Source organism: Artibeus jamaicensis, unplaced genomic scaffold (assembly GCF_021234435.1).
Source record: "Artibeus jamaicensis isolate MK-2021 breed Jamaican fruit bat unplaced genomic scaffold, CSHL_Jam_final contig_233, whole genome shotgun sequence".
In the NCBI taxonomy this organism is placed as follows: domain Eukaryota; kingdom Metazoa; phylum Chordata; class Mammalia; order Chiroptera; family Phyllostomidae; genus Artibeus; species Artibeus jamaicensis.
The window spans coordinates 29,708,333-29,780,421 of NW_026521486.1; positions in this window are offsets into that span (position 1 = coordinate 29,708,333).

Genomic DNA, 72,089 nt, shown 5'->3' on the forward strand with positions numbered 1-72,089 from the left:
TCAGCTTGGCTTCATTAGTAACCTAGCCAACTGAGCTAACTAGGTATAAGCAAAAACTTTTTTAAGGACAAACTTATTATGTTGCAGAGGACAAGGCAAGCCGTCAGCAGCACCTTCACAGATTCTGATGGCTCTCTAGAGAAAGGCAATTCTGTCTGCATTATCCATAGTGTAAAACACTAGAGGGTTGATATGTGAGCCTGCTTCATGAAAGGGAAATGTTTAGGGATGGAAACACAGGAGGCAATAAAACAAAGAACACAACCCACCAAGAGTATTTGGGGACACTTGTATGTTTTTTAGCATAGATTTTTTACATCAGAATTACCAGTGTTGTTCATCATTACAAATGTTTTCTTAGAAACTTCCAGGAGAGAAAAAAAGGATAGGCATTTCCTATACCTGAGACATACATGAGAATGAAGAGCAAAGTTGAATCAGAAACATGTCCTCTTGTAACATGGATCAGTCTTTATGTCAAGTTTGACTTCTAATAAAAGAGCCAAAATAAAGACTTAGTATATATAGCAGAGTTGATACCAAATTTAAATTTTCTTATTTTCCAAAAATAAATTTTCTTATTTTCTTATACGATCTCTTTCCAATATTAGCAGGGGTATTTAAAGAATTCTTTGGTTAATCATTAGAATGATAGTCCATTGCTTTCTAAATTATCTGAGAATTTATTGTGGAACTATATAATAACTAACTTCCTACATAAGTTTTTCTTTCATGTCATACATGTTCTTTGGCTGAAAAAATAATGAATTAAAGGAATTAAAGAGTGGACAAAATTTAGTAATGGTTGTCTTTCTGATAACTTTCTTTAATGGAATGCTATAAAACCATAACAAGGACCATTATTGCTGTAATTAGGCCCGCAATGGCTATAAAACCTTGGCTAGTATGTGGCTGTTACATCCATTACATTTCCTATTCAGGTAGCTTCATATTAAGTGATGCAGTGAACTGTGTTAGGACATAATGATTTATTTGCACCAACCCTCAACTTGAGGATAATTTATTACTCATCCCACCATTTTAAAACACATTTTTATTTTCTTTATTTTCTTTCTATTGGTACTTTAGATTACCTCCTATAAGTGTATTGAGCTCTGCCCCTTACTACATAACCCAAGATGAAAAAAATGGCCCAAATGTAAGAACAGATAAAAGCACCAGAAAAAAAATAGAACTAAGCAATGAAGATATAGCCAACCTATCATGTGCAGAGTTCAAAACAGTGGCAACCAGGATGCTCACAGAAATGATTGAGTATGATTGCAAAATAGAGTGAAAAGTGAAGGCTATGAAAAGTGAAATAAAGGAAAATGTACAGGGAACCAACAGTGATGAAAGGAAACTGGGACTCAAATCAATGGTTTGGAGCAGGAGGAAGAAATAAACATTAATCAGCACAGAATCGAGAAACAAGAATTGAAAACTATTAGGAGAGGCTTAGGAACCTCCAGAACAACTGTAAACATTCCAACATCTGAATCATAGGGGTGCCAGAAGGAGAGGAAGAGCAAGAAATTGAAAACTTATTTGAAAACATAATGAAGGAGAACGTCCCCGATCTGGCAAAGAAAATAGATTTCCAGGAAGTCCAGGAAGCTCAGAGAATCTCAAAGAAATTGGACCCACAAAAGCACACAACAAGGCACATCATAATTACATTACCCAAGGTTGAAGATAAGGAAAGAATCTTAAAAGCACCAAGAGAAAAGGAGACAGTTACCTACAAAGGAGTTCCCAGAAGACTATCAGCTGAGTTCTTAAAAGAAATCTTGCAGGCAGGAAGGGGCTGGAGAGAATTATTTGAAGCCATAAAAGGCAAGGACTTACATCCAAGATTACTCTATCCAGTAAAGCTATCATTTAGAATGGAAGGACAGATAAAGTGCTTCCCAGATAAGATTAAGTTAAAGGAGGCCATCATCACCAAGCCCATATTATAAGAAATGTTAAAAGGACTTACCTAAGAAAAAGAAGATAAAAAAGATGAAAAGTGAAAGGACAGCAAACTCACAGTTATTAACAACCACACCTAAAACAAAAGCAAACTAAGAGGACAGCTAGATCAGGAGCAGAACCATAGAAATGAAGATCACAAGGAGGGTTAGCAACAGGGGAGTGGGAGAAGGAGAAGGGGGAGAAGGTACAGAAAATAAGTAGCATAGATGGTAGGTAGAAAATAGATAGCGGAGAGGGCAAGAATAGTAGGCGAAATATAGGATCTAAAGAACTTCAGACATGTGGTCATAAACTAAAGGGAGGGAAGGGTGGGGGAAGGGGTGTGCCAGGTGGAGGGGAATGAAGGGAGAAATAGAACAACTGTAATGGCCAATTAATAAAATATATTTTAAAAAAATTTTAAAGAGTGTTTTAGAGCCCTGGCTGGTATAGCTCAGTGGACTGAGCATGGGCCTGTGAACCACACAATTGTGGTTCGATTCCCAGTCAGGGCACATGCCTGGGTTGCAGGCCAGTTCCCAGCAGGGGACTCATGAGAGGCAACCATACATTGATATTTCTCTCCTTCCCTTCCCCTCTAAAGATAAATAAATAAAATCTTAAAAAAAAGAATATAATTTAGGGTAAGTTAAGTCACCCAGTATCTTCTTCCTTCAATTAGTCAATAGTTAACTTCTCCTGTACCTGTGTTCATTGACCACTAATTAAAATTAATCATATCAGACAATAAGACTTAGTAAATAGTAAGGCTCCAAATAGCTAAATTAGATGAAATATGTATGCTGTTAAAAGGGGACCATACATATATTAGATGAAATATGTATGCTCTTAAAAGGAGAGCTCTGGATGATAGATGGTGAAGAGGTTAAAGGAAGAACATTACTCATGACACATTGACGGGGCAGCAATTTGGGGACTGACTGAGAGAGGATAGTGAGTGGGGATGGGTGGAGGTGGGCAAAGAGATAAAGAACAAGGACAACTATAATAGCAAAAACAGTAAAAAAAGGAAAAAATAACCTTTAATATTTTATAGTTGTATTTTATTCATTCATTAACAAATTTCTTTAAGCTTCTATTGCACTAAGCATTGGGAGATCACAACGAAGAACACAAAGCTCTTTACGCAATGGTACTTAAGGTTTAGAACTGTGCATTGATGGACACCTTTCTCTTTAGATCTCAAACCGAACCAAAAACACAAAGTTTTGCTGGTTCTGATGCTTTCCCTTTCTAAATATTCCACACACCCTTTCTAACACACATCACCACCATGACTGGCCTTGTATAATGATATGTCTAAGAATTTCATAAACATAGCCTAGCCACCATCCTGTGTATTTAAAAGTCAGTAGAAATAGGCTAATAATATTTATATTTACATGCTGTTTTACAATTCAAAAAGTTCTTCATGCACAATATCCCATTTGATGTACTACTGTGGTTACCCACATAGAGCTATAATTATAAAGTGACAAAATGCTTATGAAAATACACAAAATAAGAATTTCTAAGTAAGAGACACATGAATAGCAGGCATACATACATCCAACGCAATTCAAAACTCAGGAAAGTTGGGCAAAGCCTCAGGAGCACATGGTTCTACAGTATGATCCATACTGACAGGCTCTGAAAGGGAGACGAGATTTCAGGATGTATTTAACAGAAAGGGTCCACTTAAAACATTAAGATAAAGAAATCACAAAAGATTTTCTAAGAGCAAAGTGCTACTTTGGGAAAAGCACAGAATTTTATAATATAACTTTATGCTAAGGTTTACAACCATGTGACTTTTCCATATTACCTAACAAACTGCTGTTGGGATCAATACCAGATTCTATAAATGGATGAGATATAATTCATTTAATATTTCCATCTCACCTCTTTTATTTCAGGTTCTAAATAGTTTAAGTATAGTTTTTAAAAGTTAACCATGAAGCCATCTAAACATACCTAAAACTAACCTTGTTTTCCAACATATGATCTATGAACCACAGTAACTATCCAGAATAAGTGACTCAGCATCATTCTGATTATGAGACCAAGCCATCTGTTCATTGTCCTCGACAGCTAAACACTGCTCTTGCTTAATATTTTTACAACATTGATTGTTCACTTTTGCAAGCATTGCATGTATCGTTTCATCACTCTAAAGGTTCTATTTTGACACCCAAATGCTGTATATTTTCTTCTTCAGCATCACACAAGCATTCATTCTTTTTCATAATATGGGAAATGTATTCAGTGCCAATTAGAAGGAAAAGATAGCAAGATGGCAATAGTGGTGTTACATCAGAAACCATACACACATTAGTCTCTTCCTGCTATCAACCAGTAACAGAGAAACTGCTTTAATAAATTTATTTCTTGGATTTCAAATAATTATTAAGTTAAACCATATGAAATTGTCAATATTCAATTGTTTGACTTTGAAAAGGGGCAGTTTCATATGGTTGCACATAATGTAATGAACCAGTGATTCCTCATACTTTTACACCTTAATAAAAGTTAGACAGATATCTGTACCTCCATATTCATTGCAGCATTACTCACAATAGCTAAGGCAAGAAAAAAACCTAATTGTCCACTGAGGGATGAATGGATAAAGAAAACGTGGCATATATATATACATATATGTTATATATAAGGCTATACATGATTCAGCCATAAAAAAGAGGGAAATTCTGCCACTTGTGACTACATGGATGAACCTTGAGGATGTTATGCTAAGTGAGATAACTAAATAAAGAAAGACACATATTGTACGATCTCACTTGTACATGAAATCTAAAAAAGCTGAGCTTATGAAAACAGAAGAATGGTGGGTGCCAGGAACCAGAGCGTGGAGAGAGGAGGAGACGCTGGCCAGAGGAAGCAAACTTCCAGTTATAAGGGATATAAATCCTGCTACCCTGTTGTACAGCATGGTAACCACAGTTAACAATACTTATTGTATACTTGAAATCTGCTAAGAGGGTCGATTTTAAATATTCTCACCACAACGACAACAAAAATGATAATTATTTGAGGTGAAGGATGTGTTAACTAACCTTATTGTGGCAATTATTTTGTCATACACGCACACACTAGTAGATGTATCCTGTTATCTCACTGCACACCTTAAACTTACACAATGTTTTGTGTCAACTGTATCTCAACAAAGCCATCCCGAAGTCTACACACAACAGTGGGGATCGGTCACAGGATCTAGACTGGCCTGTTGCACGAGCACAGCTTCAGAGCCAGGGGCTGACTGCCAGTGTGGATCCCAGGCACTGGTGAGGTAGAGAGGAGGAAGGGACTCCAGCAGCTGGCACCTGCAAACACAAAATCTGAAGGACAAAAGCCAGTAAAATCCCCAGAGACCCTGCAGTGGGTGCTGGTGATTGGTTTCCTCAGTGGAGAAAGCTACTGAAGTCCTCTGCAAGAAAGAGCAGGTCACTGGTAGCTACAATAACGCCACTGAACGGTGGACACTGGTAGCCCCTGACCTTCTGCCTCCTTAGTCACCTCTCTACATCTCAGCTTTACTGGTCTGGGGCCTGGGTGAAACTGAAGCAGGTCTTTCAAGGAGCGCTCCAAAAGCCTGAGGATGCTGGTTGCTCACCCTGCTCTCTTTCTCCAGGCCAAGGGAACTTTTTCTAGTGAGGGTATTCTGCCTCTGTGCTGAGCAGTGTCCATCTGGGGAGATGGGATGATGCAATCCAATGAAGCTGTTCTTTCTCTTATGTGGTTCTCAGTGTTGTTGCTGCTGTTGTTGCCCCCCGGAGTTACTGAGATTTGGTAAGCGTGCACGCTGAGCTCTCCCAGAGCTGTTTTTGTTGGTGGATAGCTGTCTAACTGATAGCTGTCTAACTGTCTAGCTGTCTAACAGGGTCTGCTACTCTGCCATCTTGGTGATGTTGCACCCTCATACGCCTACCTCAAGGCAAATACAATCATATAGATTTTAGGTTTAATATATTCTTCATTGAAGTAAATTAAATTTTAAGTCAGTTTTTTATGTAGAATTTTGTGATTGTTGTCAATATCCTGGAACTGGTCCTCAAATTCCTCAATTTTCCTCAGGGAAAATTAGGAACTTTAAGCATACTCCCATGAGAATTGTGAATTATAAAAATTAACATGCCTAAGAGGATGAGCTCTGCATCTGTGGTATTTAGGAGAGGCGTAAGTGAGAACATTTGTACCAGAACAGCTATAATCAGGAGCTCTATTATCTGTGGATTTAAGTTTTATTTTAACTAGGTAGCTGTACATAAAAATATTGAGCGAGACTTGAACCTTTCTTGAAAGGAAATATTTCAGAAAACAACATGGAACACATATGGTTTGGTTGAAGACTGAAGAGGCCCCTTTTTGACAGAGAGATGGACATCAAGGAGATGCAGCAGGCATCTGGGATCTAGACTTCATCACGGCTGATAGGCTTGACAAAGTTTTTTTAATACCCTTGTAAAAGAGAGAGAAAGACATCAAATGCTAATACAATTGGATGGATTTGAAATGAATTGAAAAGCCATTTCTTGAAGATACCAATTAATGAAATGATGTCACAGTCGGTGGACTTTGCCTTCAGCTTGTCTTGTTCAACAATTTTATCAATGACTTGAATGAAGAGAGAAAATATATGTGTATTACATTTGTAGATGTTACAAATCTTGGAAGGATAAGGAATATGTTGGATGACAGTATGCCTGTATCGGGAGCCAAAAAAATCTTAACAGGCTTGAGAGATGGGCCAAACCTGACAAGAAGAAGTTTAATAAGGATAAATGTAAGATCAGTACAACAACAAGAAAAGGAGAAGAAAAGAATCCTGCAGGGGGAGCTGTGGCTGAAGGGCAGCAGGTGAATTTGGTTGAGTTCACAGCAAGCTCACTATTAGTCTATAGTCTATAGTGTTAATTGGGATTAGGGACTTACTCTTCAGAGTCAGAAAATGGGAGGCTAAAGTCCTGGATCTCACCTTTATTAGGGATTTAGCTTGACAAATTACTTAATCTCCCCAAACCTTAACTTCTCTGTATGTATAACAAAAGTAATAATAGTAAAACCTTCAATGTGGTATCTACTTATGTTACTCTTATAAAAAATCCAATTCTTAATTCTTAAATTTTAATGATTACTGAGATTTCCTGAAATATTCTTTTCCCATCTTTCAATGGAAGAAGTAGTGGAAAGGAAGATATAAGGAGATAAAGGAGGGATTGAAAAGAAAGCAAGAGAAGTGAGAAAATAACCAATATTGATTGAGAAAGTGTTTTGGTCCAGGTACTATGTAAGACAGCCTGGGTACGTGAACACATTGAACTTGCATAACTAAAGTAACAAAGGTACCATCACTTTCATTGTAAATATGAGAAAACTTGAGCTTAGACTAGTTTTCCCAAAGTCAAAACAAAAAATTTAGCATAAGTGTATTTTGAACCCAGGTTTCACTCTAAGGCACAGACTCTCCCCACCACCCCATTCACCTCAAAACAGAGTCCTCTTAAACAACCTGCTTAATGACAAGCAGCCTCAACACTTCTTTGTTCTAACTACATGATGTGAAATTCAACTTAAAGTGTTATGTTATTACCACATTTATATGAATGCTACCTGGTTTGGTTAAATCTGCAAGAATTTATCTTAACGCATTAAATTATGTCTATAATTCAGTTTGTATATAGAAAATAATTCAGCAGGCACGGTGACATTCCTAACAGTCATCCCATTTCTTTATTTTTCTATTGTTGTTCAATTTCAGTTGTCTCCATTACTCTCCCCTGCCCTACTTCCCACATTCAGCTGGCCCCTGCCCCTCCCCTTGTCTGCCTCTGGGTTCTTTATACATGTTCCTCGACAACCCTTTCCCTTCTTCCCCCCGTTATCCCCTCCCTCCCCTGTGGTTGGTGTCAGTTTGTTCTTTAGTTCCATGTCCTTGGTTCTATTTTGCTTTGGTGTTCATTTTGTTGATTATCATCCCATTTCTTCCTTAGTAGCCTTTCCCATAACTGATTCCTGGAAAGCTTTCTTCCCTGAGTCTTTTAAGGGGAAAAACAGGGGAGGGATTTGGAGGAACAAGTATGAAGGACACAGGGACAAGAACTAAGGGGGGTGGAAATTGGAGGGAGGTGGGGAGCATGGGGCGGGGTGGGCTGGGATGGGAGAAATAGAAAACTGTACTTGAAAAATAACTAAATAAAATTTTTAAAAAATAATAATGTTCAATTAAAAATGAAAAAAGAAAGAAAGAAAAAAATTGATTATGCTTCCTTTGTGCTTTAAGTTTTTTCTTCCGTCTTTTTCTTTTCTACCAAACTGCTTATGAGCAAATCTTAAAGCAAGCCAGCGGCAGCAGCAGTACTAGTTTTTATATAAACTGAAAGAAAAAATAGAAAAAATTTATCTCAACTAATAAAACACTGCAATGCTATGCACTTGTAGTTTACCACCTGTACTAAAGGAATTTGGAGAGAGGGGAGTAAAGGAAAGACATAGCTGCAGGAACAGCGTTACCGTCGAAGCCCCGTGCCACCCACATACTCTGCCGTCTTTCAAAACCCAAGCCAAATGTCTCATTTCCTGTGAAGTCCTGTCTGCCCACATCCCCATCCCCACCCCAGGTGACACTTGATTACCCTTTCCTTTGCTCCATGCCTTTCCATACCTCTTATATAACACACCTTACACTGTGTTATAATCACTGTTATATTCCAAAGGAGGTGCTAGGCCACTTATGGAATTTTTAAAATAGTTCATTAGAAATAATGCCTGACTTTTTCATCCACACAGGGAAAAAATTAATGAAGAGGGAGATAGGGAAAGGGTTTTCTGAGTGAGTTTCTTTCTAAGACTGTGACTGGAATCGCTTTCCCCTTGGGGGTGGGGGAGCTCTGAGGTGGAGCAGCAGTGAGCCAGTTGGTGACGCTTAACATGTGAGCCCTGAAGTTGGGAGGAGCACAATGGACTGGGATCTGACCCACAATAGAAATAGACTGATAGGCTGCAACCATCTCTGCATGTTGGAGTGTTGTTGCTGCTATGTACAGGGACCAGTGTACAACCCTGGCATTTTCTGGGGCGAGGCATTTTCCAACCTATTACATTCTGACTCCTAAGTCTACTCTATGGAAAATGCTCATTTAAAAGTTGCCAATAACTACCTTCCACACTGAACAATTCAGTGCACTCTTCTAAAGGAACATCTCTGAATGTTTTCGTGCATGCCTTCTTATTCAAATTTTCACCTTGCTTTTTTTTCTGTCATCATTCAATGAGATGTTGTGCAGACTGCGAGCTGTGCAGCCAAAGGGACCTAAGTTTAAATTAAGACAATCAATAAGCGTTTACAGAATGCACAATGAGCGCCAAGGACTGAAGTAGGCTCTGGGGATCAATGGTAGTGCAGACATGAAACAGTACGACCTCCCCATATTTAATCTGAAGCCAGCTACGTGACTTCTGATTCATAAGAAAGTCTTACCACCATATGAAAATTTATTTAATTGTCTGAGTATAAGCTTTCTCACTGGTAAAAGAAGAATAATATTACCTGTTTTGTGGGAGATATTATAAAGATTAAATGAGGCAAATTAATACAAATTGCCAATTAATTTCTATCAGACACATAATAATCATCCAATAAATGTGCAAGCCTTTTACCAGCCTCTCTCCCTCTCTCCAATACTTTGTCCACTCCCTGCATATTCTCATACCTCCTACTGCTTTTTCCGCTCATTCTTTAATTATCTTAGTCCTATTCTAACAAACAGATATAAAATGTGTGCATTCCCCAAAGCGTTTCCAGTGCTGTTTTTTCTCGTTCTTTACTTTCTCCCTGAGGGAACTTTTTCACTCTCCTGACATCAACTACCACAGCCATATAATTGCTGCTTCGAGCTATGTCTTTAAGAGTGATCTCTCTTTAGTTCCCCTCTTACATCATGCAAAGCCTCTATTCCAATGTGTCTAAAAATAAACTCACCATACTTACCTGAACACTACTCCAAGGTTCATGGCATTGATATCCATTACATTTATTTAAGCATGCACTTATTAAGTGACCATTATATACAGGAGAATTGTCTGGGGCTAGAAACACTCCTGTCACCATCCGAGCTCCAAAAGACACAATTTTTTTTAAAATAGAACCAGTATCTCTCATTGGCTGGACTCTCATTATTTGCTCTCAGAAACTCAGAAACCAGTAAGATTTGATCAGCAAGGGATAATTAAACCTACAAAGTATTATAACTTACACATGGTAGATAATCAATGAATGTTTACTTAGCTAAATTCCACTTAATGGTATAAGCAGAAGAAGAAAGTATGAAAGTGTAAATCATGCTGAAAATGGTAAATAATTCAGGAGCATAAAATGAGTAATGGGTGAGTAATATACTTGAAAAGGTATATTGAGATCAATCTGGGAAACCTTTAATGCAATAGCAAATGGTTTGACATTTATCTAATAAATAAAGTCACCCTAATAAATGACATTTGCCTAATAAGTCTAATGGAATGGAAAACCACTGAAAGTTTTGTGTGACTGAAAATCGCTATTATGACTGTTAAATGTTTTTCTGTTGGCACCATGAACTTGGAGCACTGAAATGGTCTTTCCCCTTCCCTCAAGTCTTCACTCAACTACCAAGTCCTCATGAGGCCTCACCTAACTCAAAACTGTACTCTTCAGCCCAACAGGCCCTCCCTGTCCCCACCTCAGTTTGACTGTTAAAGTGCTTATTGAAGAGCAGATAAAGAGCTTGTCAGAGTAGAAAGACTAAAGGCATTCATCATCACCAAACTATTATTACATGAAATGTTAAAGGGACTTATTTTTTTAAAAGAAGATCAAAATGATGAACAATAAAATGGCACTACCTGTCTATCACGTCTATCAACAATTGAATCTAAAAAAGAAACTAAGCAAAGAAGAAGAACAGAGACAGAATCATGGATGCGGAGAACATTTTGATGGGTGCCAGATGGGAGCGGGAATGAGTGAAGAGGTGACGAGATTAAGAAGTACAAATAGGACACTTTTTATTAAAAATTGTGTATTTGCCCCGGCTGGTATAGCTCAGTGGATTGAGCGGGGCCTGCGAACCAGAGGATCGCGGTTGATTCCCAGTCAGGGCACACGCCTGGGTTGCAGGCCAGTTCCCAGCAGGGAACCCATGAGAGACAACCATACACTGATATTTCTCTCCCATTCTCTTTCCCTTCCCCTCTAAAGGTAAATAAATAAAATCTTTTTAAAAATTGTGTATTTATTTGTATATGTTTAAACTTCAGTCACCTTCAAAGTACTCTTCATTTGATGTAATACTTCTATTGAGACTTTTTTCCCTTCTAAATCCAAGTTTTATTTAACTAATATCTAACTTAAACTAAGGGACATGCAATTTAACTAATTATATCCTTTTTTGTGTTCTGAAGTTTTGGTGGAATGAAGGTCTATGTGGCTTCTGTTATAGCCGACCAGAGGAAAAGTGCTCAGGAGACAGTTTGGCCTTAGATAATGCAGCTGTGAGCGTGGATTCTGGAGTAGCCAGTGACTAGTGGAGATGATTCAGATTTGTCAGTCTGCCAAGAAAGGCCTTTGGTTTTGTACCAAATGTCTGACTACCCAGACATTATGATTAATTATTTTTATTAAATCCTCTCCAAAGGATATGTTTATGGATTTTAGGGAAAGAAATGTCAATCAGTGGCCTCCTGTGTGGGCCCCTACAGAGGGGATCTAACCGGCAGCCTTTGGTGCCATATCTTGCCATTCATAATGCACTACTGTGGATAATGTGCACTCATGTCTTAGGACTACTCGTGTATGATGCATATCCTTATTATCCCCTCAAAACTTTTGAGCAAAATGCACATGATACACTGCAAAATTCAGTACGTGGGGCAATGCTCTAATCCGAAGGTGCCAAACACAAGGCCCCAGGCCAAGTCCAGCCCTCCACCTTGTTTTATCTGGCCCAGCATCTTCTTTCTACTTGGTGGCAGCGCTGAGCTCCTTGCTCCTGGTTAAGGAGTAGTTACATTAAACAGTCCTAAAATTACATTTGGGCCTTTGAAGGCAACCGTGAGGCTGATGTGGCCCCCGGTGAAAATGAGTTTACAGACCTGCTCTAATCAATTGAGTCACTCAGCCAGGGCCTCTCATTTATTATGCCCTGCCCCCCATTTACTTTCATGAAAAATTAAAGGCTGATGAGCTCTGGCTGGTGGTGGCCCAGTGGATTGAGTGCCAGCCTAGGAACCAAAGGGTTGCCTGTTCTATTACCAGTCAAGGCACATGCCTGGGTTGTGCACCAGGTCTCCAGTGGGGGGGGGGGGGGGTGAACAAGAGGCAACCGCACATTGGTGTTTCCCTCCTTCCTTCCCTTCCCCTCTCTAAAAATAAATAAAATCTTTAAAAAAAATAAGTGTGGATCTTGCATCACTGGGTGACCTTGAATATTATAATTAAATACAATAGGAAGAATTCAGATGGCAAAGATTTAAAGAGTGAGTGTTAAAGGACTTGAAAATCCTAAAAGGCCCAAGACTGGAAACACTAAAAGGCTTTTTTGCCAAGATTGCCTAGAAGGTTATCACTAGTACCTTTGTTCTTGGCAAATGAGAAAGGACAGATAAGATGATGGTTGGAAACTAATTCAAATTTTATTCTCAATTCTCTTGTACTTGGTTTCTAGGTTCTGCCAGAACCAAACAACAAATATTTATTGAAGCTAAAATATCAACATTCAGTTTGTCCAAGAGTCCTCAGGCACTAGGATATATCAGGTCATGGTGGCCAAACTGATTTATACCAAAAGGCAACTAAATAACGTACAATAAAAAGCACAGCTGTTAAGCAGATTAGTATTGGCAAGTCAACACATCATACTGCTTCAGGGTAAGGCAGTAAAGCAAGTGAAGCCAGTTTAAAATTACGAGGTGTTTGGTGGTCATCCCCACTGTCCTCCCATTATCTTCTATCTTTTTCATTGCCACTTTTTAATATAGTCCAGACTTTATTACAAGTGGGATGCTTTTAAAAAGGTAAATTTTGGTCCCTTGCTAAACTAAATTGAAACTTCTGAGAGTGAGACTCATAAATCTCTATGTTTTAATAGCTTCACCACTCCATCCAAATGACTTTGAGTCACATTAGAGATTCTTTGCTATGGTCCATCCTCCCTTCCAGTTCCCCACCTCACACTTCTTACTCAATTCATCTGGCTTTCACTACCGCACTCTTTTCTTCTCTTGTTGAAATGTCCCATGACATCTTAACTTTCAGCTCTAATAGCCTTATTCTTATTCATCTAAAACAGTGAACATTTTTGCCCCTCTCTCTTCTGGGAACTTTCTTCTTCTTGACTTCCGAGGTAGCATTCACTCCAGGTTCTCTCCCTGCTCTCTAGACTAGGTTTGCTTTCTTTGCTGAATCCTCTTCTGATGCCTTGGCCCGTACACTGGTGGTTTTCCCAGAGGCCAGTCCTTGTTTTTTCCTTTGTTCTTTCTAAACTGCTTGGAAATAATTTCATTTATTCCCACTTCCTTTTCCATTGACTACATTTCTACAATTCCCGAGTCTTTATTTCCAGTCCTGAGTCTTTTCTTAACTGTGGTTGTTAACTTCCAGTGCTCACCTAACTACTTTCAAGAATTAAGTCAAGTTGAGATAGGAGCAGCAAAAAAAAGGCAAAAGTGGAGCTGCTTGCATGACATCTGGGAGAGGCTGGGAAAGTGCTCTGGCAGAACTGCCTAAAGATTAGACAGGCCCAGTATACAAGACAGTGAGAAGAACCAGGTGACATCAGCCCAGGAAACACAGAGCTAGTGATTGAGTAGATGGACCCAGAAAATCTAAAGCCTCAAGACAGTGTCAGTGTCGAGTAACTGGGGGCATGAGCAGGGGGCAGTAAAGCCGATTGCAGGCCAGAACAGAAGCAGGAACTAAGGCAAGAGCTTGGTCAGGAGCAAGCCTGGGAGCCACGCATATATTGATCCAGGTGACTGTAAAACGCAGGAGCTCATCGCTAAAGCAGTCAGCAAGAAGACAACCTGTCCCTTGACATGGAAGCTTCGAGGGATAAAAAGCTCCATTAGTTTATCTATAAAAGCTTTTTAAAAAAATCACCTAGAGATCTTGGATTTACTACGTGTTTAATGTTAGGTGGTCAGAACATTCCAGGATTATCCTATTTGAGAGCAATTTCTCTTCCTCCACTCCCTCCTTTTTAAGTGTCTAGTCATAAAACATTTCAAATAGAAAAATACTTCAATACATATGTAGCCTCCATAGAGATCTAGCAGATATTAATATCTTACGATAACTGGGTCAGATTTCTGTCCTTGTTTAAACAGATCCACCGGTATATAGAGAGAGCTAAAGACACCTGCCAAACACTTTCTTGTTCCCCCTGTTCCCCAGAGGTCGTCGTCACTCTGCCCAAGTCAGTGTGTGTCCTTATTGTGCCTGGTTTCTTTCTTTCACTACAGTGGAAATACCAATAATAAATCTATAATTTTTAATTCAGCCCTGGGTAGAAAGAACAGAAAATGTATGTCACAGTGGTATTTGGGAGAAACCTTGGGTTGAGCAAACCGGTTGAAGTAAGTACTTTAAGAAGGTGAAGCATTGTCCTCACCATTACTCACCTTGAAAGAGAGGAAATGATCAGAGAATATTAATATTTCGCCAACCACTGAAGTAAAATGAGGACATAAATAAGAAACTGGCTAAGTGAGGCAATGATATTATTTCATTCTTTACTATTTCAAATGAAGTAAATGCCTTTCTTCAGTGTTTACTGAGGAGAAAGAAGATTCTCAAGTAATTCAACTAAGTTTGGGGTTGCTCATCAAAGAATGTGACCTTTAGCCCTGAAGCATATTATAACTCCAAATCTTGTCTTAGGAAATTTTACTTCTCATCCAAACAATATTTTTGTAATAGGAATTTAAATTTGGCCATCTGAGCTATAATGTCTTCATACACCTTGTAATTATTACTCCAACATCCTATATATAACATAAGGGTCATTTCTCTTGCTCATCAAAAAGCTTCAGTCTCCTTGGGTTTAAATTTACTTGGTAAAAAAAATTTTTTGTTTTAAGTTTTTATTAAGCAGCTGCCTGTAACAGATTCAGGTCCAACACAGTGAAAAAGCATAATTAGGCAGAGGAGATAAACAGATGATGGAGGTTTTTTTCCTCCTGATGAAAAGTCTGAATAGGCAGTCCAGAGAATCATATTGCAGTTAGGCAGTATTAGGTTCCTCATATCTTTCCATCCTGTTATTCTCTCACCCTCAGCCCAACACTGCCCAACGCTTACTGCTGTCTTTACCTGTGCAGTCCAGCAAGAGGAAGAAAGAAGGAAAAGTTGAAAGTATGCCCCTGTACACCTCTAAGCACATTGCTCTGACCAGCACCTAGCCACGTGGTCACATCCAGCTGAGCTGTAACAGGCATGGGGAAATGCAGGCTTTATCTGAGCAGTCCTGCATCTAGTTAAAATTAGGAATTCAATGAAAGAAAAAAGAAAGTAATAGACATTGAAAAATAATCAACTCTCTGCACCTGAGGCAGTAAGGTTCCCTGGGCCTGTGTTGACAGTCAGGTCAGACCAGTCCCCATCACCTATTAGTCTAACACACTAGGTTGGCCATAATGTCCATTTACTATTTTCTATGAAATAAAAGACACGTTTTTCATTTTTACCAATAACTTTATTTATTTGGATATTTTGAGTATGTCAGCTATCTCCTGCTATTGGCCTCTTGTAGGTAGAGGCCAGGGGTGCTGCTAAACATCTTCCAATGCATAACATACACCCACAGAAAAGAATTATTTGGCCAAAATATCAACAGTACCAAGAAACTTCACAAACATCTTTTGACACATTCAATCAGCCACAGTACTTTCTCCACACACTGCACAAATCTTTTTTTGCATTTTGGTTGATGATTTTTACCTATCTTGCAATAAAAAGGCATAATATGCCAAAAATTTTGCTTATTTTCTTCCATCTTCAATATTAAAATGGCTATATAAAAATCCACCAATTTTGATAAATTTTATTTATTTTTAAATTATGTGTTATTTATTACACTATTACAGTTTTCCTGATATTTTTCCTTTGTTCCCCTCCACCAGCACTCCCTACTCTTTCAGGAAATTCCCCTACCCTCGTTCATGTCCAGGGGTCCTGTGTATAAGTTCTTCAGCTACTCTGTTTCCTATGCTGTACTTTACATCCCCGTGACTATTCTGTAACTTCCCATTTGTACTTCTCAACACCCTCACCTCTTCAACCAATCTCCCACACACTCTTCCCATCTTGTTATCTTTAACCTTTAGCATTTAAATTATGATATGTCTTGCAGTAGACCTCTGCATCCGTCTTTTTGGGTCTCTCTGTGCTTCCTGGACTTGTTTGTCTATTACCTCTGCCAAATTAGGAATTTTCCTTTGTTATTTTTTTAAAGTAGATTTCTAATTCCTTGCTCTTTCTCTTCTCCTTCTGGCACCCTTATGAAGCAAATGTTGTATTGCTTAATGTTGTCCCACAGGCTGCTTATACTATCCTCTTTTTTTTTAAGTTCTTTTTTCTTCTTGTTGTTCTGATTGGTTGTTTTTTGCTTCCTTATATTCCAAATCAGTCCTTTGATTCTCAGCTTCAGCCACTCTACTGTTGTTTTTGTGTAAACTGTTCTTTATTTCAGTTAGTGTATCCCTTCTTTCTGACTGAATCATTTTTATGCTGTTGAGGTTCTCATTAAGTTCCTTGATCATCCTTATAATCAGTGTTTTGAACTCTGCATCTGATAGATTGCTTATCTCCATTTTGTGTAGCTCTTTCTTTAAATTAATTTATTTAATTGTCATTTAAGTAGTTTTCTGACTTTTACTCTTATCCCAGCCCACTCCCTTAGTCCTCCCCACCGCCCTCCCATTTCCACCCCCCTTAGTTTTTGTCCATGTGTCCTTTATACTAGTTCCTATAAACCCTTCACCTTTTCCCCTGAAATTCCCTCCCCTCTCTCTTCTGGTCACTGTCAGCCTGTTCTCTCTTTCAGTGTCTTTGGTTATATTTTGCATGCTTGTTTGTTTTATTATTTAGGTTCTTGTTAAAGTTGAGATCATATGGTATTTGTCTTTTACCACCTGGCTTATTTCATTCAGCATAATGCTTTCCTGTTTAGCTCTTTGTAGAGATTTTTTTTATCTGTTCTTTCATTTGGGCCATGTTCTATGTCTCCTCATTTTAGCAGCCTCCCTGTGTTTGTTTCTATGTTTTAGGTAGGGCTGCTTTGTCTCTGTGTTTTGGTAGTGTGGCCTAATGTAGTAGGTGTCCTGTAGGGTCCAGTGGTACAGTCTCTCCTATCACCCAAGCTTGGTACTTGAGGTGTTGCCTTCTAGTGGGCTAAGTACACCCTCCTCTTGTACTTGAAACTTGTTTGGTGTTGGCAGATTAATGGGAGGTATTTACCCAGGCCAGTCAGCTGCAAGGATTGACTGTGACCACCGACCACCAACCTCTGTCCTCCATGAAGTATCAGCTGTGCAGGGACAAGGTGGGGGTGCTCTGACAGGGTCTATAGCTGCCCACTGGGTGTACTTGTCCTGGGATTTCCCAGGTGGTACAGGCCAAGATCAACCCCCCACACTGTGTGTTGCCTGGGGCCACCCTTCCTGAATTATAAAGAAATCTGAGATGGCTGCTACTTGTGCTGGGCTTGGAGATTTCCAGGTGAAGCCAAGCTGTGATTCTAGGCTGCAAGTTCCAGACCTGGGGCTCACTGAGGCCAGTGGTTGCTTGTTTGGGAATATTTAGGAAGTTATAAAGCATGAGCCAAGACCAGCCATTCATATGAAAAAGCAGCTTGAGTGGGCCCTTAAATTGGGTGCGGCAGAGTCTCTAGGGATCTTCAAGACAGGTCAAACGATGTTAGCCAGGTTCATGGAGTCTCAGATATGGGCACTAGTCTGCTGGCTCTATACAGGGAAGGCCCAGAAAAGGGACACTGGCCTCTGCTCACCTTGATGCCAGACACTGGTGAGCCTCAAGCTGCCATGGCACCGGGGCCCAGAGGGAGTGAGTCTGAGCTGGTGAGTCCATGTGTGAGATCTTTAAGGGGCACTGCTTGGGGCTTCAGAAGTTTCTTCCATTGACTCAGTACCTGCTGGTTTGTATAGCCAGAAGTTGTGGGGACTTATCCTCCTGGCACTGAAACTCTGGGCTGGGGGGGGCCTGGTGCGGAGCTGAGACTCCTCATCCCCAAGATATCCCTCCCAAATTTTATCCACCACAGATGGGTGACAGACCAGCCTGTTCCACCTCTGCACCCCTCCTACCCATCAGGAGGGATATGACGTCTTTAATTGCATAGCCGTCACACTTCTATTCAACTCAATTTCTGATGCTTCTGAGTGATGGATTTTCTATATTTTAGTTGTAGTTTTGTTGTGGATGAGTGAAAAGGTGAGCCATATCTGCCTATACCGCGATCTTGACCAGAGAAGTCCTCTTGATAAGTACTTTTTAAGTGCATGCCTATATGACAGCTGTCACAATACAATCTAGCAAAGTTGTTCCAAATGAAGTTAAAGACAACTAAGCACTACTAGAGCCATCATATGGAAACACGAAATGAACTTTTTGGCCAACCCAATACTTCTCTTTTCCTGGAAGACACAGGGAAAACATGGCCAGAGCCTGTCAGCAGAGCAACATAACTTACCCCCTTCAAATCAGATGAAAAGACACAGGATAAGGCCCAGGATAAGAGAAACTTGTCTCAGTAACTTTAAACACATACACACACCTTAATGACACCTTAATTTCCTATGAAAAGTAACAGAATGTACTTATCCTTGAACATAATCAGCCTACTATATAAAAACATAAATTTAAATTTGAAAAATAAGACTAAGCATTTTTTCCAAAATAATATGAAAAATCCAAGTACTTTTGAATAACAGAAGTCCAAGTAGAATTACATTTTAATTTTGATTCAGGGAAATAATACACATATCCAACTCAACATTCAGGCAAATTTAAGCTAGTGAATGGCAAACTTCAGTGTGCTTACTCACTCAGAGAGCAGGGCTTTGCCCATGCCAGGCTCCTACTGCCAAGGATTCTGATTCTGAGGGCTTGAGGATGAGCCTGGAAATCTACATTTCAACACTTACCCCAAGTTAATCTGTTTTAGGTTGTCTTGAGAAACTTGGTCTCAATTCCAGCATGTAGATAATGAACAAACAGTAAAGGTTTGGGGGTAGAAGAATACTCTAATCAGAACTCTGCTTTAGAATGATTATTCTAGAATTTAGACAAAATAGATTGGATCAGGAAAAAGGGGCCAGTTAGAGAATTACTTCAGTAATGTAGATGAAAGGTACTGAGAGTTAAAACAAGGGAATGACTGGTAGATTAGGGGGAAAAGATGGATAAAAGAGATATTGAAAAACCAGACTCTACAAAATATGGCAAAAGACTAGAAGTTGATTATAAAATTGACAGAAGAATTAAAGATGGGTCAGAAGTTGACCCTCCAGGAAGAGGATGACACTGTTTGTAATAACATAGCACAAATACGTGAATATAGAGATAACAACATGATTATGCACCCACAAGTTTGAAGTATTGGAGATATTCTATAAGCAATTGGAAATACATTTTTGAGTCAGATAAGGTCAAAAGAGGTAGTTTTATGAGTCTTTGCATAGAGATTATAGTTGAAGCCATGGGAGCCTACAAAATTGCCAAGAGGGTAAAGGAGAGAGAGGAGGGAAGGTGAGGAGCCAGAGGAGAATATCCAAATGTAAGAGGTTAGGAGAAGAAAAAAGCAAGAAGCAAGGTGAGGCCAGAAATGGCTGTGTGCTGTACCTCATGCATCTAGGATAGAAAGTTTCATTAAAAAGGAAGTAAAATAGTTTGTTAAATTTAAGAGGTTGCCTATTATAAGGCTGGAGAGGATCACTGGCCATCCTTAAGAGGACAGTGTCAATTGACACGGTTAGTTCCATGTGAGAAAATTAGTAAAAAATGAGAAAGTAGACACAACAGAAGTAAAACTATGAAAAGAGGTTTAATGGTAATTTCAGAGCACAGAAGAATTGAAAAAACAGGTGGTGTTCTGTTCTCAGAATAAACATGTGAGTCTACACTGACAGAAAAGAGTAAGTAGAAAAAGATAGAGCAAAGATAGAAAATAAAAAGAATATTCAATGAAGCAAAGTCAGGGAGAGCATAAAAAGGATGACTCGAGAGAAAAATGTGGTGAGGTCAGCCAGAGAGCCATGTTCCTTCTTTGGGTTTAAAAGAAGGGGGGTGGGAAGATAATTGTAAGTCAAATTAGAGCGCTATCAGGGAGAAAGTTAAAAGGCCCGTGTTTACCAGGCTTAAGCTTTTCAGAAAAGTAGAAGGTGAAGCCACCTGCTTGGGATGGGGGCAGAGTGTTAACTATAGACTTGCTGACAATCAAGTGGATTCAAACTGGAAATGTACGGAGAAGTCCTTCTGTACGGAGAAATACATTCGACTAGAACATATCTGACCAGAAAAGGGCACAGCATCAGTTATTTTGCCACAAAACTTCAGTGGCTTTCAAGAGTATCCATTGCTCATAGTTGGGAGTTAGCTGGAAGTTGGCAGATCTAGACTAGTCTTGACTGGAACAACTCGAGGGACATGGTTCTGTCAAAATAAATGCAAATGGGAAAATAACTCAATCAGACAGTGCAATTACAAGCACTGGATTTACAAGCACAGATCATCTGACATGGTCTGTGTATTATGGTGCGTTTGATTGCATTGCAAAACAAAACAAATAAAAGTGGTAAGAAAAAGATATGATTTGAACAAATTAATGTAACTTTATGTTTTAAAGTTCACCCTAAATGACAGGCTTGTAAGTAATTTTTAACAGAGCTTTGAAATGTTGTATAAAACATACAAGCTGCTAAAAATCTGCTCCAAGACTTTTGCTCTCACCACTGCACTGGTGACTATCGAAGTCACCAGTTCTCGTTGCTGAATCATCACCAGCATTCAGTCACTCCTTTTAATATTTATTTCATTTGTCTGTTGGGATAGTATATTTTCTTGGTTTTCCTCCTACCTCACCAAGATTTCCATCTCAATCTCTGCTGCTAGTTTCTCTTCTTCTCTCAACCTCTCAATACTGAGGGACCTTAGGGCTGAGTCCTTGGATCTCTTTCTTTGTTCATCTACATTTATCTTCCAGGTAATCTTATCCAGTCCCATCACCCTAGGTCAGAGAATAATTTCTATATCTCCATTCTGAACTCCAGGTTCTTTTATCCAACTGTCTATATGGCATTTCTATTTGTGTGTCTAGTAGAGTGATCTCAAACTTAACATGTCTGGAACTAAATTTCTTATCTTTCCATCTAGACCTGCAGAATTCCCACCTCAGTGGACAGCAGTCCCATCCTTGCACATGCTGTTGTCAAGACCTTAGGGACATCCTGCATTTCTGTGTTTCTCTTTCACTTCATATCCTCGTCTCCATTCTATCAGAGAAACTCGTTGGCTGTGCCTGTAAAATGTATCCGGAATCCAATCACCTCTCACCACCTCCACGTGTATCACCTGCTCCAACCACCATCGAGCTGGGTTACTGCAGCAGCATCCTTACCACCCTACATGCTTCCACTTGCCATTCCACAGCCTTGTCTCAACAGAGTGATCCTTTTCAAATCTAAATAAGATCATGTAACCCCCCTCTGCTCAAAAATTCCCCACTGGCTTCTTGAAGGCAAAATCCTTACAGGAGCCCATAGGTTCCATGTGCTCTGGCCCCTGTTTCCTTGCTGGTGTCATCTTCCACCCCATCCTCGCTCACTCTGCTCCAGCCACACTGGCCGCCATGCTGCTCCCTGAACACGTGGGGCATGCTGCAACCCCAGGGCCCAGCACTAGCTGTTCTCTTTGCCTGAAATGGTCTTTCCCACTCCTTCAAGTCTTTGCTCAGTTACCAGCTCCTATTCAGGCCTCTGCCTGCCCCCTCCCACAGACATGCACTCCCTGTCCCCACCTCAGCTTCATTTTTAAAGTGCTTACCACTTTCTAATGTACTACATACATTGTTCACTATTTATTTCTCCCCCACTGGAATATAAGACTCACAAAATAGGGGATTTTTGTGGTTTTGATTTAGTTGTGCATCCCAAACACATAAAACCATGTCTGGCACATAACAAGCCTTCAATAAATATCAGTTTAATGTACAAATTTATGAATCAATAAATAAAAATGATTCAATTACTGAATGCTTCTCTCTCATACAATAAGATGGATATTTTCCCAAATATCCATGGAAGTTTTTTCATGCATACACATTTTCATTGTCCATCGTACTTTTCTGTTTTTATCATTTGCATTTAAAATTCTCAGTAGTGTAGAATTTTAAAATCTATCTGTAATTAAACTTAACATTTATACTGACACATTTATGAAAAATACCTGCACTAATCTTGTTTCTTTCTTTTCATAAACAAATTTCAGCTGGAACCTAGCTAAAATGTCTTCATTTCTAATGTTTTCATATGTAATTTATATAGAAGTTTTCATGTGACATGTCTTAATTATAATCATTCCTGCATCTAAGTTGATACTTTTTTAAATTAAAGGAATAGTGTCAAGAAAGAGTTGTATTTTCTATTAGCAGCAACTGAGCAGAGCTGAGCTGAGTGCTCATTGCCATCTCTCTGTTTGTGAGCTGAAAGCAATAGACTTTCACCACTGAATGAACTCTGCTTGGCAGACAGGAAACCTACACGTCACACACTTCAGTGACTCTCTCCTCCTGCAGCTCCCAAACGTCTAAGTGTTTCTTCCTTCCTTGACCTCCCAATATCCACTTTCAATAATGCCAATTGCCAGCTTTACATGCAGTCAGTACATGAACAACAAATTGGGCTGCGTGCCTCATTCCTAGCGTCAGATTCCCACACTAAAAACCCTGCATGAGCACAAACGATGGATTATGGCAAAGGCAGATGAATCTTGGACCAAACGAACAACCCAAATGCAGTTTTCAGCAACATCTTATCATCCAACTCCTCCTACCTCTTCTCTCTCTGTCGTGAATCATTCTGATATAGATTTGGGAAATTCTATTTACATAAATAAAATGTAATGCTGTTTCTATATTTTAAAACCTTGCATACATGCTAAACACACCCTTTAATTTTCTTCTTTTTAAAAGTGTTTCTGAGATTTATCTGTGTGGCACCTGCGGATCTAGTTTATTTGCACATCTCTGTGACGTGATGTTAATAAACAATTATATATGTGTTTCCTTATAAATAAAAATTTCCTAAAAACTTAACTGCCGGGTTGCAGCACACAACCATCTTCACATTTACAGCATCATTAGTAATACACAACCTCTCCAGTAGGGGTCATCAGAATTATTGTTTTAGTCATTAGATGGGCTTGAGATGGTATATACCTCATGAATTCTAATTCGTATTTCCCAAAATATTAGACAGGTTGATAATCTTTCCCCATTGTTATTGACATTCGATTTTGTTTTATGAATTACCTGTTATGACCTTTACTTATTTTTCTATTGGGTTAGGTTTCTTTTTATCATTAATTTGTAGAAGCTCTTTATATATTCTGTATTTTGACAGTTACATGCATTACAAATTTCTAATAGTTTTTACCTCCTTTTTTCACATTTTTCATGATATCTTTAAAAATGTATTATGCAATCGTATTTGTTAGCATTTTCCTTATTGGTCTGTGTTTTTAGCATCAGATCAAAGAAATTGAGTCCTGATAGAATCAAAATATTATTTCCCCATGTTTCCTTCTATTTGTTTAATTTAGGCTTTTAGTCCATCTAGAATTCAGTTTGTATATATGTACAGATGTCAACTTTTTTCATGCTAATAATTGCCACAGTAATCATTTATTTACTAATCTTTCTTGTTTCTCCATATTGTATTGTTACACTCATCAAACACGTAGGTTTGGTTCTCAGTTCCCTTTTTTAGGTCATTCGTCTGTCTACTCTTGTGTCAACACTTACAGATTTTACTCCTATGCATTTACAGAAGTTTTAATATCTGGTCAGGAAAATTCACCATTCTTCATCTTCAAGATTGTGTTGACTATTCATGGTCCTCTCCATTTCCACAATATTAGATTAGCTTGTTGAATCCCATTAAAAAGACGCTGATGACTTTTGTATCCAAAGTGCATTGAATTTATAGATTAGTTTTGATAAGTTTCCATCCTTATGTCTTTGATTCCTCACATCCACAGATCATGGTATCAGAATCATGCTCCACCTTTCTAATCAATTTTTAAAATGTTAATGAAATTTTATAATTTTCTCTATAAAGGTCTTAATAATATTTTATAAAGTTTTTTTTTTTAATTTTTTTTTATTGATTATGCCATTACATTTGCTCTATTCCCCCCTTCCTTCCCCTCCACCCTGTATACCCCTCCCCCACCATTTCCCCCTTTAGTTCATGAACATGTGTCTCAATTTCTTTAGATTCTGTATTTCCCCTACTATTCTTACCCTCCCCCCTATGTATTTTCTATCTACTGTCTATGCTACTTATTTTCTGTACCTTCTCCCCCCCTTCCCCTCCTCCCACTCCCCTATTGCTAACTCTCCCTGAGATCTTCATTTCTATGGTTCTGCTCCTGATCTAGCTATCCTCTTAGTTTGCTTTTGTTTTAGGTGTGGTTCTTAATAACTGTGAGTTTGCTGTCCTTTCACTGTTCGTCTTTTTTATCTTCTTTTTCTTAGGTAAGTCCCTTTAACATTTCATATAATAAGGGCTTGGTGATGATGAACTCCTTGAATTTGGTCTTATCTGAGAAGCACTTTATCTGTCCTTCCATTCTAAATGAAAGTTTTGCTGGGTAGAGCAATCTTGGTTGTAGATCTTTGGTTTTCATGACTTGGAATACCTCTTTCCAGCCCCTTCTTGCCTGTAAGGTCTCTTTTGAGAAATCAGCTGACAGTCTGATGGGAACTCCTTTGTAGGTGACTGTCCCCTTAGCTCTTGCTGCTTCTAAGATTCTCTCCTTCATTTTAATCTTGGCTAATGTAATTATGATGTGCCTTGGTGTGTTCCTTCTTGAGTCCAACTTCTTTGGGACTCTCTGAGCTTCCTGGATTTCTCGGAAGTCTATTTCCTTTGCCATCTTGGGGAAATTCTCCTTTATTATTTGTTCAAATAATTTTTCAACTGGTGGTTGTGCCTTTCCCCCTTCTGGTACCCCTATAATTCGGATGTTGGAACGTTTAAAGATGTCCTGGAGGTTCCTAATCTTCTCCTCATTTTTCTGAATTCTTATTTCTTCATTCCTTTCTGTTTGACCATTTTTTTCTTCCTTCTGGTTCTCTCCCTTGATTTGAGTCCCAATTTTCTTTCCATTACTATTGGAATCTTTTGTATCCCCATTCATTTCTATTAATTTAGCTTCCATATGTTTCTCTAATTTGTGGCTAAAGTCAACCAGTTCTGTAAGGATCCTTATAACCAGTGTTTTGAACTGTGCATCTGAAAGACTGGCTATTTCTTCATCACTTAGGTCTATCGGTTCTGGGGCTCTGAGTTGTCCTAGAGCCATTTTTGGTCTGTTCGCTGTTAAGTGAGCGGAGCAAAGCCTTAGTTGTTTACCAGGACGGGGCGACCCAGGTCGCTGGTTTGTGACGCTGTGTGTGGGGGCGGGGTCAGAGAGGGAGTAATGGCGTTCCTCTCCGCTAGCCCAGCGTTTCCAGTCACTCCGCACGCCTGGGGTTTATCCGATCAGAATTGTGCGAGTCTGCTGCCCTACGCCGGCTTCCCTTCTCACTGGCTTCTCCGCACGTAAATGCGCGCCCCTTCTTTGTGCGCTCCGGCAGCCAGCTCGCTCGCAATTGCGCCCTCGGTTCCCTGCGCGCACCGCGCACCGCCCCGGGAATTTTTTCTTGCTAACCTGCTCCGCTGCTGGCCTGGCTCCTCGTACCGGTCCAGCCGAGTATCTAGTTGTCCTTTGGACTCCGTATTGTCGATTTTCCGTGTGGCTTGGTTGTGACTGCTGTTAAAAATAGTTGTTCTTAGATTTGGTTGTGCACAGAGGCGAGGTGGATCCTCCATCTACGTCTCCATCTTGGCGGAAGTCTCCTATAAAGTTTTTTTTGATATCCATATGTATAGCAATTCAGGTTCTATCTCTTAAAGCTTCCACCTGAAAGTGACAGGTGTCACGTCTGCTCACATTTCACTGAGCACAGCAAGTCATCTGCTCAAACCTAACTTCACGGGGACACGAAAGTGAAACCCTACCACGTGCTTGGACAAAACCCAAGATATTCCTTGAACAGCCTTAATGGCTCTCACAGTTGTTTGTTCGGTCACAGTTTACAAAAATCGAATTTTAAAAAATATTACCCTTAAATCCTACCAACTTGATAAACTGTCTTCTTAGTTTCAGTAGTTTGTCTGGAGTTTCTGTTGAATTTTCTTCATAAATATTCCACCATTAACAAATAATGGCCATTTTGTGCCTTCTTTCCAAATCCTTACCTGATTAACCTCATGTGCTTGTTTATTTGGGTGCTGGCCTAAAACTTCTAGTACAGTATTGAAGAAATAATAACAGTGAAAAGGTGTAGATTGTCAGTCTTTTTAATTTCTGTAAATTTAGTCAGTTTGTACCATCTCGTTTTTGTATTATTTGGCAGTTCCTCAACTATTATGAATTAGAATATTTTTTGTGGGTGGGGAGTTGGCGGTTCTTGGCCAGGCAGCTTTCCTTTTGTGAACTCACACCCTTTGCTTATTTTTCTTTGTCTGCCTTTTTTCTAACTAATGCGTATGTGTTCGTATATTTAGATGCTCATTCTTCACTGGTTAAATGCATTTGAATACCTTCTTATAGACTGCGGCTTGTATATAATTGTCCTGTGGTGCCTTGTGTCATACAGAAGTTTAATGTAATCAAATGCTTTCCTTCGAGTCTTGAATTTTGTCTTTTTAAAGAAATTCTCACTATCAAAATATCATGTAAGTACTTTTTTCTACATTGTTTCTAAATTATTTCGATTTTCACTTTTCACATTTCGTTCCCCAATCTCCCTGGAACTGCTCAATGGGCCACATGTGCTGGGATTCGCGATGGGGGGAGGGGAGTGGTAAGAATGAAGAGAAAACAGAAATTTACTTGAGGCCAACATCCCTGACCATTAAAAAATGTTTTTATGAAGAACTTTAATTATATCACTCAGAGGCTCTAATTCTGTAGAGCATAGTTGAGAAAATTCTGGAATCAGTGAATTCTGTCTAAAATTTCAAAAAAAGGGAAGAAAACCAGTAATTCAGTGGCCACTAAGTGGAAAGCACTATGCTAGGTATGTTCCCATTACTCTTTTAACCCTCAAAAAATATTTTAATACTATTTTACAGATACCTAAGATCATGTAGCTAATAAATAAAAACAGAATTTGAGGCCGGATTTCTCTGGCTTTGAAGTTTATTTCCTTCCATTTTTTTTAACACCACAAAATCATTGAGTATTTTGTAAGATTAGTTAGATACATCGAGATTTTAAGACAAAATTAGATGCTGGAAAAGAGAAGTAATGACTCAACAGGAAGTTTACTTGTTTTTAAATACATAAATAACCTATGTCTCTAAGTATAAACTAGATTTTCACAATTATTTTGAAGTTAAAAATTATTTACCAGGATTCAATCCCTGTAGACGTGAGTTTAAACCTGTTATACCAAGTGAACTATTTCCTTAGCCTCATCTAAAGCAGGATAATAACAGCTACTGCACAGGACTATTGGACACATCCCATAAGTTACATTTGAAAAGCTTCCAGCACTCTGGTCTTTACAACCTAAAGAATATGGGAAGCCATTGATTGCCCTTTCTCCCTTGTTTTTACCTAGCTTTCCTTTTCTTCTCCTGCCTTTGATTCTTCCAGGCCTCTGCCTCAGGCTACACTTTATTAGTAATACTGGACTGCTATATAAACAAGTGTCCTGTTATTAATTATGACTAGGTCCAGCCCAGTGAGACTAAATTACTTTCATAAGGCCAAGTCAGTGCCAGGGTTGAGTCACACATGCTGAGACCTTCTTCCTCTTGCCCTGTGCTTTGTTCCCACACTGGCGACAGCTGCCTACAAGTTCACAGACGTTTGACTTACTGAAGAATGGCAGAGACAATGACCTCTAATATTGTCTCACTTCTCCTCTTCCAAAATCCAAGAAATGAGCAAGTTGGCATCACAGGGAATCAGTTGGGTCAAATCAGGACAAGTAAAGAGGTTGCACTGATTCTGTCTCTGGTTCTACTCCTCAAAACTGTTTCTTTCCTATCAGTTTCTCTCTCATTCTTTCTCTTTCTCTCCCCCTCTCAGTACTCCTTTGTTAGATGCTTTCCCCTGCTCTCTGGTGTTTTCCCTGTCTATATTCTCCCTTGTGGCATCTGCCATCTCCATCCTGACCCCATTTGCCCCTTCTTCCCCATGCCATTCAGAAATAATGATGATAATGATAACAACAATAATAAGCAGTTGCCTGCTGATTGTACTGCAGGAACATGGAGTACTCTCCATTAGAGATCACAGGTGGCTTCCCAAGTCTTCCCAGCCTGGTGGCTGAAATGTGGGGTCACAGTGAGGCAGGTGGGAGAGTGTGGGTGGTACCCAGAAAGCAGCTCGGAATCATCCTACTGCCAATCCTTGTGACAATGAAATGTCTAATACAGGCAAATGCTGTTCATTAAGTCTGCATTGCTGGTGAACTCCAAGTCAATCACAATGCCATTTCCAATGGAAAATTCCCAAATACAGTCTATAGGTCCACAGAAGTAATAACAATCAATGAGTCTGACCTGATATTTTTAAAAACACTGTGACAAACACTGATTTTATGTCTGCACAGCTTTTGTTCTCTGAATGAGTAGGCCTGTGCTTTTCAGAACAATGTTGTAACATATACATATGCTAAAAATTATACTGGAATGCCCAGTAAAGCCTGCATATACACAGACAAATTATCTGGTAGAGATACCCCATGTGGTTAATTCAGGAGTGTAAGTTTTTACCTTTTCATATATAGCAATTTAAGAACTGACTCAGGTGCATAATTACCTCAAACTTTTTACTTAATTCTGCATATAATTTTGCCTTGATCTTCTAAGTTACATTTACCTGCAGTTTTTACTTGAAAATTCTACTATTCTTAACATATTTGTATATGTGTTTTTGTGTAAGTCACTTCAAATCCTTTATGGAACAATATAGGTTTAAAAACAAACATAAATGAAGGAATAACTTCTGTCTTTATCCAATCATCTAAACTGTGTGTCTCCATCTCTTTTCTGATTTTTAGCTTATAGATTTTTAAAATTTTTTCCACCTCATTTATAATTTGACACTCCCAAAATTTGTATCCTCCCAAAATGCAAACATTGAAGCCTAATCTCTAACTGATGGTATTTGGAAATGGAGTTCCTTAAGAGGTGATTAGGAGGTGGAGCCCTTGCAATGGGATTAGTGCCCTTATAAAAGAGACTCCAGAGAGTCTCTTGCCCCCTTCTGCTATGTAAACACACATGAACCTGAGAGTTCTCACAAGATACTGAACCTTCAAGAGTCTAATTTTGGAATTTCCAGCCTCAAGACTGTGAGAAAAAAATTTCTGCTGTTTATAAGCCACCTAGTCTATAGTATTTTGTTATAGCAGCCCTAATAGACTAAGACACCTCATAAGAGTTTTTGACTAAAAGATATCATCCCTTGGATGGTATGGCTCAGCTGGTTGGAGCATGGTCCCATAAATTGAAAGGTCACAGGTCCAATTCCTGCTCAGGGCACATACCTAGATTTCAGGTTTGGGCCCCATGAGAGGCAACCAATTGATGCTTTTCTTTAGCATCAATATTTCTCTCCCTCTCTCTCTCTCCTTTCCCCTCTTTTTAAAATCAATAAACGTGTTCTCAGAGGAGGATTTTAAAAAGATATTATTAAGACAAGCTTGGTTTTATCAGGGCTATGCAAGTCTTCTTAATTTAAAATTATGTAAATGAAGAATAGACTTGGGAAAATATCAACAAAAAATACTCCCTAATTGGCCACTAGTCTAAATATCTAAAAAATTTTCACTTGAAATGACTTGTTTTGGCACAAATTATCCAGGTGTAGAATGACAAGCCAGGTTCCTCTTTGTTGTCAGCCTTACCTTTCTTAGTTTTAGACTCTATTATAAATTCATCGCAAAGAAGAAAGTTCTCTCACAACCTACTGGGAGTTTCTATCATCTACTGAATCTCTGATTCGGAAAACTTATCAGTGTTTATGGACCAAAGCAGAGTACTGCTTACTCGCATCTCTCTCTTCTTTGTGTTTGGGGGTGAAAGAGTTTTTCACCACCAAATCCCTGGCACCTCACTGTGCCCGTCATGGAGTCGGCCATGGGCTGTGATCAGGTCTAATTGCAACTCTAGCTCTACCAGTTGAAGCTTGTGCAGTTTAGGGAGGCTTGCTTAAACTCAGTACCACAGAGGAAATAACCGTTGCTAGAAGTTTAAACAATACATGGCATATAAAAAACATTCAATAAACCCTAAGTATGTGGATAGAACAGTTTAATTTCTACATAACTGTATAGCATAATTGCCGAATTATATGGTGTGTCTGAAAGGCTCAAATACCAATGCCCAGGGAAAGGTCCTAATTAGTGACTACTAGTTCTCCACTCTGGCTCCATCAGCTGGTTGGCGACACCTTCCCAGACACAGACATGGTGCCATATAAAACTAAAGCGTCCATAACTGTGTCTCTTTCATTTAAGGCCGCTCTAGCCATGGCAAGTGTCCCAACGGTAATAGCTTAGCAACATGACCAAAAGAATAGGTTTGGCCATCAGACCCAGACTGCGGTTCATCGTTCTTCTGCTTATTAGCTAAGAGTCTTTGGGCCAGTTGAACTCTCTGAGCTTCAATTTTCACTTATAAAATACCTACTGTGAGGACTGAGAGTTAGAAAAAACAAATGAGACAATATATATAAATTACTTAACGTAATGCCTGACACATATGAAGCATTCATTAAGTAGAGCTGCTGCCATTTTTGTTATTGTTACTATTATTACTTTATCACCTCAAATTATGAGAATTTTTTATTCAGAAAGAGCTATAGCATCAATCACAAAATAATTTTATGAGGTCTGGCCACAAAGTATCTAGCCATGTAATATGAAAAATAGAGACATTTATTGAAGAAGATACAAGTTTCAAGAACCATTTTACATAGGACAGTGACACCTCAATCCCCTTGAAAGTAGGCACCTTGGGACCTCACACAGTCACCATTAGCTGCCCCGTTGTATTTTCCTGAATCTCACTGATGGTCTGAAATCTCTTTCCTTTCAAAGGTGATCTTAGTTTTGTGAAAAGCCAGAAGTCTCATGGTGCCTAATCTGAGCTGTAGGGGGCTGAGTCGCCTGGGTGATTTGATATTTTGCAAAAAAAAAAAAAAAGGATAAGGCATGATGCCGGAGTGGGTACGTTGTCATGAAGTTGCCGATCACCAGTTGTCCACAGCTGCAGCCTTCTGAATCATCCAAATAATTTCCATGGAGGAATGTTCAAGCTTAATGCAAAATCTGATGCAAATTTCTTGCTATACTCGCTCAGTCATTTTGAATGTAACAGCCACACAGCACACATGCTCACTCAACAGCATCTACCACCCCCACTGACAAGTACAGTGAAGTCATCATTGTTCATACATGCATATTCCAGTCCACTCTCCTTGACTGCCAGGTGACATTGATGTCATGCAAACCATTCTCATTATATTAACAATAGTTGGACTTTTACCAGGCAGACTTCTCATGTTAGTTTTGGGAAAAAAGTTTAGCAGTTGTAATCTTTAAAAAAGACTTCTGCTGAGTGAAAGACAGAAAACTGTACTTGAACAACAATTAAAATTTTTTTTAATTTTAAAAAAAAACTTCTGCTGTTGCAGTTGTCATCTAGGATGCCCTAAAACCTAAAAACTTTGTAAATTCAGACCAATTGGTATTGTGAATAAAAGCTTGAAGTACTAATTAGATAAGAGGCTGCTGTGATTATTCCAGACGACTAGCTTAGAGTGACTGCTTGTTCAGGTGGCATTGTTATTAATAATGGTAATGATTATTAAACCCTCTAATGCTCCATAATTAAAGCTTCCCCTAAAATGCTGCATCAAGAAGAAAATTTCTTTTGCTTACGAGTTCAGTTTCTTTGTTAACCATCAAGCACAGTACATAGATGCCAGTATTCATAATGACCCCTTTTTTATGCACCTTTTACTCTGAATAATTTCTTCCAGTACATTTAGTTGGAAGGTAATAGGCTTATAATATTTCTGTGTGCCTTCGAGAAGGGACTAAGAGGGGAGGGACTTCAGTACATTCAACCCAAAGGAAAGAAGGGGTAGAGAAGAACTTATTAGCAGCCTATTATCTTATAAGAGAGTCATTTGCCTAAATGTGTTGGAGAAGGAGACGTCGGTCCTTTAAGGGAATCTAATACGCAATCTGAGGGCAAGTAAAAAAAAAAAAAAAACACCAACCTCATCCAGAAGGAAATATCAGAATACAAAAGAGGCCAAGCTGGACTTTGGAGAAGTATATAAAGGAAATGTAATGTGATCAAGTCTATCTGGATATTTTCCAGGCTCAATTCTGTGTTATTGTGGTAGTGATTTCATTAGTCATTTGTACAGCTACAAACCTGATACTCACTCAGTGTACATTATTTTTTAAATCAACTTACACTGGCTCTTTGTTTCACTCTGCAAAACTTTTTCAGTATGTTTTCAACTTCTGGTTTGAAGATTCAGTCTCTGAGTATAGTTTTGGAAGGTAGTCCAAATGCTCTGACAGCAAAAAAAAAACTTTACTTTTATCTGGCATCAATATAGCCAGCTATGTTGGCATTCTGTTTTTCAATATGTAATAACTTCATTCGAGAAGTGTTCCATTCAACAAACGTTTCCTGAATGTCTTCTAGTGTCTTATGCATGTCTCATGTCTTATTCATGAAACCAAGCACACTGTGACCTTTCTGTCCCTATTCCAAGGCTACAGTCTTTCTTGAGAGTATCAATATTTTCAGAAGTGCATGATGTCCTCTTGCCAAATACTTCAAGCGCTGTTCACCTGGTGTGAATTGAAGAAACTTTCAACCACTCTCCATGACCCATACTCTGAGTGCTGGATCGAAGAAAGCACCAGGGAAGAAGCAGCAGAAACCGGTGTTAGAAGCTGAGACTCCAAAACGAGGAGGCGAGAGAACTCAGGTGCCGACGTACACAATTCGGTCCCTGCCTCCCTTCCCCGTTGAGCACCCACGGGACCCAGAAGTTCTCCAGAGGCTTGAAAATTCCTGTCTTAGAAATGTCTAATAAAATCATTCTCACTTGATGAACTGCAGGAAAAGCTCAGTTGCTGGTGAAGGGATATATAGAATTTCTGATGGCTTTACATTCGTCAGGGAAGAAAGTATAAAAACACTAAATCTTTTGGGACCCTCATAAGGTCTTCAAAATTTTTATAAAACTACTTTGGTTACATGTAAACATTGCTTTTGATAGCCGATTAAATGTCCATGAGTGATACACTGATGGTAAGCCACACCATACATTAGTAATGTACATAGCACTCAGTCCTTAAAACCATGTCCCTGGTGGTCTAAAATTCTTCATAAGTGATGCCATAGTTCTCATTCCCACTATCTTTTATGACCTTAATGAACACCAATGCCTACTTTCAGGGTGGTGGTTATTGTAAAATGCCTTATATATTCTAGCAACTAAATTGAGAGAAATGTTTCATTTCTGAGGCTCTACTTACTACTTTTTGCCATATTTAACAAATGCCTAAAGAAGAGCTAGCTGGCCAGCAATGCTCAGACTTTGAAAATGAGAAATAGTTTATAATTGTTTATTCTAAGTTAAGTATAAGCCTAATAAGACTGTTGGTTTAAAACACAAAACCTTTTGTCTTAGAACAATTTGTAAATATACAAATTCCTGGGTAAATATCAACTTTATAAATACATTATTAATTTGGTTATATTTTCTCTCCTCCTGGGATATGCTACTTAATCATAAAATGTTTTAATTTTTTGAAGAATGCATAATTTTTCATATTTAAAAAAATAGCAAGTTAAATAAAGACAATGTTTGCACATTTGCCTCATTTACACTGAAGATTTGAACAATTTATTGTGACTTAGAAAGGTCTTTCCAAAAGACACATGAAATTATTTTCAGGAATAAGTAAGGAATCCCCAACTATATCTACCCTTGTAACCAGGATGGCAAAAGTATTTAGCTTGAAGTTCTGAGTCCTTAATGATCCAAAATCAATAGTGACATCTTTAAACAGTACGTACCGCAGAGGCATCAATTAGAAAAGTTTAAGGAAATATGACCTAAAAACACTTGACACATATTTTTTCCATTCTCATAAGCTGAGTGTGCTCTGCGTAAAATCCAATAGATGAATTTAGAGCAGCAGTTAGTAAATTATAACCAGTAGAAGCTCTGAAAGTGCATGACAAAGTATAAGCATGGGTATATGTATTGAGCAGGGAGGGAGAGAAAATGAAAGAGCACATAAATACGGAATAATTTCTGTGTGTCAGACCATGTTCAGGGCACTGGGAAAATAGAGAGTGAATGAGACAGGATTCCTGGCCTCAAGAAACCCATATGAGCAATAAAACATGTAAACAAATTTCAGAAATATACCTCATGTTTAGAATATAGAATTCCCACATTTCAAGTGCAAAACAATAAGACCTCAAAATCAGAGATGGCTGAAAACAAGCCATGCAAACCATGGTGAATATGAACAGAAAAGATAGAGACAGTTTTAGGACACCAGTAACTCAGCTTCTACAATGGCTGGACACAACACACAGGCGCACCCCCTTTTACTGTATTTTGCCATGTTGCACTTCACAGATGGTGCAGTGTTTACGAACTGGAGGTTGTGGCAACCCATGTCCCGCAAGTCTATCACTACCATTTTCCCAATCACATTTGCTCACTCTGTGTCTCTGGCTCACATTTTAATAATTCTCACAAAATTTTAAAGTTTTCGATTGTTATTATATCCCTTATGGTGATGTGTGACCAGTGATTTTTTAATGTTACTATTGTAATTGCTTGGAGCACCACAAACTGTGTGCCCATATAAGAAAGCAAAATTAATAAATGTGGTATGTATTCCTTTTTAAAGATTTTATTTATTTATTTTTAAAAAGAGAGGAAGGGATGGAGAAAGAGAGGGAGAGAAACATCGATTGGTCGCCTCTCACACACCCCCACCCAGGGACTGACCGACAACCCAGGTATGAGCCCTGACTGGGTATTGAACCGGCAAACGTTCAGTTTGTGGGAGGACATTCAGTCCACTGAGCCACACCAGTTTGGCCTGTTGTGTGCCTTCCGACTGCTTCACAGACCTGCCATTCCCCCATCCCTCTCCCTCTCCTCAGGCCTCCCTACTTTCCAACACGCAAAAATATTGAAATTAGACTAATTAATTGCTCTCCAACGGTCTGTAAGTGTTCAGTGTAAAGGAAGAGGCAGTCAAGTCAGCAAACTTTGTTGTTCTATTTTAAGAAGTTGCCACAGCCACCCCAGCCTTCAGTGACCACCACCTGATCATCAACACCAGGCAGGACCCTCCACCAGCAAAAAGGTAACAACTCACTCAACACCCAGTTGCAATTAGCTTTTTTTTTTTTAACAATAAAGTACTTTTTATTAAGGTACATACATTGTATTCTTAGACATAATGCTATTGCACACTTCATTGACTATAGCGTAATGTAAACATAACTTTCATATGCACTAAAAATCCAAAATATTTGTGTGACTCACTCTATTGTGATATTTTCTTTGTTGCAGTGGTCTGGAACCAAACCTGTAGTATCTCCAAGGTCTATCTGTATAAAAGAATATGTATAGCACCTTACAATCTTTTTTCCCACTACATGAAAAAAAGGAACAGTCAAAAATCAGCATGAAGAATTATGAAGGAATCAACATTTAGAAATAAAACATAACCTGAGTGAAGATGGAGTCTCAATGAATGAGTGAGACATCGGAACAGAGAGAGTTAGTAAACTGGAAGGTAAATTGGAAGACATTACCTAGACGGCAGCACAGGGAGAAAGCAACAAAGGCTGTAGGAAACAGAGAAAATGAGATTCTAGCACGTTTCTGATTGAGCCCCAGAGGGAGAAGACATTTGATAATGCAGAAGAGACAGATTTGAAGAGATAATCACTGAAAAAATTTTCAGAATTGATCAAAGAAACATGTATATAAAATTAAGATGTCCACAGTTTTATGCAGATTTAAGCAAGATAAATAAATGAAGCCCATATTTGGACATTTTTTAATAAGCTACAGAATGTTGAAGATAAGAAAAGAAACTCTGAGGCAGATAGAGAGAAAAGACCAGTCATTTACCAAGAATAATAATGACACAGATAACCAACCCCTAATGGCGACAACGCAAGCCCAAAGACTGAGCATTACTATCTTCAAAGTCCTGAGAGAACGTAATCACCAATCTCAAATTGTGAGTATAGCAAAGCTATCATTTCAAAATGAGAGTAAAATAAAAAGACTTTCCAATGAACAAAAACTAAGGGAGTTGACCACCAATAGACCTTCACCAAAGGGACTCTTTACGAACAAGAAACATGATCCTATAAATGTTTTACATAGTTAAATAACACAGATTTTGTGGTGATAGCTGCACAGCTCTGTGAATATAATAAAAACCATTAAATGATACCCTTTAAATGGTAAATTGTATGGTACATGAATTGTATCTCAATAAGTCTGTTTAAAAAGAAAACACCACCCTGGCTGGTGTGGCTCAGAGGTTGAGTGCCGCTGGCCTGCAAATGAAAGGGTCGCTGGTTGATTCCCAGTCAGGGCACATGCCTGGATTGCGGGCCAGGTCCCCAGTAGGGGGCGCACAAGAGGCAACCACACATTGATGTTTCTTTCTCCCTCCCTTCCCCTGTCTAAAAATAAAGAAATAAAATCTTAAAAAAAAAAAGAAAGCATAATGGATGAAGATTTTCTTCCACAACAAAGACTGTTTAGTTTGAGAACTTGGCAAACTGAGTATCAAGACTTCTATTTTAAGCCCTTAAACTTGCTGGGATTAATGATTAATGACAGTCTGACCAAAGTTACACTTAACCTGCATCTTAATTCGATAGTGGAAACGTACCTAGAGCTGCCTACTAATGAAGAATATTTTAGTGAAAACTTTTAAGTTTCCTATAATCATTGATATGTTGTAATAACTAATTTTAAATATAAACTATAGCATTTCTTAACAATACTACAAAAAAACCAGTTTCCAAAAACAAAACCATAAAACAAGTTCAGAGAAGTTTATCCTTGTTTTCCTAACTATCCCCTTCCTCCTACACTGGCAATTAATATTTGATTTATATTTCCATCATTTCCATTTGATACTCAAAAAATGATATTTCAGAAGTGGAAGGTTATTATACCCATGGTTCATTGTATTACACACCAAAAAAAAGCACTTAGCCTTTAGGTGTTGGCATCCAGAACAAGTTTGAGAACCATCAGAAATCTAACCTCTGTTAATGGGCATGGACAAGAGTCCCCGGCAGCATTCAGAAATCAGCTACAGACAAAGCCTTTCTTCTGATTAAAGGAGGTTGCTGGCCAACTCGTATGTTGAGAGAGACATCTGGGGTGTAGCGGTACTTCAACTCCTTGTACAGAGCACCAGGTACGTCCCCCAGGGTGCGCAGCAGTGTGGAAGACAAATAGGGGGTTTCGGAAGCAGGTATTTCTAAGCTTTGATACTTTGAGCAAGTCACTTAACATCTCTGTTCTTCGGTTTTCTTGGTAAAACAAAAAGAGTCACACTCACTGTTTCAGACTGCTCTAAAGATTATATTAAAACATTCAATGACTCCGAGCTGCCAGAATGAGCAGGGTGCTGTCACAGGGTCAGAACTCTAAAACGAAGGCTAGAATTCTAACAGAGGAACCACAAAGGCAGTCAAAGTCCTTTCAGCAGATATCAGCAGGTCAAGGTGTTGAGGGAGAGCTCCCGTTCCCTGCTGAGCTGGGCTACTGTTGTACTCAGAATAAACAGCTCGATTTCTATATTTCTCTGAAAGCATATGTTACCACAGAGCATCAGGCTAGAAAATGATTTTACGTGACGCAGGGGGTCTGGCCCCTTCACACAGCAGCTCGCACAAGGCTAAATGCAAATAGAAAGCACACGCTTTTTAGCTGATTTGAATTTTTTCAGGGTTACTGTTGAAAAAAACCCACAAGGTTATTCTTCCTCTCCTGATATAAAAATGTGCTTCTTCCAAAAGGAAAGCCTACTATTGTTTGGTGCACAGAAAATGTCCTTCTCTATCTAATCTTCCTATACAGAATCTGTGACTTTCTTAAACAGCTAACTCGCAATGTGTGCTAGAGCTGACGAGACGGTCATGGAATATTTATATGAAATCACTCGGGAAACGTATCAGTGAGTTTTGCTGCACCACCGTAAAACTTGCTGCCACATATCGGAAGGGAACATTGGCCAATTACGGTCCTAAAATGAACTGCCCACTGCTTCTTCTCTGATTCTTAAGCAAACTTCCTTTCCAGTTTATTTTCCATAGTGTGACAATTCTAGGACACCACAAGCTGCGCTGATTCAGACCACATTTTTTTGAAAAAGGTACATTTGAACTTTGCAAATAAGGATAAAAAGAGAGAGATTGACTATAATCTGAGTCCACATAGAAAGAAACAAGCTATTTTTGCTTCTAAAAGCATTAAAAAAAAACTCCACACCTAGAAGCAGCTCTGATGCTTTGCAAGCAAGTTGGCTGCCACAGGTAAAGACAACGGAAGGTGAGGCTAATGCCGGAGGTAGTCTGAAAGAGGAAAAGGGATTCACGGGTTTACTCAGGACTGTCTCCAAATGGCCCCTCATCTTCCCAATCTCTCCAGCCAAGCTAAGGAAAGGTTTTCCAATCACCATAGTGATTCCTGCAAAAACAAGCATTGCTCTCTATTTATGCCTGATTTCTGCTAGGCAGGCCTGCAATATTGTAGTCAAAAATAGGCCAAAACTTCATAAAAATACAGAAAAATATAAAACTGGCTTTCTGGCAGCCCTGGTATCTACAAACGCCAATTTGGGTGTTCTTCCAGATAACATGACAAATTTGCAGTTTTGTAAGTTAGTATGAGAAAAACACAAATGAAAGATGATCTCCTGGGGCAAGTTCTGCTGCGGCAGAATCCCCCAATCACAGGAATAAGCCGGGAGGCAGCCACGAGAATCAGGAAGAGTCATCGCCCCAGGGGACGGGACAGCCAGCTTCAGGAAGGGCTGCCGTTGGTGGACAGCCAACACAATTTACCCCGAGGCAGCCTAGTCCCACCCTAACAGTGTCACCCTGGGGCCCACGGTCCCTTCCTGTGGGTGGTGCCACCATCTGGTGCCACAAGCTACCTTAGGCCATTTAGGGAAAACATTTCTTAAATTGATCAACAAGCAACAAAAAATGTAACAAATACAGGATGGCAGTGTTACCCAAACTGGCCTATGAGAAGATTTAAAGTCACACAGAAATTAATACCTTTTGAAATTTCACTTATATTTCATGTACGTATTTTCAAAATACAACACATAGAACCTAGGATGTCCCAAATTCTGATTATTTAGAACAAGGTTAAATTCATTTAGGATTTCTACACAAGTTTATTCACAGAAATAGGAAGTCAATAGCAGTACAAGCGATACATATAAATGGGGAAAACTGTGAAATTGGTGCACACAGGACTGGCTTGGGAAATGGCGATAGCAAGCTAATATCATGAGGAGACGCATACATTTCTATTCAAGCCACAGGGTCCTGGCCCCTAAAAGATGGTTTTCCTGGCCCCCTAAGTTTGCCGTGCACTATTTTTATGGGTAGATTGACCTTGTTTCGGCCACTGTTCATGGACTGTGGGAAGATGGGCCTCGCTGCCTGGGAATCCACAGAGCAGGCGGCCACTCATCAAGGAATGGGGACAACATCCCTTCTCCATCGGTAATGATGCCACAGCATTTGTCTGAAAGAAACAGACACCAGCCTCTGATTTAAACAGTCCTTTACCAGTGGGGTTCCAGTGAAGGTTTCAAAGCTTCAGAGAACGTGTTTGGTTGAGGGTGCTGGGCCGAGAAGGATGTTAAGGAAGAGCCCTGACTCAGAACTTAAGCCCTTATGTGAGGACCCAGGTCTTCCAAGGTCCTGGCACCTTCTCTCTCCTTTAGAACAACCCTGCCCCCACCCAGTGCTCCTCACTTATATTCTCCCGCCCCACCCCACCCCCATGTGTGACTGTCTTCTTATACAGTTCTGTCAGCAAAGAGAGTATGGCCCATTACTTTTTCCCGTTCCCTGTATGTGTACTTGGGGGTGGTGATGCAAAGGGAGAAGTTCTCAGATACCAACCCACGCTCCCCATGTACTGAAATTGTGCTACAAATTTTGTTCTGGGATTCCTTTCAATCAAAGCAAAAAGAGGGGGAGAGATTGCTCTGGTTCCTCAGAGGAAGGTTCTCCTCCACTTCATTTAGAGCGGCCTTGGTATACTACAGAGGACATCCACAACATTCCCTGCAAAGAATGCTGCGGCACCTTCCCTCAGCGGATGCTTACAGACAGAGTTCATGGATGTGAGCTGAGGACCGCGTACACACCTCACTGCAGTCGTGTGTTTCTCTGTCCCCTCTCTCTAGACTGTAGTTTCTTGAGGGCAGGTCATATGTCCCATTCATTTTTCTATCTTTGATGGCAAGAACAACACGAGGCTTGAAAAGTGTTTGTAAGTGAATAAGTAAAAAATCACAAAGAATGTCTGGAGTTGAAGGAACTGAAGAGCTACGTTGAAATAAGAAATATCGTTTTCTGCCCTGGCTGGCATACCTCAGTGGATTGAGCGAGGGCCTGTGAACCACACGATTGCAGTTTGATTCCCAATCAGGGCACATGCCTGGGTTGCAGGCCAGTTCCCAGCAGGGGATGCATGAAAGGCAACCATACATTGATGTTTCTCTCCTTCTCTTCTTCCCTTCCTCTCTAAAGAGAAATAAATAAAATCTTTAAAAAAAAAGAAATATCATTTTCTTTTTTAAAATCCACAATTAAGGCCCTGGCTGGCGTAGCTCAGTGGACTGAGCGCGGGCCTGTGAACCACACGATCACAGTTTGAATCCCAGTCAGGGCACATGCCCGGGTTGCAGGCCAGTTCCCAGCAGGGGACCCATGAGAGGCAACCATACATTGATATTTCTCTCCTACTCTTTCTCCTTCCCTGCCCCTCTCTCGAAAAATAAATAAATAAAATATTTTTTTAAATCCACAATTATATCATTACTTGCTACAAACCTGCTGCGGACCAGTAAGCAGCAGACAGGGCTGTGTCACCCAGGGTGTCCAGATGACTGCCCCTTGTGGATCAAAGTTATTACCTGTTTGCTCAGCTCTCCCCCGGGCTTCCCTGTGCAGGCTCAGCTTCCACAGTGTCTTTGTGACGATAGTTAACCCTCCGCATCATTGTGGACACAATATGGGCACAAGAGCCTATAGGGAAAAAAGAAATGAAATGAGGAGGCAGAGTGACCTAGATTACTTTTTACCTAGATTATATTTTTGGGTCCCTTGGGCCTGCCCTATATCTGGGCCATTTGGTTTGAGTGGCAAGTAGGCCAATGAATGGTACTAGACTGTCTTTAGGAGTTGTGTGTATCACAGTAAATCAGTCACTTTAAAAATGAGGCGTGGGAGGCAGGCGACTTAGAATGTGCTCTGCTTAGTGACACGTGCTAAAAAAAGACAGGATGTTTGCTGTAATGGAGATACTGTTACAGAAGGTTGTTTGTGGGGAAAAAAATATAAAAAATGACAGAACCTTATTTCCCTTCCCCCAGTATACATGCAGAGACAAGTTCCTATATCAATGGCCCGCATTACTTTGCTAGGGTTTCCGTAACAAAATACCATGGACTAGATGGCTTAAAACAGAGAAAAGTATTTTTTTCATTGTTCTGGGTGCTGAAAGTTCATGATCAAGGTGTCAGCAGGGTTGGTTTCCTCAGACTCGTCTCCCCTTGACTGGCAGACAGCCACCTTGTCACTGTGTCCTCACACAGTCGTTCCTCAGTGTGTACACATCCCTTATGTCTCTGTGCATCCAAATTGTCTCTTCTTATAAGGACACCAGTGAGATTGGATGAGAAGCCACCCTAACAACCTCCTTTTAACGTAATCACCTCTTTAAAAGCCCACTCTCCAAATACAGTCACATTCGGGGTTACTAGGAGCATACTACATTCTGTAAAAGCCCTAGTGCCATCCTAATCAGTAATCGGCTTGACTTCTTACTGCTACGGTATTTTAGGATTACATCGAGATGAAGGGAGGAACTAAGCAGAACAAAAGGAACATTAAGGATCATTCCCCCAAGGAAGCCAGAGAAGATGCAGATTGAGGCTCAATTATTATGATTCTAGTTTTGTTTTGTTTTGTTTTGTTTCTTCAATCTAGTTTCTTCAAACTAGACCTCGGGCAACAAATTTAAATGCTTTCCAGTCCACACAGATAACATCCACAAGGGCTGCAGCCTGGCGTGAAAAGAAAGGGCAACTGGAGGAGAAGAGCAGTAGCAAGCTGGAGAGTGTGTGCCGTATACCAAGGGAATCAAACTCAATTTTTTTCAAATGCATCAACCAGTTTGTGAGCCCTGAACCAGACAGCGAAGAACCTCATCAATACACATGCAAACGTTTGCTAAACAGATGTCTTTCCCATATGCCCTGTGGCATTTCCTCTTTTTCCTCTTTGCTTTTCTCCAATCCTGTCTAGGTAAGTTTTTGGCTTTAATGGAGGTCCGGGGCTTCAAGCTGCTGTCCTAAAGTTGAAATATTCTGGTTGCCATCAGCTCTGCTACCTATCAGTGCTGGCACAAGGATAGCTACACTCTTACAAGCAGGTTCCTGCTTCATTTCCATTCTCTTCAGGCTTGGTTGTCATACGGACAGCAGCATTTTGGTGCCTGGATGAAACTACAGGACCAGAAGAGTAGAACATATGCAAACCTACAGGGTCCGTGGAGCATTGGGTCAGAACCAGATGAGCAATAGAACTCAAAGATGCGTGAATGCCTTGGGAGAGCATGTGTTAACACACTTGGGATCTAAGCCAGTGGTTACTAACAGAGGGTAATAAGTAGACAAAGGGATATTTTAGATTTAAGAACCTTTTTTAAAATACACATACCGAGACTTCCAGTCAGGATGGCAACGTAAGCTAGCCATGACTCGCTTCCTTGCACACACATCAAAATTACAGCTAAAATGTAGAACAACCATCACTCAGAACTGTCAGAAATCCAGTTGAATGGAAGTCTGATAGCTGCGGAATTAAAGAAACCGCATTCATCCGGACTAGTAAGTGGGGCAGAGAAGTGGATCAGGCTGGCCCCATACCCACGTGTGGTGAATAAAAATTCAAGAGGAATATCTCTGCATCAAGGAGTCACGGCCCCACACCAGGGCCCCAAGTCCAGGGTTCCAGGAAGATAAGTCCCCAAAACTTCTGGCTGTAAAAAGCATCAGGGATTGAGTCAGTAAAAAAAAACTGCTGTAGCCCCAAGCAGTTCTTTAAAAACCTATAAATGGACTCACCTAGTCAGACTTGCTCCCTCTGAGTTCCAGCATCGGGATAGCAGCTTGAGGGGCACCAGTGGCAACCTGGGAGAAAGTGAAGTGTCTGGCATTAAGGTGAGCAGAGACCATTGTCTATTTTCTAAACCTTCCTACCACAGAGGAACAGAGCCACTGAGCTGGCAAGCTGATGCTATATCTGGGACTCCAACAACCTGGCTCACACTATTTACCCTGCCTTGGCCATCCCCAGAGACTCCTTCCTGCCCCCGACCTGTGAACCCACCAAAGCTGCTTTTCTTTATGAATGGCTGGTGCTAGCTCATGCTTTACAACTTCCTAAACCATCTCAAACAAACACACAATAGCTGGCCTCAGGGAGCCCCACACTTGGCACTAGCAGCAGCCAGCCTAGATTCACAGCTTAGCTTCATCTGGAAATCTCCAAGCCCAGCACAAATAGCAGCCATCTCAGATTGCTTTTTAGCTAAGGCAGGGTAGTCCCAAGCAACACACAGGTGGGGGCTGATCTTGCCTTGCACCACCCAGGAAATCTGAGACCTTGCAAACCCAGCAGGCAGCTACAGACCATACCAAAGCACCACCCCTCTGCCCCTGCACAGCTGATCCTCCACAGAGGGAGAATGTTGGTGGTCAGTGGTCACAGCAAGTCCTTGCAGCTGACTGGCTTGAGCAGATCACTCCCGTCGACCCGCCAACAGCAGTCAAGGCTCAACGACAAGAGAAAGATGTACTCAGTCCACACAAAGGGCACACCTTAGGTACCCAGCTTGGGTGATGAGGGAGGCTGTGCTACTGGACCCTATAACACATCTACTATATTAGGCAATGCTAACAAGATGGGGAGTCACAGCAGCTCTACCTAATACATAGAAACAAACACAGCAAAGCTGCCAAAATGATGAGACAAAGAAACATGGCCCAAATGAAAGAGCAGATCAAAAATCCAGTAAAAGAACTAAAAATGGAAATAAACAATCTATCAGGTACAGAGTTCAAAACACAGGTTAATAAGGAAGCTCAAGGAACTTAGTGAGGACCTCAGCAGCATGAGAAAGATACAGTTAGAAATGAAGTATATACTAATTAAAATAAAGAACAATTTACATGGAAAAAACAGTAGAATGGATGACGCTGAAAATCAAACCAATGATTTGGAACATAAGGAAGCAAAAAACAACCATGCAGAACAACAAGAAAAAAGAATATAAAAAAAATAAGGGTAGTATAAGCAGCCTCTGGGACAACTGTAAGCATTCCAACATTCACATCATAGGGGCACCAGAAGGAAAAGAGAAGGAGCAGGAAATTGGGAATCTATTTGAAAAAATAACGAAAGAAAACTTCCCTAATTTGGCAAAGGAAATATGCAAGACCAGGAAGTGCAGAGAGTCTAAAGGAAGATGGATGCAAAGAGGCCCACTCCAAGACACATTGTAATTAAAACGTCAAAGGTTAAAGATAAAGAGAGAATGTTAAAAGCAGCAAGAGAAAAGAAGTTAGTTACCTACAGGAGAATTCCCATCAGACTGTCAGCTGATTTCTCAAAAGAAACTTTGCAGGCTAGGAGAGATTGGCAAGAAATATTCCAAGTCATGAAAAGCAGGGATCTATAGCCAAGATTGTTCTACCCAAAAAAGCTATCATTCAGAATCAAAGGACATAAAAAGAGCTTCCCAGACAAATAAAACTAAAAGATTTCATCATCATCAAACCATTATTATTTGAAATGTTAAAGGAATTTATTTAAGAAATAGAAAAACATCAAAACTATGAATGTAAAATGGCAATAAATAGATACCTATCAAACACTGAATCTAAAAAACAAAGCAAGCAAACAAAAAGAACAGAAACAGAATCATGGTTACAGAGAAAGTTTTGATGGTTGCCAGATGAGAGGAGGTTGTAGGGGACTGGGTAAAGAGGTAAGGAGATTAAGAAGTACAAATAGGTAGTTACAGAACAACCATGGGGATGTAAAGTACAGTATAGAAAATGTAGTAGCCAGAGAACTTACCTGCATGACCCATGGATGTAAACAGTGGTGTGGGCATTGCCTAGGGAGTGGGGGATGCTGGTTGCAGGGGGGCATAGGAGGAAAAAGCAGTAGTAGCATGATCAATAAAATATAATTTCTAGAGCTTAAAAATGAAACAAAATAAAGTAAAATAAAATAAAATACATATGCCTACTACCACCTACCCCTAATGATATTCTATCACAGATAAGAAGCCAATAGAGTCTCAGGGACTAAAGGAATCAGACAGAAGCATAGACTAAAGCAATTTGTTTAGTCCTGGCTACCTTTATAATCTTCTTAGTCTGACACAATTGGAGATAAAATTTATTCTCCTTTCCTTAGGTTTTCTTTTTAACCGGGCAGCTCACTCAGTATAATTCCTGCCTTATCTTCACATTTTTAATCACTCTACCTCAAGGAGCTGGAAAGAGCCATCCTATAGGTGCGTTTGGGAATAATAAACTGGTCATGCTCAGCCCACATTCTGCTTTTCTTTCTTTTCAGGAAGCAGCTTGCCCAAAGGCAGCAGAGATTCCTCTATGGCCAGCTCTGCCCAACAGTGGGGGCAAAGGCAGTGTGTCTGCCTTGGTCCAGCACTGCATATGTCTGTGTGAACCTGCCCAATTCTGGGGCCAAGTTCTGGTGGGGTCACTTACTTTGCTAGGCCACGTCCTCTAAGTCACCATCAATACCGAAGGCCATATTTTGTCCTCCACTTGTCATTCTTTTATTTATCATTTTGTTCAGAGCCTGATGATACAAAACTCCCCAACAGTGAAATCAAATCTGGAGTCTCTTTTGTGGTAATAATAACAAAATACAACATTCCTCTGTAGTAAACCAGAATGTGAGGAATAGATTTAGCGCTGTTTTCATAACAGGTCATTTTCCTTATGCCAATATGAGTAAACACAAAAGTAAATACACATACACAGGCAACATGCACATGCTTACGTGCATAGCTTCTCCCATAGCAAATAGAGCTTATAAGATTTTAAGGTACAAATTAGTGGTTCTGTACATTCACATCTTTTCAATACAATTACTTAATTCTTTCATACTTATCTGCATATCAAATATCTTTGAAATTCATTTCAAATTAGAGAACATAAGCTCACTTGAAAACTCATGCTCAGAGACCAAACCATACAGAAAACTCAAAGCTTTTTCCTACATCCTCTAAAAGTGTTCCAAATGTTGTGAAAACCCACCAAAATTTTCTTAAGTTAGTATGGAACTAATAAATGTGGAGCTTGCTTTAGCCAAGAGATGAGATATATATGACTATGTACTGAAGAGCAGAGTAATTGACAAATGCACCTATTTGCAAAGAAATTTGCAAAAAGTTTGGCAGGCAGAAGTGAAGCACACGCCATTACTTTCAATGAGCATGGCAGCCAGAAACAGTGACAGAGAGAGAGACATCTAGAGATCCCCAGGTTCCTGCTGCTCTTCCTGACTCCCGGCCTGCCCATTAATGGGGACCCCATGGCAACCACCAAATGCCTCACTGCAGTTCCACTGGGAAGGGACAGCTTTCACAAACCTCTCCATGAGCCACCCTTTTACAATTTCATTCCAGTGACCAGACACAGCTCTTCAGATTCTCCTACAAAATCAACTTTGGATACCTTCACCAGAGCTTCAGGTATGACGTTCTACAATGTGTGCTCTTTGAATTCCTTTGCACTCTTGAAAATATTTAAGACCCCAAAGAGATTTAGTATACATTGATTATATCTATCGATATATTTATTAAAACTGAGAAATTTTTTAAACAAAATACACACATACTCTCTATCTCAATGTATGATTTCAAGTCATGTAACCTCTGAAATTCCCCACTATCCACTCATGAGAGATTTTTTTTAAAAGGAAAATAAATCTTGATATCATTACTGAAACATTCTTCACCCTGTAGAATTCCTGTGAGGGTCTTTCTTCTCATCTCTGAAAAGGTCTCAAGGATGCGGATGTGTGCGCAGACACTTTCGAGAGCCCTCATTCCCAGCTATTGTGATTCATGACTTTTTCTGATCTTTTGACTCTTCTCTTCCATCCCTTCATTTCTCTGTCTACCTCACATTTGTGTAAGTTCTAATTTCTGTAGCAAACCTCTTGTTCCCTTGATACACTTGATAGTTTGCTATAGGCTTCCATAACAAAATATCACAGACCAGGTAGCATAAAAATGGAATGTATTTTCTCCCAGTCCAAGATCAAGGGCCCAACAGCATTGATTTCCTCCGAGGCCTTTCTCCTTGTCTGTAGTTGACTATCCTGTTATTGAGTCTTCACATGGTCTTTTCTCTGTGTGGGAGCATTTCTGGTGTATTATCTTATGTCCAAATTTTCTCTTCTTATGAGGACATCAGTCATATTGGATTAGCACCCATTATAATGGCCCCATTTTAACCTAATCACCTCTTTAAAGGCCCCATCTCCAAATACAGTCACATTGCCAGGCACTAGGGATTAAGACTTCAACATATGAGTTGGGGTGGGGCACAGTTCAGCTCACAACACTACTTTTGGTCACTATATTTCCTGACTACACCTGATTGATACACTGTTAAAATAATTGGCCATACTCACAAACTATTTTATATAAACAGCTTCGCAGTTTATCCAAACTGAATGAATACCTTGAGTCAAGATCGGTGGCCTATGGCTATAAAGGGGTGTTTTAATGAATGTAGAATAAATGTCATAACTAGTCATTAATAATGGTTCTTAATAAATCATACTTCCTTATATCTCTTCCCTTGTGTAATCCCCTTCCACATTAAAAATGGGCTGGTTCTGTGGCTCATTTTAACTAAAAAAAATATGGTAGAATGGTATTGCTTTAAGAACACTAGGCAATTTCTGCTTTTGTATTCTATAGGAAGCCTAAGCCACCCGGTGAGTCTTGATGGAAGAGCCACACAGAGAACCCATATACAGAGACCATGTGGAGCAGAAGAGATTCTGAGTCCATCTGGAAAGATGCCCAGTCATCCCAACTTCCAGCCAAGACCAGCCCTCTGGCCATCTTCACTGCCTATCATGTCATTGCGCCATATAGAATGTTCCCGTTCGATCAAGTCCCTAAATGACTGCAGTTCTAGCCCAGATCACACAGAGCAGAAGAACCACACATCTAAGCCCAGTAAATGTGCAGAGACAGTAAAATAGTTGTTTTATTTTGCAGCAATACATAATCAAAGCAATAATGGACTCCTCCAAAAATCATCCCCAAATTATGAGGGAACCTCTGACACTCATGGCAAAAATAACTGATAGCATTCTTGTACCACTGACAGATATAGCAATGCCAAGTGGCATTTTTGTGGACAGCTTTAAATAAAATCTATCCATCCACAAGTCTATAGCTGTGCATTCATTCCATATGGACATGGTGAAAATATTCAGTAAAGTAACTGAAGTATAGATCTTTACCATTCCTTTTGATTTCACTACTATTTCATGGTATAAAAAGGAATAGGGTTTTTTAAATTCTATTTGTTCAAATACATTTCCATTATATAATGAGTTATTAGCAAGTGAAAGGGGTTATAACTTTCTGGTTAATTTCAGCTTATTCAGTTTCAATCTAACTACAGTGTAATATTTAGTTTAAAGGAAAAAGGGAGTGATTTTAGTAAAATGTGAAAGCCGGTTTTATAGCATATTGAATTCCCATACCCAAGCTCAACACTCTCATTTGGTGAATCTCAGTTTTCTAAAAATGGCTCCTAAATTTACTTTTTATACCATCAATCCCCCTGTAAGATAGTGATTTCCAGACATAATAAATGAGGGAGAGTAACCAGAATCTGACTCAGAACTCATTCTTTTCTCACCACATACTAATTTCTTCTAAACCTTTTAAAATTCAAAAGGTGAAGTTCTATGGAAACTATGATTAAATATCAACCCTGAAGCTTATAAGAAATATTTTGGTCATATTATTAAATTGTAGATTATTGTTTCTGTTCATATTTATTTACCCATGAACCAAAGGTTAATTCTCTCTGTCTGTAAATTAAATGGATTTGTAATTAGAGCCTCTGTTCAATTTACTTTAAAGATCATTCCTGTTATTCGTGTGGACCACAATTTCATTTTAAAATGTAATTGCTTCTAAATCCCAGAGGATGCTAATATAGATTTAGACCAATACATTTTAATACCATAATTATGATTAAGCATTAACAATGTAAATTTTTATAAAGAAAGCCAAGTGCAACTTTGTGGCTTCTGGTTACATGTTTCTGAGAATTTAACCTCTACAAGCCTTAGCAAACTGTACACACACCACAGCTTCCCCAGCCACAGCCATTGCTGACAGTGGTCTAGTATATGCTCTTCAATAAATCTCAAAGATTTGAGCTTTCTCAAAGCAAAGCTCAGGAAGAAAAAAGGATACTATTCATGCTGTACTAATTTTCACCTGTATATTAGAAACCTCCAAAAGGTCATCTCCCAAAGTTGAGGGGGGACTTTAGATGCAGCCCAGAACACTTCATTTTATTTTATTAATTATATTTTACTGATTATGCTATTACAGTTTTCCCATTTTCTCCCTTCACCCCTCTACATCCAGCATCCCCAACTCCCACAAGCAACACCCACACCATAGTTCACATTCATGGTTCATGCAGGTAAGTTCTTTGGCTACTCCATTTCCTTCACTGTACTTTCCACCCACATGGCTATTCTGTAACTTCCTATTTGTATTCCTTAACCTCCTCACCTCTTCACCCATTCTACTACCTCCTTCCACCTAGCAACCATTAAAATGCTCTCTGTATCCATGATTCTGTCTCTGTTCTTCTTGTTTGCTTACTTTGTTTTTCAGATTCAGTTGTTGATAGGTATGTATGTATTGCTATTTTATTGTTCATAGTTTTAATCTTCTTAAATAAGTTCCTTTAATGTTTTACATAATGATGGTTTGGTAATGATGAACTCCTTTAGTTTTTTCTTGCCTGGGTAGCTCTTTATCTGCCCTTTGATTCTGAATGATAGCTTTGCTAGGTAGAGCAATTTTGGCTGTAGGTTCCTGCTTTTCATGACTTGGAATATTTCTTGCCAATCTCTCCTAGCCTGCAAAGTTTCTTTTGAGAAATCAGCTGACAGTCTAATGGGAACTCTCCTGTAGGTAACTGACTTCTTTCCTCTTGCTGCTTTTAAGATCTCTCTTTATCTTTAACCTTTGACATTTTAATTACAATGTGTCTTGGAGTGGGCCTCTTTGCATCCATCTTCCTTTAGACTCTCTGCACTTCCTGGACTTGCATATTTCCTTTGCCAAATTAGGGAAGTTTTCTTTCATTATTTTTTCAAATAGATTCCCAATTTCCTGCTCCTTCTCTTTTCCTTCTGGTGCCCCTATGATGTGAATGTTGGAATGCTTACAGTTGTCCCAGAGGCTGCTTATACTACCCTTATTTTTTTTTTTGTATTCTTTTTTCTTGTTGTTCTGCATGGTTGTTTTTTGCTTCCTTATGTTCCAAATCATTGGTTTGATTTTCAACGTCATCCATTCTACTGTTTTTTCCATGCAAATTGTTCTTTATTTTAATTAGTATATACTTCATTTCTAACTGTATCTTTCTCATGCTGCTGAGGTCCTCACCAAGTTCCTTGAACACCCTTATAGCCAGTATCTTGAACTCTGTACCTGATAGATTGTTTATTTCCATTTTTAGTTCTTTTACTGGATTTTTGATCTGCTCTTTCATTTGGGCTATGTTTCTTTGTCTCATCACTTTGGCAGCCTCACTGTATTTGTTTCTATGTATTAGGTAGAGCTGCTGTGATGCCCTGTCTTGCTAGCATTGCCTAGTATAATAGGTGTCCTGTAGGGTCCAGTGACACAACCTCCCTTAACAATCAAGCTGAGTACCTAAGGTGTGTCTTTCGTATGGACTGAGTACACCCTCCTCTTTAGTTGAGCCTTGATTGTTTTTGGCAGGTCAATGGAAGGGATTTACTCAGGCTAGTCAGCTGCCAAGAACTGGCTGTGACCACTGACCACCAACCTATGCCCTCTATAGATGATCAGCTCTGTAGAGGCTGGGTGGTGGTGCTTTGAGGTGGTCTATAGCTGTCCACTGGGTTCACAACCTCTGGGATTTCATGGGTGTTGCCGTCCATGGTCAGCTCCCACCTGTCTTCTACCTGGGGCCATTCTGCCTTCGCTATAAAGCACTCTGAGATGGCTGCTACTTGTGCTAGGCTTGAAGATTCCCAGGCAAAGACAACCTGTGAAACTAGGCTAGCTGCTGCTCTGGGCCTGGGGCTGCTTAGCAATAGATATGGGGCTGGGTGCTTACTGACACTGGCCGTTGCTTGTTTGATAAGATTTTGGAAGTTGTGAAATGTGAGCCAAGACCAGCCATTCATATGGGAAAGCAGCTTGGTGAAACTGTAAGTTTGGTGGGATGGAATCTATGGGGATATTCAGGGAGGAGCAGTGTTAGCCAGGTTGATGGAGTCTCAGATATGGCTCCCACCTGCCAGCTCTGTGGCTCTTTAGGGGGAGGGCTCAGAAAAGGGACAATGGTCTCTGTCCACCTTTTTGTCTTGGAAAAAGGTGTCCCCTGCCCCCACTCTTATGTCAGACAATTCAGTTCCTACCTGTATGCCACTGGGGCCTTTCAAGCTGCCACCTCAATGCTCAAAGTCACATGGAGTGAGTCTGTGTAAGTTCATGTGTGGGGTCTTCAAGGGGAACTTCTTGGAACTCTAGAAGTTTCTTTCATTGAGTCAATCCCTGCTCAGTTTTACAGCCAGAATTTATGGGGACTTATCTTCCTGGCACTGGAACCCTGGGCTAGGGCGCTTTGTGTGAGGATGGGGCTCCTCACTCCTGAGGTTTTCCTCCCAATATTTTATCCACCATATATGGATGTGGTACCAGCCCAATCCACATCTCCACTCTTCTTACCAGTCTGAATGGGTGTGGTTTCTTTAATTCCATAGTTATCTGACTTCCATTCAACTCAATCTCTAACAGTTCTGAGTGCTGGTTGTTCTATAGTTTGGTTGTAATTTGGTGTGGTTGAGTGACGAGGCAAGCCATATTACCTATGCTGCCATCTTGACTGGAAATCTGCTCCCAGCCCAGGATATTTTAGTTATGTGGTAGCATTTGGCCCAGCCACGTCCTGGAGCAAAATGGTTTATCCAGACTTCTCACATCACAAATTCTGCCCTAGTCTAGATCACTGAGTGGCTGGCCAACCGTACATAGTGACCATTTCTAAAGAGTCACTGTGTGTCAGCACTGAACAGGAATAAGATGAAGAAATTTGTTTGTACTTGTACTCTTCTCAGCAAAAGCTCGTGATAGGTGTCAGAGATGAACTTGGAAGGTGAGAGGGTAGAGTAGATCAGACATGGTACGGTCTGCTGATCCTTCCTTCCTTCTAAGGAAGCTACACCTAATTCACCACAGGTGCTTTGTCGTTGGTTTTTTAAGAAGAAAATCTAAGTTTTAGGCCAAAACTGACTTTCTAGTGATTATTCTAGAAAATCTGAGACAAGCCACAACTGGTTCTTTTTCATTCTTCTCACATCCTAGTCAGTAAATGCTCAAAGTAAACATGAAAGGAATATTCAAACAATAGCAATTTGAAGAATCATTAAATTGTTAAAACAATCTAAGAAGCCCAATGTCTTCTCTTGGCTCTGTTTTTGCCATCCTCAAAGCAGCATGAAGACATTAGTGTGAGTGAAGTAGGAACCTATAAAACATGTGGTATAGATTAAATGGTTGCCCCCGCCCCCTAAATTCAGTGCTTAGGTGATAAGGGTAGAACCCTTCTGAATGGGATTAGTATCCCTATGATAGAGACCCCACAGAGCGCCTGAGACCCTTTTACCATATGAGGACACAGCAAGACACTGGCAGTCTGCAAGCCAGAAGAGGGCTCTAAGCAAAATCCAACCATGTTGGCACCACCCTAATCTTGTCCTTCCAGCCTCTACAACTGTGAGAAATAAGTCTCTGTTGTATACAAGCCACCCAGTGTGTGATATTTTGTTATAGCAGCCAGACAGACTAAGACCATATGCCAGCATCCCCGCATCACCTTCGCACATTTTAGGCACTCTACAAAGCCACAAAAAATACAAAAAAACTACTCAAAAAAGACTTGAACCACATTAAATAAGCACTAAACTGAGATTTCAGTATCAGAAGTACTGTATTTTAAAAAACACCCACGTAACTAGTAACATGTGAGTGTTATGAAGGTTAAAATGAGAAATGAATGGTATGGGTTTTCTCATCAAAAAGCATAGAGTCTGCTTAGCAAAACAAGATTAAATTAAGCCTCCACCAAACCCCGGTTCATCTTATAGAAACCTCTGCTCTTCATTTGGCACTTATAAAATATAGAATATATCAAAGCAGAATATATCAAAGCAATACAGGGAAGCCGCAATATAGCAACAGACGACTGTACTGCGAGAGGATCTCCACTTTAGGGGCTCGGGCGTGCATGTGTTTGAGATACAGAACTTCTCAGATCCATTATCTAGTGCCTTCATGGCCAAATTGTAAAGGTACAGAATTCAAAGTATGTAGCAGTAGGCAAATTTTAGCTGCAGAGATGGTGGGGGGCACGTGAGCACACACAGATGCAAAGTGGAGAGGAGGGAAGATTCCCTCAGAAACTTAATCATGCTGGACCCCCTACCGGGATAATTCAGGGGGAAATGAGATCGCTGATTCTGCAATTTAGTCTTTTTTAGACAAATTAGCAGGATGATTATCCCTGACTCCCCATTTCCCCCAGTGGGTGGAGACACAGCTGGGTTACATGTAGAGTCCAAGCCAATCCTGATCCAAATAAAGGGTGAATTGCAGTAGGGTTGCAAAAATAAACCTCTGCCCTCTCTGTCTCTGCTCTTCTTGTTATCTGAATTTCTAGAAGAACGTTTTCTCTAGAACTTTTCCTAGAAGAACTTGTCAAATTATCCTGCCACTTCCCTGTACACAAATGCTCTCTGTATTGTGTTTATTAATTTGTCCAGTTGCCTTTCAAATTTTCTCAAGAACTACTTTTGAATAATTCCTGAATAGATCCATATCCTTCATAAACAAAGCTTTATTTCTGGTTGTGCACAGCATTTCCCTTCATATCCATGGCTCTGTTATAATCTAGAGTTTACTCTCCTCATTCATTCACTCATTCAATCTTATTTACTGAGTAAACTATTTTGTAAACGTGTGGTGAGTGAGAGGGCAAATCTTTGCCCTTAGTTCTGGAACCAACATGAATACAAGGTTTACCAGGCAGGACCAGCACCAAGGAAATCAGAAACTCTTGAAAACATACTTCTGCAAAGTGTCTTATTATAATGCATTAGTCCCACATAGTTAAAGGAGGTATTCAACAAATGTGATTCTAGAGACTCACTTTATAATACCAGCACAGTTTCGATTTTAAGTGACCTTAACTTATACTCTGGGGTTGAAATCCACGTGATTCACTTAAATGACAAACTACTGTAGACATGTATACAGTATTCTAAATGAATTTGTACTTGGTCACTGATGTTAATTTTGCTGGTGATGATGACATTAATATTTGTCATTTGTTTCTAAATCACTTCCAGCATATGTATATATATATTTTTTAAAAAACAGGATTAATTGCTCAAAACTGCACATGAAATAATTCTAAAATTCCAAAAGTAAGAAGACTCTCTGTGGTTTATGTACAATGTGTGTACAGTTACTAATGTTCTGATTTTTTTATGTAATTGACTAGCCACCGTCTCTGCTGTTGCTGGCTAACTTTTCCTGATGTAATACTTTCCCCATATTTGTTTTGAGCTTTGTAAGTCTTGAATGTTATTTCTGAGTGCATTTAAAGCAGATAGGTTTTCTCTGTACTTATTAGTGTTTGCAGTGTCTTCTGTGTTAATATCATCTGTCAATCTGGCATGTTTCTCTAACACTTAAAATTCACTGAAAATTTAAAGAGAAAAAAATTACCGTGTCTCTAATTCTAACTACAGCATATCTTCTAGCTTGTGCTAAAAGATTTATCCAGAAAGCTTCAAAATATTTTTAAACCAATCATCTTCAAGGTCATAATTAATCACTTTGCATCTAGATATGATGGTAAAATATAACAGTTTGCAACTCAAGCTAGAAACTAGACTTTTTACTAAAACTTATTAAAGCAAAAGTTTATATTTAAATTCATCAAAATATACCCACATTCTCACAACTTTAAAAATTTTGCTTTTAATAAGGTTTAGTAAATATCTGCATTTACCTTTACTTCCATGTATTTAAGGACATAATACCAAATATATTTATGTTTATAGTCAAATACTAGATTTTTAAAAACTAGAAACACTAAAATGTTAGAAGTTATCTCAAAGACTAGGATCATTGATGATTTTGATTTTCTACTTTTACATATACTTCTTGAGTTTTTTTTTAACTTTGTAAATGAACATATGTTATTTTAAAAATATGTTTTATGGCATTCCAAATAACTGAACATCTGTCTTCTTATTTAAAGGAACCAAATTAATTTCACATTTTCACATCCCCAAATCCATACCATCAGGAATTTTAGGAAAATCTAATTTTTCTAGTAATGATCAACAGACCAACATTTTCCTTAATATAAGTCAATAATGTCATAAAATTTATCAATATAAGCTGGAAAGGATTACAGTAAATGTTAAAACAGATGGTAAAAATTATTTATTAACTCAGTAATCATTGTAGATATACCTTAATACATTAAAACCTAAATATCTTACAGAACTAAGGGTTTATCTTCTTTAGATCTTTTTTAAGGCAACTTTTTTTGTAAATCTAAGATGTTTCTCTACTTGTAATAAATTGAATCAGTACTCTTAACCAGCACTGTTAAAATAGTCATGGAAATCACCTACGTGCTGAAAAATATATTGTCATTATTATTTTATTAAATGATGTGATCTTACATAAGTGCAATGACTACTTGGGAAATTGGGGATCTATAAAATTTAGGAAATATTTGCTATACAAATAGAAGATTTATGGTCCAGTTAGAAGACAAGGAGAGACATCATTTCAGAAGATAGAAATTGTATAAATAGAGGCAATATGGACATTACTTTAAATTTGATGGGGGAAATGAATGGCACAAGGAGGAGAGAAATGAGAGCACTTGATGGGCAGAAGCAATGGAGTGAATGGCAATAAAATAGAGGTAAGAGAATAGGAATTATAAACATATCTTCACTCTGCCAGGCCCAGCCTCCCTGGAGTCCCTTGGAGGAATTTATCATCAATTCAGAATATCAATATCAGGCTCAGTATAATGTGAACACAGGCTGATGGCTTAACACAAGTTTTCATGTCAAGACACTCCTCCAAAGAGTTCTTCTTTTTCAAATTTGGTTCCTCTGGGACTCTATTTTATTCCTCAACTCCCCTCATCCTTTCTTGGGCTCTAGCCCATGGCTCTCAGGACCATTAAGGAGCCCAGGTCCTCTGGCTCTCGCTTTGCTATGGGGACTAGAGCTGTCTTTTCTCACAGTCATATTCTACAAAAGCTACATAACTTGTCATTTGAAAAACTATTAATAGATGTGATATATACATACTATATTTTTCAACTAGTTTTAGAAAGTTTGGTGTTTAGGACTTATGAAAATTTACTAAATTAAAACTATGTAATTTATGAGAAAAAAACTTTAATTTTTCTGCTTCCAAGGAGTTTGGAAAGAATGCAGGGGAAATCGCTGGAATGAAAATGGATTTGTTCTGTACAATGGAAACTCATATGTGGAAATGATCTATAGGGCATTCAGTTCAGCTTCCTGCCAATGCAGAATTGCTTCCTACCGTAAAACTTCAGAGGCTGAGTCCAGACTATTTTAAAATATGGTTCAGCTCTGACCAAATATCAAGGACAATTTGTGTGAGTCTTGGGCAATATACTTGAATATAAACTGGTGGCCAATACAGTCCTTAACAATACTGTATTGTGCATTTCAAAGTTACTATGAGAATGGATCTAAAAGACCTCATCATAAGAAATTATATATATATATATATATATATATATATATATATATATATATAAACACACATATATATATCCTACTTTAGGTGATGAATACTAACTGTACTTACTGTGATAATCATTTCACAATATCTACATATATCAAGTCATTAAGTTGTACACCTTAAAGTTTACAATGTGTATCGATTACATCTTAATAAAACAGGAATAACTAAATGAACCGGTGGCCTTCATCTGTTAACAGTGCTACCTATCCACACCTAAACATAGTTTCTACTTGCAATTGGCCCGAGCCCAGTAACAACTTAGGAAATATATGCATGTATTTATACACTTTAAGTCCCTGCCTCATTCTGGCTTTTTGAATCTGCACTTCAGGATGTAGACTGTCCTTGGGAGAATAGCATTAAAAAGACAAGACCTCCTACTCTCTGTCCTGGTTTTAGTCCAATAAATTTAGACAGTCTCTACCCTACTGTACCCCATGCCCTTCAGTTTGGCTGCCATATCAAAGCAAGCTACAGACAATTAAGTTTGTTTTAGATAATTTACCTGCCTCTGACTTTTGTAAATGTAACTCCCACTAATGCAATACCCTATTGTGTAATTCCCATGTGAACACTGAATAAAAGGATGAACCTAAATCTAGTCATGAACTCAAACCTGTCGTGTCAATAGCCAGGCTAAAATACCAGTCTTTCCATGGACTTCCATAACCTTTAAAATAATAACCAAATCTTAACTTGGCCAACAAAGCCCTATTAAGTCTGGCCCTGTCTATTTGTTCAGTCTTATCATATACCATCTGCTAACTTCTATGCCTCAGCTTTACCATCAGCAAGACCCACCCGAAAATCTCAGTGGCTAAACCTGGCACACATCTATGTCTTATTCCCTCTACATGTTTAATATAAACTGACACTGGAATTGTGCTCACCATGATCACTCAAAAACTAAAACTCAAGGGAGATTCCTCTTCACACAGGCTTGGGGTGGGGCAGCACCAATCAGGCACTAGCTGGTAAAGTTACCTCTAGAACCGACACACATCACTTCAACTCACATTCCATTGGCCAAAGCAAGTCACATGGCCATACCAAACTACAAAGTTGTTAAGGAAGTGTAATCCTACCATGTGCCGGTATTGTGATAAAACTAATGACTGTCACAGGAACCCTAAGAATTCATAGCAAATATTCCACTACAGAACAAAAGCTATCATGGCCTTGATGTCTCCATGCACCAGCAGAGCTGAGACTATTGCAGGATGGAAGAGACCAGAGGAAGAAAGAACTCTCAGAAACCCAAATAAGACTAACTCCAACAGAAAGAAGTAAAGTGGTCACTAATGCCCACACCTTCTGCTGGACTCCATATATGTTTATGACCAACTAATGCCAAGTTGTTGCCTTTCTAATACTAAATTGCATGTGCACACATATAACAGAGCAGTTAAGAATATTATGGTTCATTTATGATTATCCAAAAATAGTATTTAGGGGGAGAAATGACAATGGCCTTTTTAGTAAAAATTGGAAGCAGATTTAAAATTATGTATGAGGGTGTATGAAAAATACTGAAGACCAATAAACCCACAGAAAAAAAATTTAGAAGAGAAAGTAGGACTTTCTAAGAATCCTACTTCCTTCAATAATAATGAGGCAAAATCATTTACCAATATTCAATACGTCTTCTTCTCCATTTTCTTTCCACATTACTACTCTGGTAGCCAGATCCTTTGGATTTTTTTTTAATTTATTTATCTTTAGAGAGGAAGGGAAGGAGAGTAGGAGAGAAACATCAGTGTATGGTTGCCTCTTGTGAGTCCCCAGCCCGAAACTGGCCCACAACCCATGTGCCCTGACTGGGAATCAAACCTGGATCGTGTGTTTCACAGGCCCGCGCTCAATCCACTGAGCTACACCAGCCAGGGCCCTTTGGATTTTTTTATGGAAGACTGTGTTGTGCAGAAGGCAGAAGGCTAACTTCACTGAAGATATCATGCCAGTGTCTTGGAGGACAGGGAGAAAAAGACACATGCATTAAGAACAGAGTTAAGGGAAGTATATGAATAACAGAGACATATGTGTCCCAAGAATAGCCCTGCTCTGTAGCCATTACCTGAGAAGGTAGCTAAACTCAATGATGGGCTCAGGGAAACAGAGCCCTAGTTAAAAGTAATGATTTCCATGTTCCCATGTTTGAAACAAAAGCAGTACAGTTGCTGGACTTGAAAGGATCAAGGGCGATAAGCATCAGAGAGGTAATCAGTAGGATAGGATAGGCCTCCTTGATATTTTGGTGCAACCTAAAATGCCTTGGAACTTTATACAATACAGTGGAGCAGAGGACAGATGACACAGAAGATTAAATGTGCTACCAATCCCAACAGGATGGGAGCTCAAAGACAGATTCGAGTTGCTTTAAGGGGGGAAATGTGTCAATTCTTATATACCAAAGTTTATAGTTAAAAACATATGCTCAGAAATAAAAGAAAAGATTATGGGCTTCGACCACATTTATGAAGGCCGTTAGTAAAGGAGAGCTCATTCTACATCTCGCCATACATTTTTGTCTGAGTTGAGGTAGAAGGATAAAATAGAGGCCGACAGGAAGAGCCTGCAGATATGATGGTGTTAGCTCTGATCTCGCGATAAGTGTTGCTGCAACACTGATGCACGAAGACCATCTACTCCAAAAGCTTCCAGGGGCTGTAACAGGAAGAGCCAGAGAACCAGGGGTTACCATCTCTAAGAGAAAGAAGATAGGAAACCAGACCAGCATTTGAGACATAAAAGATGCCCCAGGTTGAGTGGTGGAATTTGCATGTCACTTGCCAGGTTCTAGAAGTTTAACATTTATGTTGCCTTTTTTGTAAAAATTTTATTTTGCCTATGGGATGGCCATCTCTGAAATCTTTAGTAACTACTAAGTGCTAAGGAGTAGTCCTAAACATCAGAGCTCAATGTTGTTTTTCGATATTTTCTGTGGTCACAATCGCTTCTTCTAGGTCCCGTTCAAGTGAAATAACATGACATTACGACTACTTTGAGTTTGTTGGAGATTTGCGATGTGAATCAAATAGTATAAGGGAAAAGCACTTAAAATTTAGGGACAAGGACATGGCTGACATTTGAGTCATCAATCTGTGAAGCTTTTCATTGTAAGTTTTAGAGTGTTCTCATCACTAATTAATACGTAATAATATGTCAGACCAGCTAAATTAATACTGAGAAAACTAACAGATATACACACCAAAGGCTATTTAACACTGACTTTATCTTATTCGAGTGCCATTATTTCAGTGTTTTGTGAAATGAAAACTGACAGTTGGTATATTAGATCAATTATCAAACAGAATGCAGTGTGCAAAATAATTAGTCAAGCTCTCACGATCATGCCTCACCTTCTTTTTCTGAGTTTCTCGCCCCCGAACAAACCATTTCCTCCAGTACTCTTCACTGAGCATTTTACAAACCCTCACCACCTCCCCCATACCTTGCTCATGTCATTTCTCCTGAACTTGTCCCTCTTCTCTTTTAATTGCTTTGAGGACCGAAACCGACACTTGGTCAGCCTTGAATCCCCTGCAGGCCCTAGCACAGCATCTGTATGTAATGCTTACTCAGTAGAACTGAATTTCGATTACTGATTTCAGTCATTAGTATCATGATCCTCATATCCCATGACAAAGAAGGGTTTGCCAACCTATCCTGCTACCATTCCTTAATCTGACAACAAAATCCAGCCCTTCAGAAGGAGAAAATAAAAGGAGTAAAAGCCAGTGGGCAGTGCGAGACAATAAAAAAACTGGACCATAAAATTCCACGGAAGAACAATTTCCTCACCCTCCTTAACTGAGTGTGTTGGTCAAATGCACAGATGAAGAAACATTCCTATTTAGTTAATAGTGCATGGCAAACCTCATCAGAATTCGTCTTTATTCTTTTGAGGACTCTATTGAGTTTGGGGGGTACTGGTTTTGTTGGGTTTTTGTTAGCTTTTAGAAAGTTTGGGCTGCTTTCTGTGGAGAATGCCTCCTCTTTCGGATTTCACAGATCTCCAAGGCATTCTAGAAGAGCGAATGAATTCTCCTTAGAGTGAAAGGACTTAGGTAATTAGGTGAACCATTCCATTTATTTTGACGCATTCCTTAAAGGTGTGAAATCATCTCAATAAAGCCCATGTTCACGCAAAGATTTATAGGGGTATTAAGCTCTTATGTTAGTAATGGCGAGTATAATCAAAGTGTTTCATATGCAGACCCCACAGTCTCAGGGCTTCTAAAAGATGTGAATGCTTTATGCTTAAATAGTAATGATGATAGTGTTTGTTACATGCCTGTTCTGCCTAATCCCTGTGATATGTACTTACCACAAATTAATCAATAACCATTAATAGTAACAGGTATTAATCCCCTTTTCACAGATGAAAACACTGAAGCACAAAGAAGTTAAATAGCTAAAGCCATGCATGCAAGTAGCAGAAATGAAACTGGACCCTAAAGACACCCCATACACGCCACTCTTCACTATATTATATCCCAGGTAAACTCAATGCCTTACCTACCATGTTAGTTGTCACCTAAAATGGTTTCAAAATTGAAAAACATTGGCCAATCTACTCTTTAAAAACCCTCATCAATAGGATTTTAAATGAAAGTGAGAGAACAAATGGGCAGTTTAGGAAAATTTTTCTACACCTGGAAGCTTTGACAACGAGGAGTCCTCACTCTGGCAGGTTCCGTTACAACAGCGAGGGAAGGAGGGGTTCATGCCAGACTGCTGCAATTGAAAATATCCAGCTGAAGCAGAATGAACAGTTCTGTGAGGAAAAAGTCTGTAGCCCTCAAATATCTCACAATCAGCTACTCAAGTGTGCGCAAATAGCTGCTTGCCTGGCATCATACTGAAAAGGCTTTGTTCTGCTTTCCAGCTCTTTGCTGATTTGGGCCAAGGCTACATAGAAAGAAAGCAAAATGGAGAGTTGATGATTATCCCACTATTCTGTGCAGGGTAAACATCCAACTATTCAACATTTATAGCAATGACTGGAAAACATAAACAATGCTCTTACCACATTTTCAGATGCCCCAAAACTGAATGTGAGAGTTAATATAATTAAGACAATACACTGAGATATAAAATTATCTTAACAAACCAGAACACTGGGGAATATAGTACAATTTAACAGGGATAATTAGCAAATTGTACATTTGAATTCAAAATTTACAAAAATTGAATGGAGCGTGAGGGAGAATTGAACTTTCTATGTGAAAAAGCATTGCATAGGAGGTAGGTTGCAGTCCGTAATCAGCCAGAACGTGCTAACAGACTTCAGCAATACTGTCACCAGCCCAAGGTCTGCTTCGAGAGAGGGGATGGTGATAGAAGATTGTATTCAGTTTAGATGGCACTATTTAAGATCAAGCCTATCCAGAGGATAGGCCAGTATAATGAGAGCTTTGAAACCCTCTGCACATAAAGAACAGGTCTAGAGGAATAGGGGAAATTGAGTCTGAAGGCTAAAGCATTACAGGTGAATTTGCTCAAGCTCTTCATGGTGTAAGAGAAAGCAGACGGCCTGGAGACCAAAGCAGAGTTCAGTCCCAACCACAGAACCCTGACAGGCAACCACTTAACCTGTCAAACTCTCAGCATCCTCAGCCCAAATGGTTTGTTTATTCCTAAATTATTTAGGCTTAACAGGTTGGACACTAAAACGTACACTAAAAAGCAAGCGTCTGACTTTAGTAGGCTATCTTGTGCCCAGGATGGACAAGTTTCAGTCCATTAACACACAGGGTACTGATAACCTGGCGGTTTGGAGGACAGGCAGCTCACCTCAAAACAAGACATTTTTTTTCATCCAAAATCAAGACTGTATTTATTTATCTTCATCAACTGACATGAGAATAGAATATTTAAAATAACCAGACTCCACAGGGGAAACATGGGTTGAAATACAGAACTGAACAAAGCAGAAGGCTCAGATGATGGGACAAGGCTCAGAAGCCTGGTGGACATGAACATCAGAAACCAAAAAGAACATTGAAACATGGCATTTTGACCAGGCCCTCTCCATACGATTGCTTTACACGGTGTATTAGTTTGCTAGGGCTGCTATAACAAAGCACCACACACTGGGCAGCTTAAACAACAGGAACTTATGGTCTCAGCGTTCTAGAGGCTAGAAGTCTGAGACCAGGTGTCCCCAGGGCCGGCTCCCTCTGAGGGCTGCGAGGGAGGATCTGTGCCCTGCCTCTCCCCTGGTTTCTGGCGGTTGCAGAAAACCTTTGGTGTTCCTTGGCTCCTAGACACATCACCTTGATCTCTGTTTTCAGTTGCCCGTGGTCTTCACCCACACATAGTATTCTGCCTGAGTCTCTTCACACAGTCTTTCTTCTTTGTATGTGTGTCTCTGTGGCCAAATTTCCCTTTTCTCATACGGACACAGTCAGACTGGATCGGGGCCCACCCTCTTACCTCATCTTACCTTGATCATCTGCAAAGACTATTTCCAACTAAAGTCACATTCATAGGTCCCAGGGGTTAGGACTTCAAAAGCTTTTATGGGAGGTGCAGAGGGAAGGAGACACAGTTCAACCTGTAAGATGACTAACTTGAAATATAAGCATGTCAAAATATACTTTTTCTTTGTGTAAACATCTAAACAGCAGTGTGACAAAGTTAAACTCCCGTACCAGCAGAAGTCCCTGAGCCTCCCTCCTGACCCTAGTCCTCACTCCACCCTGGACCTTCCTTCAACTCTGACTCTGCCCCAGCCCCATTCCCATCTTTCCCCCATCCCTAAATCATATCCCCTCCTGCTCCGCCCCCAGACGGGAGGGTCAGCAGTGCCAGACGGTCAGTAATGGAGTAAGGATAAATGTTTGACTAATTCCTTGGGGTTTTTTCAAGTTGAAAATTTAATGGTTCACTTTTTTAGCCTCCATCAAAGTAAAATTCAAATCAAATGATGGTGCATCAAAATGTTCCTACAATGACAATGTCCTCAGGGTACAAATTACTGAAACAGCCAAGTTAAAATATCACACAACAAATTATGTGGTACAGGAGAGTCTTATATGGCCCCTGTAAAGGCCATACCAAAGCTCAGTATAGAAGGACTAATAGGAAATTTATCCGGCAAGAAGAGGAACATTCTTGGTTGAAGGAAAAGCAAACACAAAGATCTGATGCTGAGAAAGTAGGGAGCATCAGAGACTCTCAAGCAGAGTGGCATGGTCAGGGCCCAGGGAGGGGAACAGGCAGGCAGGCAGGGGCTAACCGCGAAAGGCCTAGGGCACCATCGATTGTCTGCCCATTTCATTATTATTTCACTTGTTATTGCATTAGAGCGTAAGCAGAGGATTTGAAGCAAGGCCTGCCGTGCTCGTATGTGCAGGTTTGAAAGATCACTTTGGCAATCATGAGAAGGATGGACTAATAAAAGACCAGAGAGAAGTCTTCATAATCATACAAGGAAACAACGATGAAAGTTTACACTAAGATGGCAAGCATGGTGAGGAGGGGCAACCCTTCCCAGCTATTTGTGGAAATATTCAGCAGGCAAAATCAACAGGAGTTTCATGAAGGAAATTAAGTGAGTGGTTTCCAACCCTCGCTGCACACTAGAGGCGTTTCAGGAGTTTTTCTAAGTGCAATTCCTCTGGCCCCGTCTCAGACTTGGTGAATCAGAATTTCTGCTGTTTAAGCCTTGAGAATTTGCCGATTCCCCCAGCCAGTCTCTGTAACTAAACATTTAAGGGCTGAGCCTGGAGAAAGGAAAAAGCACTCTGCTTACTCAGGACCAGGTGTTAGTACCACACAAGGAAAAAACAATATTACAGTTAAACTGTTTAAAGACAGAACGTTACCTGGGAAACTTATCACCAAATATACTGAAGCAGAGGCTAGTACACTAGTTAAAGACAGTTTGCAGAAGGTTTTTCACTTGTCAGAAGAATGAGAATGCATTTGAGGCCCTCCAGGACCAGAAAGCTCTCACGCGCAGTGAGCAGGGACAAAAGCGGCCAGAGCAGCAGCCAGACATTCAAAGGAATCTGCGTACCCGGGCCCCTGTGGGCACCCCTCTGCTCCAGCTGTGGATTCAGACACAGTCTTGCTCTGACCTGGTTTGAATCCCAGGTTCTGGCCTTTGGTGTTGTCTCTGTTTCCATGACAACCCAGTCCCGTTTGAGCCATGCTTGCTATCTGGCTGCTACATCTAGATTCAGCATTGGTGCCCCACCCCATGGTTCCAATTTGCCATATCTCTGAAGCCCAGTTTCAGTCTGGCTTGCCTCACACCTGCTTTCCAGCTCCATTCAGCCCTTCCTGGTTTCCAGTCTCCTCACACCCATGTTTAGACCCCTGCTTCTCCTCAGGGTACAGACCACCCTTTCCCAGCCGATTCCAACATAGGTCTGCTGCACACATTTTCTATGTGGCGTGATGGAGATCCAGTTGCTTCCCAATGGGTCTTGAAAGAAAAAAGCATAGCCATTAAAAGAGCAGGCTTTGAATTCAGGCCTGAATTCAAATCTAGACCATGTGACAATAAGCAAATTGCCTAATCTCTCCAAGCCTCGGGTCCAAACTTATTTGAAGATGATAAATACATCTAACCTACCCCCTAAGTTATACAGGTATAAGCACCACAGCTGGCTTCACCAACTCAAGATTAACCCATGACTAAGTCTCCTTTCATTTATAATTAATAACTAGTGCATCCAGTTGCTCTAAGTAACAGCACATTCAGCATCTCCCTCTTCAGGTACAATCCATCCTCAATGCCAAATAGTCCAAGAGTCCAAGGACTTGTTCAGTCCAAAGAGGTCAAACCTAGATTAGTCAGAGAGAGAGCTGAACTGCGGATTAGTCCACAGTCCCAGTTTCCACCTCCAAATGCAGCTCAGAGGCAACTCTTGTGCTTGCTGATGGATGCTGTTCACTGTCTCAGTAATGGCCTTCCTGGCTCCCATTTCTGCTCAGGACAAATGATGTTTCACTGTTAGGCTTCCAGGTTACTTTGCTACAACTAATCCTTCTTCAGGCTCTTGCACAAGGTCCCGGGCACTAACCCAGCTACCATGTTTCCCCTGAAGCTCCTTTTCAAGGCCCTGGGGCTTATGTTAGTTTCTTAGGTTGTCATAACAAATTACTACAGACCGAGTTGCTTAAAACAACAGAAATCCATTCCCTCGTGGTTCGGGAAGCCAGACGTGTAAAACCATCATGTCAGCAGGGCTGGTTCCTTCTTGAGGCTGTGAGGGAGAAATGGTCTCGTGCCTTCTAGCTTTGGGTAGTTCCCAACAATCTTTGGCATTCTTTGGCGTATAGCTGAACCCCTCCACCGCCACCTACATTTTCACATGTCCTTTTTATTCTGTGTATCCCCAAGTTCTCTTCTTATAAGGATACCAGTCATTGGATTTAAAAACCCGCCCATGAGATGAGTATGACTTCATCTTAATTAATTATACCTGAAAAGATCCTATTTCCAAATAAGGTCATATTCTGAGGTTCCAATGGACCTGAATTTGGAGACACTATCCAACCCACTACAAGTCCTTTTCTTGATAACAAAGCTTGCAGGCTCATTTCCCTAATTTTGAGTCTCTGAAAAAAGGGTCCCAAACCTGTTCCTTCCAAAAAAGCCCACTGGGCTTCCTATGTAAATTTTCCTTTTACCCTCTTTCCCAGAGCAAGAGACAGCAAACAGGTCTCCTTGTACTTCCAAATGTTTCACTCAATAAGAAAATCTTCCCAAAGAGTCTTACTAGCCCAACCCTATAATTAAGGACAAACTGCATTAATTTTTACCTCACTTCAGGTGTAAATGTCTGGTATAGATAGTGCTCAGTTATGGGTAATTTTTTATTTTCTCTGAAGGTAACCAAAAGTGCCCCAAGAATATGGAGCATCAGAATAAACCTTATTTTACTGTACGCAAAATATCTTCTCTCTTTAGTTTCTAGCACAATTTGAGTAAAACTCTCAGTGCAATCTGGAAGGCTCTGTATCTCTCATATAACATCTAAATATATGTTATATATTGTTGGTTCATGGATCAGACGAACAAGTATGTGTTGCAGAGCTCTCTGATAACCTCAACATTTCAGGACTCTTACTGCTGTGTAACTGGGATAGATAGAACACGTTCAGAGTGGAGAGAAGTGACATGTTGATACACAGCCAGGACCTTCACCTTGTAAAGACTATATCTTCATATCCACAGGTTCTGGAGAACCATGGGCAGCACCTTGGCTCTTCTGTTGTTACAAAACAGGGTCTCACCTAAGACTCCAATCTAAACCTAGACCTATGCCACAGACCTCCCATTTCCCCTTCACATTTACTTTTCCTCCTCCCACCGGGCTCCCTGCTGCAAAAAACTAACTGGTAGGGGTATGTTCTCAAGTTCTTTTGTCCTCAAGTTTCTGGTTGGGTTTAGAATAACAATGAAAGTCCCAGCATATGTTCAGAAGGAAGACTATGAGATTGGTTGATTTATTCTCCTGGCTCCTTCTCTGTGAGGTCTCCTAGGGCTAGCTGTATCCTTGACTCAAGGTCATGGCTCCTCACAAAGAGCCCTCCACAATACTCTTTCTGCATCTCCAACTCTGCCTACTTTCAGGCCTAAGGATGGTAATTGTCTCAGTTTTTATCATATTAACACTGCAGCATTGTAAATAGTCCCTTTTGTAAATAAAACTTTCTCAAACTCATTCCTGACTGTCATAGGGTCACAATTTAGATTTAGATGAAATGTATTAAGTTGGTTCTCAGTTATTGTCATCTTAAACATGCCATCAAAAATTTTAGAACTGGAAGAGATCATATAAATGAAATCTTTATTTAGCAAATGCTGGAACAGAGACTCAGCCAGGTTCAGTGATTTTTCCAAGGCCATACTGCTACTCAGAGGAGGACCTGAGCCTCAAACCTAAGTCTCCTACACCTCAATCCAGTGGCCCTTCTACCCATTCACCTGCAAGCCTAAAAAAAAACATAATTATTTTTCTAGAAAATATCATGTTTCTGTAGTTAACAGATACTCAAATTCAGCACCACCTCCAGCCACATTATGGACTTCATTTTCCATTCTTTCCTCCCTTAACATTTCTGTTGCCCTTTTTCTTTCCAGTGCTCACCCTCTGCCCTAGAGGAGGTCTTAACGTTCACTGAGCACTCATTTTGCACCAGACACCATGGAATCATAAGTAGCCCATGTTAAATTATTTGTTGTCTCATTCAACACTCTCAACAACACTGAGGTATTAAACCAGTTGTACATGTTAGAAAACTGAGGCCTAAAGCACTTGTGTGTCCAAGATGGCACAACTAACTATCTTCAAGTGCAGACTGTCTGACTCCAGAATCTGTATCCTCCCCATGATGCCACTGAGCGTCCCACAGGTAAGTGAAACCCTCAGCTGCCCTGTGCCCGTCAGCCCTCCTCCCTCCCCTGTCCTCACTGTGACAACGTTCTTCTGGCTTTCACATCAACATTTACCCATCATATGTCTGATTCCATAACTAGTTACAGGAAATTAGCTGAGTCATCTCCAATGAACTAATTTAGAGAAATCAGTTACCCATCTCTACCTCAAATTTTATATCTTTCCAAGAATTTCTAAAATCAAAACCTAATGTGGTCTCCACAACTATAGATAAATCAAAGTGTAATTGATGCAATGCAAAGCATTCACCACATAAATTCTTATTAAAGGAGACAATACTACTAGCTTTTGTCGAAAAGAATTACTTAAGTGGGAAGATACAAAAAAGATCCTTTTTCACACATTCATTTAATTAGAAGTCCATTCATTTGCTCTCAAAGCACTGTTGGACACTAGGAAAAACAGCAACGTATTACTTAGAATCCAGATATGGCAAATGGAAGGCTACAAAATAAAGTACTATATATTCACAGTGTGAGAGGGGAAAGTGGGAGACAGGTTTGTGACCAGCTTTCAAGTCTGGAAAGAGGAAGGAGCTGAATTCATAAAGAAGAGTTTCATCCACTGCACTCATTTGTATGACTTATTTTTATTTTGAGTAATTATTTCTACGGTTTTCTTCCTTTTGTCTTCTGTAAGCTTTACAAGGGCATGAACTATGCTTTATTTATCTTTGCATTTTCCACAGCCCAGAGACAATGCTTTATATATTAAAAAATGCTCAATAAGTGTTTGCATTGAATAAGTACTCTTCCTTTTCAAGTAATAGACCTACTAAAGAACCCACTCATAATTTTATCTCCTAAACTGTGCACATATCAGGACATTATATTCAGAGGTAGGGGTGAAAGAAGACTTCACAATAAAACCAAAGACATCATCGGAGGACTTTGTCAAAAGTAATGAAAAGGTGCTCAAGTTCATTAGCCCCTAGGTTCTCTTATAAATTACTTCATTCTCTTTTGTCCATAGAAAAATCTTGGACCTTTAACTATCATTTTGTTCTATTTTTTCAAATATCTTTCATACAAAAAATATTTTTGAGGTACAATATTGCCCTTTACTCATTCAGATGACTTTGTATATTAGACACAAAGGGTTCCTTGAACTCCTATAAGGCTATTGTATATATCCATACCTTATAAGTAGATTTTCAACGCAATAGATATTAACAGCTATTCTCAGAAGCACTGTTTGAGGTGTACTTATTCCTGCTCCTTTACAGGATTTGGTTTTCTTCTTTTGGCATTGAGTCAACAAAAATACCTCCAGTAGTTAACAAAGTAGGGAGAAAATTTAGCATTAAAATTGTTTATAGTTTATTTTTCACAAAAAGAAAAGCAAGAGAGAAAGAGACAAATTTCAAAGCACAAAAGTTTTATGAGGTCATTTTTTAAACAATACAAGTACATCCTAAATTATTACCTAGATCTTTAAAGATAAAAGTCTGTGATTCAGTTGTTTTGCATTTTTATATATTTATATATATTTTTACTCTCAGTTTGAATAAAAGTACCGGCTCAAAGCCGGTTGCCTTTGAGCACCATATTCCCACTAATTGAGTGTTAAGGCGGTCTGTACCATGTCTTACTTTGTTGAATCCATTGTATCGAAACCAAGATTCCTTTGTGGACTTCATAAAGTATAGTAAAACAGGGTACAGCAAGATTAGTGAATTACACTGAACAAAGCGTGGTTCTCATGTGTCTCTTTGGCCCCTTTGAAGTTAGGAATCAGAGGCAATTTTCTACAAACAGTAGTCTCCACTCAATAATGTTCAAACACTTGTTTCATGTAGGAGTTTCAATTCATAATGGCAATTGAAATTTCAGCCCGGGCAAATAGAAGGACTGGCCACCCCCTCCCTCAGAGCTGGTAGGTCACCCTCACCCATTATGATGACACAGCTGGGTTCCAGATGTCATTTCTTCTCCCACAGGTTAGAATCATGGCTCCCAATTTTTTTCCTGTAACTCTAAACTGGACAGCAAGCAGGTTTTGTCAGCCTTGTGTCCCAAAGTTAAACTAAATTACAAGCTAGTATACTTCAAAAATGGTTGAAAACTGGATACTCCTGTTGTTACCATGAAGTAAAAGCAATCTCTTAGTATTTAAGCTCAGCATGTGAAATACCTCAGGTTGGCCTCTCCATGCACTCTCTGATTATCAAAAAGGAAGCAGAAGAAGCCAATATGCCTGTGGCCGGCTAGAATTATTCTCAGCATGAGAGACAAATAGTGCTACAAACTGCTGTTGTCATCCCGCCTGCTCGGGGTGCGGGTGGGGGAAGAAGGGCTGGAAGCAGCCCAGGAAACAGATCCCCCCTCAACCTCCGCTCTCCATGCAGAAAGCTTTCCAAACCTGCCCAACCTTCAGAGACACTTGTACAGACTCTAAACAGGACTAATTTCCAGTTCTGGAGCCAGAACAACCCAAAAACATATGTTATATGTGACATGATCATATTTTCTAAATCAAAAAAGAAACATACTGGTCTGACACATAGTTCTAGCTGCACATGGTCTAACAAGGGCATGTAATAGAGTATTTCCATCAATTTTAATATACACCATTTTATTATTTTAACATTGCTGAAAAAAGGATGATTCATTCATTCTACCCATGGCATGTCAATCTAACTGATGGCATTTTTTTTTCGCTCAGGTAGAAAAAGTAATAGTGTGCCTTACAATCAATAGCACCGTAGGCTCGATCAAAGATATTTGACTCCAGAGTGCTCCAGAAAAAGCCATCTGTTTTTCTGTCAAGTTCAATATATT